This window comes from Dermacentor variabilis, chromosome 2 (genome assembly GCF_050947875.1).
Source record: "Dermacentor variabilis isolate Ectoservices chromosome 2, ASM5094787v1, whole genome shotgun sequence".
Classification (NCBI taxonomy): Eukaryota; Metazoa; Arthropoda; class Arachnida; order Ixodida; family Ixodidae; genus Dermacentor; species Dermacentor variabilis.
In genome coordinates this window covers 85,577,891-85,629,593 of record NC_134569.1, presented here as the reverse complement: position 1 = coordinate 85,629,593, position 51,703 = coordinate 85,577,891, and the positions used below count along the sequence as shown (strand labels likewise).

The window sequence follows — 51,703 nt, the reverse complement described above, 5'->3', positions numbered from 1 at the left end:
AAAGAGCGAGGAGAAACCTAACGGCGAAACTGTACAAAAAGCAGAAAAGAAAATTCGAATCTTTTAGACCGATCCGTTTGCAAGTTTGAAAGTTTGCACCCTTTGGCGAGTATCTTGTCTCCCTGCGATAATCGTGATCTGTCTTGCCCGCAGTTCCTTTCTTTACTGCGAGTCGGTATACTTCCAAGTCGCGAACGGCATGCGCGTTACCAGCCTGATTCTCGACAGGAAAGTAGTGAGCGCAGTGTTTTCAAGAAAGGAATCGCAAGCAAGGCAAATGATGATTAAAGTTGTGGGAGAATAAACATCCCTAAGGTGCAACTGTTTTAAGAGTGAACGTTGGTAATATCCTGCTTCTGCGTACCACAAGGGCCTCATGACGTCACAACCCAGTAGCCCCCTCAGAAACGAAACCGAAGCTGGCCGCGGGGGAAAAAAAAGCTATTAAATTGTTTAGGGTGATCTGAGGCTTGTCACTATTTTTTATAGAGTATATAGGTCTAGGATATTTGTTCAACGCAAGAAAACTGACTAATCAAAAAGCAGATAGGACTTAGAGCAAGACGAAACAACATGAGCGCAATGGAGAAGTCGCTGAAAAATATATAAGCGTGTGCGCTCGTGAACATAGAACAGTGACTTGCGATGAGTTTGCGAAGCATGCGATCACAGACGCCCCCGTTTCTAGATTCAACCATATATAGTTTCATACAATAATATCGTAGGAAACTCTATGGCTATGCTCTATGGATTCAACAGTTCGTGACTCCGAGAACCGCGGTGCGCATCAAGAGCTTGCGTCAAGCCAATGCCTCATTGGTCAAGCCATAGCCTCGGCAGGCTTGCGTAAACTTTTATCACGTGGTCTCTTTCTCTCGCGCGTGTCTGCGAGTTGCCGGAGTTGGCTGGCTGCGCCAGCCCGCGTTCGTGTAGTGTTTTCGCTTGCGCCGAACTTCCTCATTGTGCGTACGACAAGCCAGTTGAAAGCGCTTGCTGCGGGAACGCCTCACCGCTCCCGCATCGATACGAAAAGCGCGATCCTTCGGACGTGTCTGAGTGCTGTGTGGACTGCGTCAAAGCTTAGAAATGTGCAACGTTCAGAGTGCGACGTTGTTTTTCGTTATCGCCTGTTGCGTCTCGCCCGTAGTGTTTACATCTAATTCTACACCTGCGGCAACGACAAACCAAGTGCCAGCCGCGACAACAGAGCCTCCAGTGTCTACTACGATATCCCCGCAAACAGGTAAACTACTGGTAGTAGTACTGGTACTGCTTTGTATCAGTCGGAGTCTTTCACCCTCCCCTTCGCGTTGTACTGAGCTCAATAAGTGTCGGTGAGACCAGAGATATGCCGACTGAAATTCCCTCTTGCCCTCTGCGTTATTATCGCGCTAAAAGCATCCGCCGCAGTGTATCTCGAGCGTACTGTGTGGCATTTCCTTTGACCCTATTGATGACTGAATTGCGAGAAGGGGCCTATGCAACGCCTACAATCTTTCATAACGAAGCGCAGTAGTGCAGATGATTTGAAATTCCACAAAAGCAGCCCTGCAGCGACCTCCCCCCCCTTTTTTTTTTCTTTCCCAGCTATGTCTGCAATCAGAAAATCAGTAGAACACTCGATCGTGGTGACGGTAATAACAACGAGCGAACTTGTGGGTTTTCCCGACTGCGCTGTTAATAGCTTCGATAACTTGCATTGCTACAAATGAAGATCCACCTTTTTTTAATTTTATCGCTTTTGTGTTTGCGTTACATGATGTTTTCGCGTCGGAATCAATCCCGTACACTGTGGTTTCATTCGAAGCCTCAAAAAGCGGAGCGCGCAAACTTTTGACTGACCATGCGCCGCTCTAAGGTTGACTACCGCATAATTCCGCTTAAGCCGCCGTATGTGCGCATCTAGCGCACTGCGCAACACAATGTCTGGTCCTTATTGTGATCGGTCACGGCACGTTTGTGCAATGAAGCTTTGATTGACGTCTGGCCGTGACTAATGGGCGCTTTCCTTCCTGCCATTTGCGCGCTTGAGCCGACAGTCTTGGCTGCGTTCTGGCCTGTTTGCATCCGACAATGCACTCTTGTGACAGTATATTTACAAGCACCATTCAATTGATGCCGTTTGTCGCGGTGGCCCCCTAGCCGTGACATGCATGCTCACCTGTATTAGTAGCATGTAAAGAATCGTCATGACCTTGGCTATTATAAGCGTCATCAGGGAACTGACGAGCGTGCTCGAGTTAAGAGTATACCAAACTTAATGCAGATCAAGCATGTCTATGAGTAATTTTCAGGCACATTTGACTTCACTTGTGAGCGTGCTGAAAAAGTTCAATGCAGATTAACTTCAGTGAGTATCAGAATTACTGTCTCACACGACCGTTGCAAGTAAGCATCACTCAATTTGAAGTTATGAACATAATTTAGTATAGCGTTTCATTACACAACAGTGACTACAAACTCTGGAATGCCTTGTTATAATGGTAAGATGAGCCCATTTTCTACATTACTTTCTCATGCACCTAATAATGCTGCCTTCAAAACTTCCATGAACAGTAGCGTGGAACAATACCGACTGCTACATTTTTGGGGGAATTCACTACCTGTATGAAGCAATGTGCCTATTTCCTCCTAAAGGCTAAAGTAATGGCTGAGCTCATGTGGACATAAAGCTTTCAAGATTTTTACTATTTGTTGCTCGTGTACATACCACATAACATTTTGGCTGTATGGAAAATATACTTGACATGCTCCTGGGAGAGATGTAAGTATGTAAAGTAACTGATGAAGTCTGTAACAAATTGCAGTTGTAAATTCTGAAGAAATACTTACAAAGTGCTTTATGCTAAGAAGCCCTTTATTTAAGTGCTTTGCTTGGCAATTTTTGAGAGCTGCAAGGAAGTCATGGGGTGGATCCATTCACTCTGATGAGGACTTTCTGTAAAATAGTTTATTAGAAAACAGGGACACTCTGTTGCTGTTTTTCAGCCATATGTGCACATCAAATTTTTGTTCTTTCAACTGCGTTCTGTTACTGTGAAGCATGCTATGGTCAGCATCTCGGCATGCAACTTCAGCTGCTTTTGCGATATGCTCATTTAATGTGGACAGGCTTCCATTCACATTATTTTTAGTTCTCTGTCTTTGTTATTGTCTGTCAGAAAGATCTGATGAACGATTACTACTTGAAAGATCTGATGAACGATTACTACTTGGCAACTGTGCAGCTGTAGATATCGCTAAGGCTGCTGGCACTGTGCAAGCGTCCTGTGCCACGCTGCTCTATGCGGGGTATAAGCTTGTAACAGTGGCATTGGGCCAAGCTTGCAGATGTGAAGTACTAGTTCAGCTTCTTTAAGAAATCGAACCTTAGCTGAAAATTGTGCGCTTTTAAAATGGAACAAATTTTGAGAACATGTTGCACTAATAAATGGAGAAACGCTGTTGGCATCAAAGCCTGTCTTGTTATACTAGGGCTTTTTTTTTTTTTGCTATACTGAATTTTTCTACTTGCATGTACTGTACCCAAACTTATGTATTGTTTTGCCTACTTTGCATAATTGATCATGAAATGAAATAATCGTTAAAATGTACAACCTCTAGCTGGGATTACCTAACAATTCCATTACAATCCATTTACTTTTAACACTACATGAGTGGTCTATTTGTCCCACTAATAACATCAATGTTGTTTCTCTCAAGCAGCAGTTGTAATAATTTACCAACATTGTGCTTTTTTGCTATGAAATGCCTGCAATGTGATATTGCATTAGAATTTGCAAGTTGTTCTCTTGTATGTACTCAGAAAACTTGGTTTCCAGAGCCAACAGTCATGTTCTCACTTTTAGTGTCTTGCTCTTTTGCATTTGCTGAGCTCGTGGCAAGGCTGTTGACATCTGTTATTTTGTTTTTCAGCATGTGCTCAGAAGACAAACACATCTTGTTCCGACTGCTTAGCAGCTGGCACAGGGGTATGTATGTGAAGTGAGCTTATTGATTGCATAAAATGTACTGACGTCTTAACTTTTAGGAAGTGTCTGCAGCGTAGGTAAGCAAACTCTTTGTACAAAGTGCTCATGCCCAAAGGAGACAACAAAGGAAATTTTTTGCAGAACTTGTGTGAGTAGCACAACATATTCTAAGGGAAGAACACTAATATGGAAACGAAGTACCAACAAAAAATTTTTTGTTCGGAATATTGCAACACCTTTTGCTTTGCTGTATCACCGTATGTTTTCCTTCAGTGACCAGAGTTGGCGAAACTTTCTGGCCTATATTTCCTTTTTTCATGCTAAAATTTCATTTTCCTCACCATTGTTTTGTAAGTGTTAATTTAAGCTGCATATTGCAATTACTATGGAAACTGCATAAGTCACCATTTAAGCGGTTTACATTAATAAAACAGACAGATCTTGAAGTGCACCAGCACACACAAAAGAGAATGGAAAAAAGCAGACAGAACAGGGTTTCATACTCCATGCTGTTTACATGGTTAAACATTTAAGACTTACTCTAAATTTAAAAAAAACTTGCATTAACTGGATGTTTAAAGCAAGTTTAAGATATGTCGCTCTCACGCAGTAAGTTAACTAAATGCAGAATATTATGAGATATTCTGTGATTGTGCGATACTTTTTTTTTCAGTGCTTCTAAAATGTTAACAATAAACATGCAAATGGCAAAACATTGCTTTCACTTTTGCACTGCTCCGTCGCTGTATTAAACACTTGTGCTTACCATGCCTCAATGTGGTACAAACCCACAACTAGTCATGCGTTGACCTACTGCACAGTAGATAGAGCAGTATATGGATGTTTATTTTTAAATAACATGAAAAGAAAGGAAAAGAAATTACTGCTGACCATTATATCCAGCCTTAAAGTGTGCCATGAAATATACAGGTGTTACAGTTAACAATTTTTCATAAGTGTGTGTGCTCAGGATAATCTTGATCGTAATACCAATGCATTTTTAGCAGATTTTACTGAAAGATATCTCGAAAGTGTCACTAGTCTTAGGATTTCTGCTAAGTAGACATGACTTCGCTGCTGCTTGACTTTAATTTTGCATTTGGAACGTGTGCCCTATAGTGGACAGTTAAGAAGTTAATTAGGGAACCTTTTTAAGTAGCTACTTGGATATTGTGATTTGTCAAGCAAGTAGTGTTTGCCTCTTAAGGTAAATCACCTGAACAGGCTGAATTGCACTATATGCTTCATGCAATTAAAAAAAAAATATTTGAGCTAAAAAATATGGTATACTATTGAAGCAATCTTAGCAGAGCTGTAGAGCTCGTTATTCCCCAATTTCTTTTTAACAGCCTTTCAGTAGCGCCTTAGCAGATGAAGCAGACACCTGCTAGTCAGCAGTTAGACCTCGATATAACGAATTACAATATAACAAATTATTTAACTTTTTATAACTTCTTGTCTGTGTAGCTAAGTATGTTTATATCCGATTTCAATATACTAATGATGTTTCACTGCCGTGGATGCAGATAGTCAGATAATTGATTTACATGTGGTTGCTTGTGAAAGCACGTCTCAAAGTGTGTGCCGCGCGACACACAGCGGCCACCACCTCACCGTGTGGGAGCAGAACAGGGTGAGCAAGGCCCTCGTGAGGGTAGCGATTTTCTGCTGGTGACATATTGCCTCTCTTGTTGGTTCTTTCGTTCCTTCCCCGTCTGTGCTGCCTGACCCGACTGGCACAGACAGTTGAGGCAACCTGCTGCTCTCTATTCTATCGCCCCCCTCCCCTCCCCGCAAGCGCTAGGGATGAATGGATGAATGTAATTAACGTCCCCTTTGGAACGGGGCGGTGGGTTGCGCCACCAAGCTCGCGCTATTATACTGCCTAATGTCCTACCTAGGTTAAACAATAAAAAAAGAAAAAAAAAAGGACACCATGAACTGCCACAACCAAATTTTCTGATCCACCATTGCGAACTATGCTTTTGTATGTCTCCGTCTTTTGTTGTTTCCCTACTACCACCAATCCTCCAATCGCCTCTTACTCGCGGATGGATGGGTGGATGGATGGGTGGATGGATGGATGGATGGATGGATGGATGGATGGATGGATGGATGGATGGATGGATGGATGGATGGGTGGATGGGTGGGTGGGTGGGTGGGTGGGTGGATGGATGGATGGATGGATGGATGGATGGATGGATGGCGCCACCAAGCTCTTGCTATTATACTGCCTAATCTCCTACCTAAGTTGAAAAATAAAAAAATAAAAAGATAAACATTATAAACTCCCACACCCAAATTTTCTGATCCCCTATTGCTAACTGTGCTTTTGTGCGTCTCCGTTTTTTGTCGTTTCCCTACTTTTCGTCCACCAATCCTCCAATCGCCTCTTACTAATGCCTATTGCGGACACGTTTACTTTTCCACTGCTCCCTCTGAACCCAAGGGCTTCAAGGAGGCCAGTGGTGCCTAAATCGCCCGCTGGGAAGACGTCTTCACATTCCAATAAAACAGGCTCCATAGTTTCCCTAGCTTTACCGCAGCAAGCACATGCTTCTTCTTTCTTCTTATAGCTCGCTTTATAGGTGCGTGTTCTAAGGCATCCCGATCTCGCTTCAAAAAGTAATGAGCTTCCCTTTGAGTTATCATAAACTGTTTCTTTCCTGATTTCGTTTTTCCTCTTAAGTAGTACTCATGGCAGGTTTCCTTTCCATTGCCGCCACCCATGAGATTATTTCAGCCTCTCTGACTTTCCGCTTGACCGTGTTTGTTGCTGTGTTGCCCACCCTACAGGCCACATACTTTCTGGTAAGCTTCCTAGTTCTTTTCCTCCACTGTGAATCAATGTTTTTCCGGTACAGATACCTGAACACCCTCCCAGCCCATTTACTTTCTTCCATATTCCTCAGCCGTTCTTCATACTCACTTTTACTGCGAGCTTCCCTCACTTCAAAACTAGTCCAGCCCATATCACCCTGCACAGCTTCATTTGTAGTCTTCCCGTGAGCGCCCAATGCGAGGCGACCCACTGACCTTTGGTTCCCGTCGAGTCCTGATTGTACCCCTGATTTAAAGCAAACGAACGCATTTCCAAAAGTAAGTCCTGGAACCATTACACTTTTCCACATACTCCAGAGCACCTCATACCTATTGTATCCCCATAGCGCTCCATGCTTCATTATGGCTGCATTTCTCTTCCCCTTCACTGTTACTGTTTTTTTCCTGTGTTTCCATATATCTATTGCCTTCGGTTCGCTATACACCAAAGTATTTATATCCTTTTAGCCGAGGTATTTCCTGGCCCGGTATTGCCGTGGTCTGCTCACTGTTTTCATTGAATACCATAACACCTAATTTTCGAACACTAGATATCAAACCTAAATTCTTGCCTTCCTGTCCACAGATATTAGCCAGACATTGCAAATCACTTTGCTTGTTATCTAGTAACACAACGTCGTCCACATAAAATAAACCTCGAAGCTGCTCCTCTACTACTGTACCCGCCTGTTTGTGTGAGAGATTAAACCCGATATTACTTCCTTCTAGCACCTTCTCCATCCTCACCATGTACATCATAAACAGCAGTGGGGATAAAGGGCACCCCTGCCTCAGTCCCTTGTTGATATCAACTTTCTCCTCACTCCTCATCCCTTCCCATTCAATGCAAGTGGTATTTTCTAGGTAAATCTCTCTCAAAAGCTGTAGACAATCGTTGCCTAAGCCTTTCCCTTCCAGAATATCCCACAAAACGTTGCAGTCTACGTTATCATACGCTCCTGTAATGTTTAAAAAGGCCACACGTAACGGTCTGCTTTCTGCTCTTGATATTTAAATACACTGAGTAAGAACATATAAGTTATCATCCAACGCCTACCTATTCTAAAGCCTTTCTCAAGTTCTCCCAAAATTCCATTATTCTCTGCCCATGCTTGAAGCTTTAATTTGATTGCCTGCATTGCTAGCCTGTATATTACCGATGTAATGGTCAACGGTCTATACGAGTGAATTCTATCTTTCTCCCCCTTGCCTTTATAAATTAAATTCACTCTACTTTATCGCCAACTGTCTGGTATTCGTCTATCTTTTAAAGTTTTTTCCACTGTTTTCACCAGAGCTTCCCTACTTTTTACTCCTACTTCATTAATCAGCCAAACGGGATTCTCGTCTATCTCTGTGGCTGTGCGCTTAGGAATTTTCTTTTCGGCTTTCTTCCAGTTGAAATTTGTTAGCACTAACTCCTTTTCCATCTGGTTCTTTGTCGTGCTCTCTTTTCTTTAAATACAACCTCGTCATTGCGTTGGAAAGATTTGGCTGTTATTTTTCGGATGTAATTTAATGTCGCTTCCCCTTACAGTTTGTTTCCATCTTCGTCTAGGATATGTTGTTGTATTGTTGTTGACTTCCTGCCTAATAAATTTATGTGGTTCCAAAATATTCTAGGTACAGCCTTCTTTTTCTCACGTGTTTCTGACAAGCAAAGTTCACTTTCACCTTTTACCTTTGCTTGCACCAGTATTTGAGCAATAGATTTTTTCTTCCGGTATATTTCCCATTTACTGGCTACTTTATCCTGCAGCAACTGTGCTTTTTTTTACCTGCCTGTGCTCTCGGGATGCTTTCTGTCATTCGGCGATCACTTCTTGTATTTCCCTGTTCCACCAGCTTTTCGGTTTCTTTCTTCCTTTCCAACGAGCATGTTGTTTCTCTTTCTATATTTCTCTCGTTATTACACTTAGAAGCTCACTATAATCCCACTGTTTACATGGCCATTTGTCAACTTCTTCCTTGACTCTTGCGACTATATTTGTTATTTGTTCAGCATTCAAATTTGGACTGGCCATATTATACTCCTTGCTCTCTTTCTCAACTACATATCCCATCTTCAAACTGATGTGTTTATAGTCACTCCCTTTGCTGCTATACCCTTCCTCATCAATGTCCATTTCTCTCAATTTATCATGAAATCCTTCTGTCATCAAACAGTAATCAATGGCCGACTGCCGGTTTCCCACTTCGCACATGATCTGCCCTTCACTCTTAAACCCTGTATTCACGATAATGAGGTTATGTTACACACGAAGATCTAGCATTGACTTCCCCTTGTTTTTGGTATAGCCTCTAGATCCTGTATGGGGTCATTCATGTCACCTAATAGGATAATTTCGGCATCATTCCCGAAACCCTTAATATCTACTTAGGCATTCCACTAACTCTTGATTCGTCTCTGTGCAATTATTGCCGGTCCACAAATACATTACACCCAGCCAAGTTCTCTCCACTCATTGTACCTGATAGCCAAAGATGCTTTTGACATTTTGAATTTACTCTTTTCCATTTGGCTCCCTGATGGATGAGCATTCTGACTCCCACTCTCTTTCTTCCCGACTTAGTTCTGTTGCACCCTTCCCAAACATAATTATCAATCGCTGGTGGCTCTTCCGTCTCTCTAGGTGTGTTCCTGTTACTGCATACACCCCTATTTGTTCTCTATTTAACCGCGCCTCAATCTCTGCCCACTTTTTCTTTCTTCTGCCGCCATGCATGTTTACGTAGCCTATTGCATGGCCAGCTGTCTTTCTTGTTTTCCTCCTTTTTCTGTTATTGACGGTGATGCTATTCTGAGGTTCCCCTAGAAGACCTTCTTCATTACTACCTACTCTGGCCTCCTGAGAGCCTGTGAGCCCCCTAAAAAAGCAACAGCGTGACTAGCAAGTCGCCAGCCCACTTGTCGTCCAAGCCTGTAATTGAAGTGGATCCCGTCTTGTGCAAAACCATCACACCTTCTCACTTCTCAGTTTACTTCGAGAACCTCGAAACCTTTCTCTCAGCTCATTTTCCATATCGCCTCGTTAGCAGCCACTACGGCTCTTTGTACGTGACTGTCACATACAGGCACCTCAGGCACCATGCACACCGCGATCTGCACCTGAGGGGACGGCTTGCACAAGTCGTCTACACCCTTCGCCGAGTGCTGGACTAGTCCTGTCCCTTTCCTGCTTAGGACGTCATTTAGCCGACCTGCTGGTATGACAAGGTTGCGCACATGGGCATTTTCCGTGAAGGTTGCTTTTGCTCGCTCCATGACAGAACCCAGTGTCTGCCCTGGAAATGTCCCTACCGACACTCTTTTATGGCCTTTCACCCTCTCCACAATTGCTTCTGAACACCTAGCCAGGTTTGAGCACCACCAGGGGGTGTTGGTTTGTGTCGCCAGCTATAATCACCATTTTACTCTCTCCCTGCTTCCCTTTGTCCTTTCCCGCGTGATTCGGAAAATCACGTAGGGGATTGCAGCACCACTTATCGACGAAGTTGGGAGATACATGCGACAGCATATCGCCTCTGAGATCCGGACATCTCGGAGGCCGTGGTCGATAGATTGTACTGATTTTGCCACGTACAAATAATACGCATTCCTGGCATTCAATGCACTGCCTCTCGCACTTTTCGGATGCATATGCAAAGCATCGCGAATAGATAGAATCACTTAGGCGCACTATGTATGCGAAATTTAAAGCGTAATCGAATAGCGACCCACACGTAAACTACGCTATCGTGCTGTACTAAAACTCGCTTTCTGAAAAATTTGTTTACGGAATGGTAACGCTAGTTCCCTTAACCCTGCTATTACGCTAACATTAAATTAAAGCTGTCTAATGCGTCGCGCATTCGTATCGATGCATTCTATGCCACGTGTATCCGAGCGTGGGCTGCGTCAGTGCCCAATTTTTTATTTTTGTTGTTGTGGACAATTCTCTGTGGATGTGGACGATAGCAGTGATAAGCATGAATAGCAGTATGGGCACCCTGCAATGAAGTTTACCTGTACATGTCGCGCCACCTAGCAGCGGCAGCGAGCACCCGCACGTAGGCCTTCACCATCATTTCACCTTTGTCCATGGTGCGTTCAGGCCCACCTGAAAGCCTGCTTTTCCAGTTTTCCAATGGATTCACCACAACCTCTTGGCAGCTCCTCCATGAGAAGTGTGAACAAAAAGAACAAGCGCAAATACTGCTGCGTTAAGGATTGTCACAACCGCGAAGGGGATGTCGGTATCAAATTGTACCACTTCCCTTCAAAACCGTGAAGCAACCTGGTGGCTGAAATGGATTGTCGCAGCTCATGTTGGTCTTGCGAATTTCTGGTAAACAAAATAAGACGTAAATGCAAGAAGAAAAAGAAAAAAAAGAACCAGCACCGGCATCCGTAAAAACGCACAATAAAGCATCAACTGCATAAAACGCATGAGCTGATTCCTGTTGTTGTGAATCAGTTTAGATAGTTGTTTAGCTCATCTTGCTCCGAAAGAAATGCGCAGTGGTTGTTACGTGTCAAATCTAGCTTCATAAGTGCTCCGTGCTTCTTCCTGTGCCAAGAGCAAGACGCGAATGCTGGAACCGAGCTCATTCATGCCGATGTTTTCTTTTGCTTAGAACAACAGAACTAAGGATGGAATACACTGCAGCAAACGTCGACTATTCGAAAATTAGCATTTCTCTCACGCACATTAGCGCATATTTAATTTGTTCAATGTTCACATTGTTTACCCTCAGCTGATTGCTCTCTATGATGCTTCAGAGGTAATGCCCTCTCACATTCGAGCCCGAACGACAATGCCAGAATATGCTCGAGGCACTTTGTCAACGGGAAAAAAGGCACTTACTTGCCAATTTGCCAAAACCTCTACAATTGTGAGGTGCAAGGCATGCTCCAAGTAATGAAGCGACAAATGACAGTTGAAAGACATCCACGGCCATATTTGCTCACTTGTGGCATAAAATAATGATCTGTTAACTCACTTTGAGTTCGACTTCGTAAACATGCCTGCTTTGTTGTGACAAATACTTCGCGACCTGCGGTGGTTGCTTAGTGGCTGTGGTGTTGGGCTGCTAAGCACGAGGTTGCGGGATCAAATTCCAGCCACTGCGGCCGAATTTCAGTGGGGTCAAAATACCAAAACAGCCGTGTACTAATTAGATTTAGGTTCATGTTAAAGAACCCCAGGTAGTCCAAATTATTCCGGAGTCCCCCACCACGGCATGCCTCCTAATCATATTGTGGTTTTGGCACCTAAAACACCATAATTTAATTTAAGCACCTAGCTGTGATGTCCGTGCTGTTTACTTCTTTGACAGGATATACATGGCTGTAGTCGTAAATTTGACGTCCTTTCTCAACCGTCGGTGGTCTAAAATGGGCCTCGTTGTTTTCAATTGTTAAAACCACAATTTATAACGACCGACAGGTTTCAAACGAGCGCTGCAAAAGCATGCCTCTGTAGCTGTGGTCTCCTCAGTGTTTCACGCAACTGACACGGTGACGTCGATGGCTGGGCCGGTCGCTGCACTGCCAGACCACTGAAGGGAGCACATTGTACTAATCATTTCTACATCTAAAGAGTCCAAGTGCAATAAGATCATATGGCACCCCGTGCGCCAGGTGCTGTGAGTGCGAGGGCAAGCCAAGAAGGATGGTGGCTTGATCAGCAGGCCCGTGCACTCTGCTTTATGACTTCATGCTAATTGGATGACATTTCCATTGCCAAGCCCGAGATGATGAAAGCGGTGTCGTCAAAAATCACCGTGGCTTACCAACACCTTGACAGCGCAAGGCCTGTGAACTCTGCTTGATGACATCATGCTACTATGCCCCAAATTTCTTTTGCGAAGCCCAACGTGACGAAAGCAGTAACGTCAATATCACCGCGGCTTACTAGGGAGCATTGATTCTATGCCAGTTTAGCCAAACAGCATGGCATCATGGAATAAAGTGGCACCGGTCCTCCCGCGCACACAAGCGGGGTAGTCAGCAGCGCGGTAACGAGATCAAGCGCTTGCTGGGGGTGTCCTCTGATATTGTTGACCCTCTCCAGGCTACACTATCAGCCGCGGCGGTGGTGGTGTACACACGAAAGCTTACAGGTTTCGCTTATGCCGCAGATATGAAGATGTCGTCGACACAACATGAAACTATCTTTGGTCACCGACTCTAAAATTCAACGTAATTACTTAATTTTTCTCGTTGAAAATAGTTTTTTCTTCCCCATTGCCCCGTGATTCAGAAAACTTTATACCCCCCGTTCATCTACGAAAAATCAGCCGGCAATGTACTTATTTGCATAAAAAGTCGAATATAAATACAACAAAATTTCAACATAACAAATTAAGGTGCCCATTTTAGTGACTTAATTATATGAAGGTGTAAGTGTACGATATAAATCCCAGCATGTTGCCTCCATGATATTCAGTAGACTATGGACTCTGCTCAATCTTAGAGGTCATGCTCAGGTGCAGCATAGTTCTCAGCATTTTAGGTTCTGTTTAATTTCTAGCAAGCGGTAATCGCGGAGCTTTAGGTGTTTTAGTGAGTTTAGTTATCAGTTAAAACTTCAGTTCGTTCTAGCTTTTTGTGGTGCATTCACTTGAATTTCTAATGTGAAATTTGCGCTGAGGCTGCTCTGTATCTCTTGATTCAGCGTCCTAAGTTTTCTTCCAAGAGTGCTTCAGAAGTGAGGCGCTGCATTTTTTTTTCTGAAGTTTCCTTTCTGGTTTGCCTTTCTAGTGTTACTACTGTTCTACAACAAGAATATGTGGCTTCTATCCATACAAGAGGCTAATCCCAAGCCATGATGAGTGTGCCTACTTTTCAGAAGTGTACTGGGGTGTCTGCTTCAGTAAGTTTCCCTGCTTTTGCTCTCTACATTTAGATAGTGATATTTTCCACTACACTGTTCTCTCCCCTTCTCTGTACTATTTTCCTTTTTACTAATGCACGGACTATATTACAGATCTCTGTAATGGATCCATATCCAGCACGAAAATATATTCGTTATGTCCAATATTCCTCCGATAAGCATATGTTTGTTACCTTCTGATACTTGTGAGACACATTTTAGATTGACTTCATTATACACGTTAATGCATTAGATACATGTTCATTGTATAGATATTCCACCGTAGGGATGCTCCTCATAGATAGGATGCTGTGACATTCTACATTTGGACATGATGCAGCAGTCAAATCCTGGCTTCTGCAGTTGGATAGCAATTGACGCATAATAAATGTGAAGATGTTCTTTTAGTTAAGTGCATAATAAGTAAACCCAGCTTGTTAGAACCAGTCTGTCACCTACTGCAGCATGTCTTGTAGTGTGCTGTGCAGCTTTTAGACCCTAACAGTTATTACTTGTAAGCAATATTTAGTGCATGCTATAGCTATTGTGGCATGCCACGTCTTGGTTCGGGTAGGTGCAAACACCAGCAGTAAGAGGGAAGCTTTCAAACCATGTGAAAACTGTCGAAACATGTAAGTGTTTTATATGCCAGCAGTTGGCAGGCTTGACATTCGTTAGCCTCGAAAGAAATGTAGTCACAGCCAGTTGCCGATCGTTGAACACTGAGACATGCAAGCTTCTACGATGTACCACTTAGCAAAATTTTGTTATAGCCTTGAGACTGTTTGTTGTAATGTGCAGACAAGCAGCAAGATTGGAAGCCAAGTGTACATTGCAACATAGGGTGATGTTGAGAGTGCAGGTGAAAAGTGCAGCTGCTTACAGTGAGTTTCGACTTATTCTTTGTTAACTGCCATTTCGATTGGTAATTGGTGCAAAAAGCTTTCAAGAACTTTCCTGAGATGTTAAATGTCTTCTTTCCCTCAGACGTATGTTATGTGAGTACATGCGCACACACATGTACTCATTTTACATCTTGTCATCTGTTTAGGTTCTATATTGGTATTATACAAGTGACTGTGGGAGGCATAAAAATCTGCAGCTAGGTTCTTGTACCTTTTGGCATCCGGGTTCCTGCTTGAAAACTACAGCTCGGCATCCTACTTCACTGCTTGTGTTGGTCATTATATTTTCTTCAATACAGTTTCCCTACAAGGAACCGTGATTGCTATCAGCGTGGTCGTCGGCACTCTGTTACTGGCACTAGTGGTGTGCTGTTGCTGTTGCTGCCGCAAGCGCCAGAACAGCAAATGGCTGCGTGACATGGCTAGCATGGAAGAAGAGCGGAGGCAGCGTCAGGAACGTGCAGACGAGCGACGAGCTGAGCGCAAGACACGCAACGATGACATCCGACGCAAATACGGCCTTGTCCGAGACGAGACCCCACCTTACACTCGTTTTGACCACTGATTTTTCTCCTTCAAGCAGCATAGCACAATGGAGTGGCCGTTGCACTATGAGCTCTATCTTGGGCAGTCTGATCTGCCATATAAACCGGCTAGCACGCTAGAGGTGTAACAGCAAACAGCCCAGCCACAAAAGGCGCAGCTTTGTTTTATGGCACGTGCTTTCACCGTGCATATTTGAAATGCTGATGTACATTCAGCAAACTGGAATGACATGGTAACTCAACTTGCTGCACCCTTGCCTCAGTGAAGACAAAGTTTCTTTCCTGAAGTGAGCAGTTTTATGCGCCTTTGGCCCAGTCGTGGCTGAAGACTAGAAAAGCATGTGTGAATTGCACATGTGCACCTGGCTGCTTTAGAGCTACTGTTATTTTGCAATTTCCTTTTGTACGGTACCTTTGTGGTTGCGTCATCAAATTCGTCAGTGAAGGCAACCAGAGATTGAGAGGTTGTAATATGAGGTTAGATGAAGAAGCAAAGAAAGGCTTATAGGACTATCCTGTGCACTTTAACCTCAAATTTTTGTTGCAGAAGGGCAGTGTGACACAAACAACCTGTGGTGTGTGCTTTTTTATGATTAAATGTACACTGATGATAGTGCAAATTTTTAAGAATACCTGCAGAGGCCTTGAGTACCTTCAGATTAAAGCCCAAGAAAAGGGAGCCTGTCGTGTGTTCAGCACCCCTCTTAATTTTTTTTCTGCCTCTTGCAGCTCATTTTTAAAGTGATTATGGGTACTTAGTTTTGTTGTTGCACTTACACAAGCTTTGAGGAATTCTCAGGTGTATGTTTCATATGCATTGTTCAGTGTGTGTTGTTATTACACATTCCTAGGCACAGTGGCCTTGTTGCTGTGTGCTTCTACAAGTGGAGCCTTCTCTTTCTTAATAGAATTTTCAAGGAGTTTTACTGCATACAGCCTACATGCAGTGCCTTTGCTCTTGTCACCAGTGGTATGTTAATATTTGTTTAAAAATGCTTAGCAACCTACATTTAACATGACCCATGCATTCCAACTGTAAAAAGTGTTTGGCAAGGCAGTTGCTGCTTAATTAAAGTTTCTTGTTTTCACTAAATTTATTGTTTTGTTCTGCTGCTATTGTCAGTCGCTCCACTTTTTTTTTTCTCCTTTTTTAGTGGCAATGTGTCTTTCAGTGGACCTGGAATGTTGGGATAAGGCTGCGTAATGTTGGGTTTCTTGAATGTAGTTGAAGCTGGCTGTGCTGCACCCTAGGAAAAGAAAGAAAGAACAAAGATTTAATATGGGCAAAATTTTGTTTTACAGCATCACAAAATTTGACTAAAAGGTAGTAAAGGACTCAAGAAACTTTTATCAAAATTATGAAATTTACAAGAACAGATGAACAAAGTAGGTGCTCATATTCTGATCACCAGATCCTGAGCAGCACATTTTATCTCTTTGAATAGACAGTTGTTTGTTGTGCAGGCATCTGTGAAGTGACCATCATGCGAGCCAGTTATGAGTTTTCTCATTGTCATAGTAGTAGCATTCTTTATAAACCCAGATATGCAATCTTTTGGTTGCAATGTTGTTATTGATACATACGAAATTCTGTTATACCATATGCCCCTGCATATTGTGGGCTATCTGGAGAAGATAACCGAGCACAAATGATCTTGTGGTGAAAGGATTTCTTTTTTTTTTTTTTTTTTGCTGCCTGCTGATCTCTCTATAGCTGAAAAAGAAAATGGCATGGTGCTCTTTCATCATTTATCACGTGTGTTCCAAAAGCTATCATATGGTGTACTGTGATCTCTGTACAGGGTGCATGTTTTGTTGGATGCTAGGGGACCTGTGTGCACTGCAAGCGATATCCACTTGTGAATGTTTGCATCAGCACCAGACACTTTGGTAGCAAGATAAACAGGAAATGACCCCTGCTACAGAGAAACATCGAACTACAGTGACTTCTGTTTCAAAAACAAAAAGGGAGAGGGGGATAATTTCCTAGGAATAATAAAGGTATTCCGCTGTTCTCACCGGTGTCTTGACATGTAGCATTTTTATGTCCACTAAACATTCCTGTGCCCTTGTTCCTTCTTCAGGCTTATGCAGTTACGTTGTGACTGACATTGAACAAGTAGCTCCGTAAATCTATTTCATAGAATTTCGTTTGCCAAAAGTAAAGTTTATAGCTCGCCCAGCCAAATCTTTTCTTTAAGACTTGGGTTCTTTTCCCATAACCCGCAACTGGAATGAAGTGGGGGCGTTAGCCGAGCGTGTGCGCTGTATCAAGATGTCGCTACTGCCTCGCACACTGCGTCGCGATTGTGCGAACGCAGAAATGATCGTCTTCGAGTAGGGTACAGCGATTGCCGGATTCGGAAGTAGGACCCTGAGGGAAGGAGCACCCCTTCCCCAAGACATAAACACCACCCTCCTCCTTGTCGTTCCCTCTCCTGTGCTATGATACGCCTACAACGAGTGTCAGCTCCGAGCGCTCTCATCCTTCCTATCTCTGCCATCTTTCCGTCCCTTCCACACAGTGCTGACTGTGTCGGCCGGCCCACGTTAGACAGTTACGGTGCGGTCAGCGGGCTTTTATCATCTTTGTCAACCAATATCTCGTCTCTCATGGTGTAAAACTTACGACTTCTTAAAAAGGGACGCAGTTCTTATCGAGGATGTTAACGAACCGTTCCCTGCAGATTTCTAGGCACGTCACTAGGTGCCTTGGACGCCATGCAGTGTATTGCGATACGTAGCGTTGTGTTCGGCACTGACGAACTGTCGCAGTGGATTATAGTACGAGCCCAAGCAGGTTGCATGGCCTCATACAATCGCCGACCAATAATTCGGGCTCGACGGGGTCCGCCGGAACGTGTCCGAATAATCGGGTATCCGAAATACAGGATTCGCCCCAGAAACAAGGGATTTTATTCCACAAGTGGCTAGAAAATTCGTGGCGCCGCAACGTTCATATGAGGACGGATTGCCAGCGAAGCTGTTTAGGCTGCATACGTTGTGAAATCATACATTTTTTAATACGGCCCCACACTACGCCGATACAAGCGCTGCCGCGGTCACTGTGCCTCCCATGCATATGCCGCAACCGCTGCTGCAGCCACGCTGGCACCACCGACGCGCGTGACATTATAACCACATAAGTCCAGGCAACGTGCACAGGCGCCGTCGCCACACTCTTCCCCCTCTCATTATTCGTCAAACGGTATTTAAAACAAAGCACATGAAGGCCAACTTGCTAAACTAAGTGCACTGTCTAATATATATATATTCCCGGCCACGGCGGCCGCATTTCGATGGGAGCGAAATGCGAAAACACCCGTGTACTCAGATTTATGTGCACGTTAAAGAACCCCAGGTGGTCGAAATTTCCGGAGTCCTCCACTACGGCGTGCCTCATAATCAGAAAGTGGTTTTGGCACGTAAAACCCCATAATATATATATATATATATATATATATATATATATATATATATATATATATATATATATATATATATATATATATATATATATAATCCCGAGAGGCTGTTGCCACTTCGTCTTCACCGTCGACGACATTGTCGTCTTTTCCCACCGTTACACGACCCCCGGCTGGATAGGCACCGTCCCGGTGCTACAGACGTGGCCATCGGTCAGGGCACAGTACGGCTTAAGCCAAGAGACGTGTACGACGTCAGGTGATGTGGAACGGGGTGGCATGACGGAGGTCACATAGATTATCTTGTGACATTGTTCACTTGACGTAGAACGCGGTAAAGGCATTTGTAGCACGGAAGGAGTTTCTCGGAGAGCCCCACTCGGCAACAGGGGGACCAAAGTAGTACGAGAGAGCCTGGTGAAAAGTATACGTCACGATGCCACCAAACGAGTACGGGCAAGCTGGCGCACATGCTCAGCGTAAAGCCCCTCCATCCGCATCCACGCGCCACCGCCGCTGCGATGGCGTCGCGGACATACTCGGTCCTCGAATACCGTAGCAAGGGGAGTGACGTGTCCAATGGTAATACAGGGCCGCGACCGAAGCGCAAGTAAAAGGGGGAATACCCAGCAGTATTGTGGTGTGATGAATTATAGGCGAATGTGACATAAGGGAACACCACATCCCAGTCCTTGTGCACGAAACGTGTTTCGATAGCATGACACTAATGGTCCGGTTAAGTCGCTCAGTAAGGCCTTTGGGGATGATAGGAGGTAGCCAATCTGTGCTGGGTAGAACATGAGCGTAGGATATCGGCGATGACTTGGGAGAGGAAAGTGCGGCCGCGGTCGGTAAGAAGCTGTCGCGGGGCGCCATGTACAAAAGTTGTATCCCGGAGTAGGAAATCTGCGACGTTGGTTGCGCAGCTCGTCGGAATTGCCCGAGTAATGGCATCGCGCGTCGCGTAATAAGTAGCGACAGCGATCCACCTGTTGCCGGAGCTGGACTTGGGGAAAGGGCCAATGAGATCCAAACCCACGCGAAATAATAGCTCAGGTGGGATGTCGATCGGCTGTAAGTACCCGGCAGGAAGCATTGCTGGCTTTTTCCGATGTTGGTAGGGCTTGCAAGCAGCTACATAACGCCGTACGGAGCGTGCGAGGCCGTGCCAGTAGAAGCGGCGGCGCACGCGGTCTAAGAGCGAGCAACCCCAAGGTGTCCGGCAGTTGGGGCCTCATGAAGCTCCTGAAGCACGGTTAACCGGAGGTGTTGAGGAACGACAAAGAGAAGGGGAGGACCGTCAGGATGAAAATTACGTCGGTACAATATTCCGTAGTCTTGAGGACGAACCACCGTAACGATGGATCAGTAGGAGCAGATTCCATTCGGTCAATGAGGGTCCTCAAAGTAGCGTCATGGCGTTGCTCGTTGGTCATGTCCAAAAGCTGGGAAATGGAAAGAACGCTTGCGGAAGCGTCCGTGTCGGCGTTGGCGGGCGTGTGTACAAGGTAACGGGAGAAGCAGTCGGCGTCCTTGTGTAGGCGACCAGACCTACACACCACCGAATAGGAATACTCTTGTAGCCGCAAAGCCCATCGTCGAAGCCTCCCTGTGGAATCTTTTAAGGACGACATTCACGCTCGATAATAGAGTAATTCCGCTCCGCAGGTGACAAAAAACTCTAGCGTACGCGATGACACATTCGTGGCCGTGTTGAACTTGTGCCAAGATGGCACCGATTCCGTGGCCACTGGCACTGGTGCGCACCTCTGTAGGGGCTGAAGTAGCGAAGTGCCCTAGGATCGGCGGGGTGGTGAGCATCGTGGTAAGCCGAGAAAAGGCGGCGGCCTGAGAGGCTCCCCATGAAAACGGCACACTTTTCTTCAGATCTGTTGGAGGGCGCTCTATGGTGGCGGAATCTTTAACAAAGCGGCATAAGAGCAAAGGCCCACGAAACTACGGACGTCTTTTGCGGACTGCAACAGGAAACTCTTTCATAGCACTAATTTTCTCTGAGTCCGGTCGGATACCAGTCGCATTGACATGTCCCAGAACAGTAATCTCATGGTGGCGGAAGTTACATTTTTTGGAGTTGAGCTGTAGACCGGCCTTGCGACAAATGGCAATTGGTATAGCTGAAACGCGCTCAATGTGTGTGCTGAGTGTGGGCGAGAACACAATGGCACCATCTAGGTGGCAGAGAGAAGTCGACCACTTGAATCCTTGGAATAATGAGTCCAGCATACGCTTAAAGGTAGCCGGAGCGTTGCGTAGCATAAAAGGCATAACTTTGAAGTGGTAGTCACCATCTGGCGTTATAACGGCGGTCTTTCCACGATCTAGATCACCCACGATTTGCCAATATTCGGACCGTAGATCCATGGACGAAAAATACTGTGCCCCATATAGGCAATCGAGGGTTTCTTCGATTCGAGGTAGTGGGCAGACGTCCTTCGCGATGCGGTTGAGGTGGCGGTAATCGACGCAGAATCTCCATGCGTCGTCCTTGTTTTTGACTGGCACGATAGGTGGCACCCAGGGACTTGACGATGGCTCAATGATGTCCTTCGCTAGCATCTTGTCTACTTCCGTTTTGAGGACGTGACGCTCCGAAGCTGAAACTCTGTAGGGTCGCTGATGGATGAGTGGATTATCGCATGTATGTATACGATATTTGACAACTGATGTCTGACCTAAGGGTCGGTTTTTCAGGTCGAATATGTCCTTGTACGAAAGCAACAGACTGCAAAACTGTTCAGCCTCCGCAGGTGTGACATTCGGCGCGATCATTTTCCAAATGTCGTTGGCAGTACAATTGGCAGACCGGAAAGGCTCACAGGAAGCGTCGACAGCAGAAGTCTCAACGCAGCTAACTTCTAAAGCAATGATCGTAGCCAGGGTGATATCTTTAGGCAGAATTTGCTTAGTGAGCCCGAAATTCACCACAGGGATCGAGGTACGTGCGATTGCCTGTGACCCTTAGTATTCTTTGCGGGACAGTAACGTTGTGGGTGAGAACGATGACAGTTATAGGAGCGGAGATGTAATCACCATCGGGAACTGGCGTAGAAGGCGACACTTTGATGTATGCCAAGACGTGGTGGAACGTGAAGAAAATCAGTCGGTCTTAGGCGAATTTCGTGTGGTGTCCGAGGAACGTCCAGTAGAGGCAGGTCAAGAAGTACTTGAACAATCGATGAGCTCTGAATGGGCAGAGAGGAAGTCGAGGCCTAGTATGAGGTCATGGGGGCATTGGTCAAACGTACTCCGGTATCTATGACTGCTGTGACGGGTATGCCATCAACTTGGACGTCAAGAATGTTATGTCTCGTAAACAGCGTCAAAGGAGGATTTTGCGGAGAGTCCGACATTGCAGTACCACCTCGAGGTGCCGCATTGCCTAGTTTTCCTGCTGGGACGGCGAGGGCGAGCGGTGAAGCTGGGGGGAATGTGGCTGGCGACGTTGAGGCGAGGGCGAGCGAGCATAGCGTCGAGTCGAGGTAGTAGCGTCGGAAGCGTCATATAGAAGCGACTGGATGAAGAGCTTCGGTGCGAACTTGAATTCCAGAAAGTGTTTCGAGGCGAGGACGGCCAATGGCTCCGGCAGTGATGGGAAACGTGACCGATTCGACCGCAGCAGAAACAGGTCAACCTTTATAAGCTGTACGCCAGTCCAACGGATTTCGGGCAGTGTAGGGATAACGGGCACTGTAGGGTGGACTGCGATAGGACCGAGACATAAGAGCAGGCGCTGGAAAAACCTATATTAGCGAATTCCTGGCGAACCACAGACTGGATCAGCGATATCGTCTCAGCAGTGTTGTTCCAATACGTCTATTGAGGCGAGGCAGGAAACGCTGCTTCGAGTTCGGGGTGTACAATGCGGGTCACGTTTTCGCTTGGTGGTGACAAGCTAGGTATGTTGGTGGGGCCGGTACAAGAAGAGGACGCAGCAATATTTGGAAGCCGTGTAAGCTGATTGTGTGTACGGTGACTCTTCGCCTGCTCGATACGGCGGCATTCCTTCATGGCAGTCGATAAGTTTCTAAAGACCAGAAGGTTGAATGCGTCGTCCGCGATGCCTTTGATAATGTGTCCAACCTTGTCTGCCTCTGGCATGGACATGTAGATCTTGTGACAAAGGGTGAGGATGTCCTGAATGCAGGAGACATACGACTCACTAGCAGTTTGGGCACGCGTGGCGAGTTGTTGCTCGGCGGCTAGTTGGGACCGCATGCCTGGTATTGCACTATCTCCGGAATCGGCCCACGTATTTCTGTCCACGCGCCGTGATACGGGCGTAAGCTGGCCAGGGTAACCTCCCACCCCCCCACCCCTGGAGCCGCATGCTGTTATGGTTGGCGTGTAACACCGCTGGCAAAAAGGATGCTCAACCACCATGCCTCATCAAAACGAATGGTGGATTCCTAATTTGCTGTGGTTGTCTCGAGTGATTACCGGTCTGGCAGGTGCCCCGTAGTACTTACAGGCCCCTTCGTGTGTGTGCATGCCTAAGTGAAACGAAGAATGTATTCCTAATTTGTTATGGTTGTCTCGAGGGGTTGCCGGTCTGGCTGGCGCCCCGCAGTGCTTACAGGCCCCTTTGTGTGCGTGCGACTTTAGAACAACCCGTTCCACGAACTGTCCAAACTCTAGGGGAGAACGCTTTCCGCGAACTAACGTCGCCTAGAAGAAAGGATAAGCGCCTACGATCCCCAGGACACGCGGGTTGCTACCAGCGGAGGCAAGCTCGCGAAAAGTCACCTGGGATATGGTATCAGTCACCCATCCACAATCAGACGGCCTTCCCGCGAATCAACGACGCGCAAAGGAGAATGGATCCGCCGTTTATCCCCGATAAAGATTCCGTGGATTGGCACCTGCGGAGGCGGCCTCGTGAAGGATAGCCTGGGAGAAGGAATCAATGGCCTACGATCCCAGACCTGCGGGTTGCCACCTGCGGAGGCGGGCCCGTGCAAGCTCACCGGGTAGAAGGGATCCGCCGCCCATCCACAACGAGACTCGCTGCCTGTCACGTAACGTTGACGTGAGCAAGATCCCGCCTACGAACGATTTTGTGGGCTTATTTAAAGGGCCCCGCAATGTACTTTTTCACTTCATTCTCTTCTTCTTATCCTTCACAAGCCATTGAATAAACAGTGCAAGTTTCACACTAGAAATCGTCTCGTCCTTGCCTGTTCGCCATTGTCTACCGAACGCCTGCAGCCCGCCGACAACGCCACGCTACCGAAAAGTAACGCCGGCCGAGCTGCGAGAAATGGCGTCGCAACAATGCCTGGTATTGCACTATCTCCGGGATCGGCGCACACATTCCTGTCGCCTCTACGGACGTAAGCATACCAGCGTATCCCGCTGGAAACGCATGCACAGTCTTGCACCATCTCCGCGACCGGCGCACATACTCCTGTCGCCTGTACGAACGTAAGCTGGCTAGCGTACTGTTGTGAAGTCGGGGGTCTGTGCGGCCAACGAAGTTTCCTTGGATGGTGCTGCGCCAGGTGCCAGGAGAAAGGGTTCCGAGCGACGTTTAAGAGAATACAAAAAAAAGAATATATTAAAAAAAGTACACGGTCGAGTTTTAAAATACGGCTCCAGCTATCGGAGCACATTATGCTAGCGTCTTTGCATGTCCGAGTGTCTCACTGTTATCGACCGTCCCCCTCTTTCCCTCACAGCCGTCTGGATCCGCCTTTTATGCCCTGCATCGTCATTCAGTCGCTTCCCCCAATCCGGCGTCAAGAGATCGATGACCTCAGGTCCCACCAATCCAAAGGTTTGTTGCCCTTTCCCGCCGACGGGAGTTTTGTCGAAACACACGCACATCACTGGGCACAAACGGGAACTGGGATCGTACACTGACTCCGTCTCCGGCGTGGTGGTGGCAATTGGTGCGTCTGACAGGTGTGGCGAATCGTAGCCTTGCACGGACTTCATCTCCGGCGCAGACGTTGAACATCCCATTTCGCAAGGCATCGGCTCGTTTCCCATAATTGCTTCATCCGTGACCGGAGTTTTGTCGCTGAGTGAACGGCCGACCATAACGGCCTTGATGGTCTCTTCGTGACGGCCAGGAGGGACGACGTTGCTATCTTCAAGCGAGCTGCCTTGAAATGATGACGAGGCGTGACAACTGCATGTCGCTGGGGTGGCATCCCCCGCTCTGAAGGACCGCCGGGCACAACAGTACCCCCCCCCCCCGCCCCTGGGAATGCATGTCCTGTATTGCACTATCTCCGGGATCGGTGCACACATTCCTGTCGCCTATACGGACGTAAGCCGGCCAGGATACCCCCTGGGAAAGCATGTCCAGTATTGTATTGCACTATTTCCAGGATCGGTGCACACATTCCTGTCGCGAACCCAGTGGGTTCTGTAGGAGTTGAGGAGGACGTCGGGAGTGAGAGTCAATTAACAGTCTTAAAGTCATTACGGGCCGGCAGCAACTGGGACGCTGCGGCCCGTGGCAAGAAGCTCGAAAGAGATGAATGAAGGAATGCTCCAGGAATGCTCCTCTGCTGCTCCCGGTCTGCGTCTTTTAAGCCCTTCGGTATCTCAAAGACACGTCACGTTCGGCCAATGGGAGAGCCCGCTCAGGTGACGCCATTTTCGGCCAGTCGGCGAGCCCGCTCAAGTGTCGTCATTTTCGGCCAATGGTAGGCGCCCGTGCGATGGTGTCACACCCTGCGGAGAGGGTCGCTGCTCGGTCCTCAATTGTCCGAGGACTTACTTCTCCCTGCGGTCTTGCCTTGCTGACTTGCAATGCGCCGTCACAATAGGCGGATGGGGGGCGACGCTGCCATGTTTTCACGGCGCATTACAGCCGTCTTGCTTCGGGACCCACTTTACCCGCAACAGCGCCAGGCTCTCGCTTCACTTTCGGGAAGAGTCAAGCTCCACCTGCGGCACACGAAATGGGGCCGGCCAACTTGTTTGCACGTGCCGCGCCTCAGGAATGTGGTATCCGTGCTTCTGCGCTCCTTAATTAGCTGTGGTGCGATTCATGTGGTCTGGTGAACTCGAAGTAGGCTCAGGAAACGGTCCCGTATCTAAGAGTTCGCAGTGCATTAGTGTGCCTTCTTTAACCTTGTACAGCGCTTAATATGTTTTTTTTTTGGGGGGGGAGGGAGGGGGATTCTGTCACATGAGTGCGCTATGGTGTTCGGATGTTGGGGTGGTTCCTGCACGTGGTGCTCACTGCGCATGTTCTTCTGGATTCTGCTCTCTATAAAGGAGTGACCCAATAAAATGGTCAGTTGAGAGTAGCGCCTTGTCCTGGGGGGGGGGGCGGTCGTCTTTCTTGTGTCCGTTGTTTTGGGCTAAACAAAGTTATTATGGATTTGCACCAACTAGCCCGCCAACATTCTGTTGAATCGATGTATACGGCGGCCTTTCCAGGTTTCTCTGTTGCATCTTGCAACTCGCCGGGGTCGCGGGATGAAAACCCGGCCACAGTGGCCGCATTTCGATGGGAATGAAACGCAAGAACGTCCGTGTATTGAGTGGCTGTTAAAGAACTCCAGGCGGTCAGAATAATCCGAAGTCCCCTACCATGGCGTGCTCCGTAATGAGGTCGTAGTTTTGGCTCGTAAAACCCCAAAATTTCATTTTAAGTTTATCCTTTTTTTCTTCATTACTGGTTTTCGCGGCGTTGAGCAGCTTCGGAAGCGCAGCGTGGTTATATCAGTCAGTTGTACCGCGACGCGTACGGGCGTGTGATTTGCATGACCAACTGACCGCTTCATTTAGCTGCGCAGCTTTCTGTGCTCACGTAACCTGTGACCGCTATAAGCTAGCTCATGTTTAGTACTCATGAGGCGGACTATTCGAGCTCCGGACAGTGCCAACGACTTGGAACATGTGCAGAGGAAACATGATGGGTTCCATGCCAGAGTAACGTCACAGTCATCGCGCGCACCAGGGGAACGAGGAAGTACCACGTTAAGCTTCATTGACATCCGTCGCTTATCATTCGCGTTTCATACGTCGCTCGTAAAGTCATTCAGGCCGGCTCACTCGACAACCTCCGACAATGTCACAAAGGTGTATAGCACAGCTCTTTTCTGCGGGACTGCGACTCGTGCAGATTCTATAACCTTATATATTATTATCGGAACTTGCGGGGACCGAGGTGCCTTCCCGCGCCTCATCCCCCAGCTGGCGCATTGCTCAATCTCCGGGAACCGCCGCCGCAATGGCAACGTGGCGGACACGGTGTTGCGTACTCCAGGGTAGCCTATCGTACTGCTGCCGAGTTGTAGCGGCGCCTGCCTATCGAAGCTCGACCGACGTTACTTATTGGGTAGCGTGGCGTTGTCGGCGGGCTGCAAGCATCCGGTATACCATAGCGACCAAGCAAGGGCGAGACGATTTCTAGTGCGAAACTTGCACGGTTTATTCAAAGGTTGGTAAAAATTGAAGAGAAGAGAATGAAGTGATCAAAAGTACATTTCGGAGCCCCTTAAATAGGCTCTCTGCAATCGCGGGAGGGATCTTGCTTCCGTCGACGTCACGTGACCGGCACAGAAAGCCTGCTGCAAGGAGGAGGCCGTCCCGCCTCCTGGAATTGTAAGCGCTTGTCCGTCGCTTTTGCGCGTTGCTGATTCGTGGAAGTTCTCCTGTAGACTTTGGCCGTTCGAGGAAAGGGTCCCTCTAAAGTCGTGCGCGCACGCACGCACGCACGCACGCACGCACGCACGCACGCACGCACACACACACACACACACACACACACACACACACACACACACACACACACACACACAAAAGAGGCCTGTAAACACTGCGGGGCTTCCGCCAGACCTGCAGACACTCGAAATGGTCATGGCGAATGAGCAAGTCACGCTTCATTTCTACGAGGCAAGGTGTGTGAAAGTCGGGTGAGAGAAATTTCTATCTGCGCGTGGTGCGGGACGCCAACCGTAGCAAGAGCAGTCACGCCTCATTTCGACGAGGCATGGTGAAAGAAGGTCGGGTGAAAGCCCTTTCTGCACGTGGTGCCAGACGCCAACCGTAACAACGGCTAGCGCGCCTGAGCTAATTTCCCGCACAAACCGTGCTTCTACCTAGGTCGAGTCACCGTACGAGCATACGTCTTCGGGGTGCGCTCTGATCGGCCTCCCCAGTGGTGGCCCCTGGGCGCCCTCTCTACCGGAGCTCGCTTGCGCTGAGTGCTTCTACGCCGCGGCAGATACTCATAGGCCCACAACGAATTGGTTACGTGGGACCTTTGCTTCGGCGACTTCTCGTTCTTGCGCTTGGTGGATCGCTAACCGATCGCCGTAGAGCAGCGGGCCCGCGTGCTCGATCGGTCTTGCGATTTCTTTGCCCGTAAGCGTCGTGACTGTCGCACTGTGCTTTATCTGTGGTTAATGAACCCGTGTCGGCGATGTGACTCCGCAGCCTTCTCTGCGCCGTGTCGAACAGGCGACGAACCTTGCCGTAGCGCCTTTGTGCGTTGCGTAGTGTAGGGGCATCGTGTCCCTTCCTGACCATCGCACGAAAAGTGAGCCTCGCGCAGTGGCGTAGCTAGGTCACCTGGCACCCGGGGCCCATGTGTCTTCTGTCATAACTCCCTCCCCCCCCCCCCCCCACCAGGTGTAGTCAGGAAGGCGAGCGTATCGAAAATTTCCGGGGAGTTGAAGGGGGGGGGGGAAGGGGGGCGTTTCAGCACCAGCACAGCCGCCTTGGAACTCCCCACCCCCTTTCGCTTTCGTTCCGAGAGATCGCTAATGTAGCAGGTATACAGACTGTTTTATTTTCTGCACCAATAACACGGGCTGCTGCACTGATAACTTGTGACAAGCGAAATTGCACATCTGCTGTCAGACTGTAAGGCTTGGCAGCCAATACAGATAAAGCTTTAATTAGCAATTTTAGAGGAAATATTGCATTTGCAAAATGGAAGCCCGACAGTCGTATGTTGTCCAACAACAACTTCACAAAAATCGTCGTAGGTACTACGGCGTGCAGTATTTTGACTGGCCAGCCATGAACCCAAACGAAAATTAAATAGCGTGTCAGTGACGCTGATCTCCCCACCCTATCAGAAAACGCCACCTGCTTTCTTGCTGCGCAGGCGCCAATGCTATGACAATTACGAGTTCTCTTCATTCCGATCCATAAAGCCTTTCTCTATTTGCTGCTATTGGCAAACGTGATCGTCGAGCGGCGGTACCATCACAAGATTGGAAACGGAATAGAGCAAGCTCCGCGTTGATTCCTGGCGTCACCATGCAAAAAACGAGAAGGCCACTATTAAGCCCGTGTATAGCGAAAGCTTGCTCTACTGTTGGTCAGCACTCGCAATGGAGAGGACAGAGATATCGACGTACGTCACTGGCGCACTATTTCATATTTGTTTCCGTACTGCCATGGGCTGCCCTCAGTGCCAAAGTACTGCAGGCTCTAGCACCGTAGACGATCTTGTTTAAAGGGAAGTTTTTGTTGAGTTAATAATAGCGTCATTCCACGCCAACTGTCCCAACCTTGGCGCTCGACCATCAGAGATTTCTTTGAAAAAAATTGAGGACTATCTATTTAAAGCAAGAAGTCTTTCTGTAAAACATTTTTGCGAAAAAAATTTTTTCAGCACCGATAGGAGCATGTGAAGTTTTTTCAGAAAGCTCGAAAGTATGAGTCGTAAAACGCATTGTCAAATAATTTTCTGTTCTTAAATTACGCGAGCACACAATTTTCCCTTGAGAATGAAGATAGGCTTTTCACTTAAAAAAGGTGTTATCGATCTTTACGTTTCCGTGAGTTTTTTATACGGCGCTAAATATGCGAAATTTGATGCATATTGGCAATTTTTTTGCAGAAAGATAACTTTTACCGAAAGGTTATATTTCATAGTAACTAATTGCCAGCAAGTTGTACTGTAAGTGAAAAATAATTTAGGACGAATATAACGTGAAATGGGGGCCTGTACAGCTGGCGACAAAGTTGCAAAAAAGTTGGTTTTAGCCTATGTTTAGTCATATGAGCATATGACATATGAGCATCATAGAGCGTATGAGCGCGTTTTAGGATTATAGCCGCAACCTTTTTACGGTCGATAGCTCGAACGAGCTTTCCCATTTTTTTCTTCAGTTACCGCAGACTGGATGTTAAATCCTGCGCTTCCCAAAGGTCAGCGGACTACCTCATTCGGTCTGAATTCAACATTTAACTACAAGAAAGGCAGAGAGGGCCAGAAACTAAACATATTTATTTATTTCCGTCACCTTTTTAAATGTAGTAGTTTGAACTTAAGCATGCCAAAACATTTAATGACGAGTCGACATCACTCCTCTAACATCATTGCCAACATGGTCGCTAAAACACGATTGTGTTGGCTGACATTTGCTACATATTTGCCGTAATAAAGCAACAGATTGTGTTCTTATTCACAAAGCTTTCGCCCATTTATAGATCTTAGTGTACGTAGCTGCACTCTGTACTCACCGGCGTTACTTACCGATGCCGGGTGACGACGCTATGCAGGACGTCGGTGTACGGCGACATCCAGTTAAATGCTCTCTATCGGGGCTCGCGTTTTTTATTGGCTAGGCTAATAATTTCTAATAAAGCACTCAAGGAAAAACTTGAGGAGCTGATTATCTTGTCTAGATGTTCCTTCATCGACTCAGGAAATTTTGCGTCCGCGCAAGTTCTACTTACCGCTAGGACGCCTTCCTACGAAGGGGAAACACGCACAAGCACAGAGACCGGTATAACATAAATTCAAAAATGTTTTTCTTGCTTAAAACAAAAAGTAATTTGATATATATATAAATTCAAAAATGTTTTTCTTGCTTAAAACAAAAAGTAATTTGATAAAGATTTCTCAGTTAGTAGACAATGAATGTTTCTAATAAATACAATATTTAAAGTATTTTTACCCCGTCCACTTCAATGCTAAATTTACGACTAAACATAGGCTAAAACTAACTTTTTTTGCAACTTTGTCGCCAGCTGTACAGGCCCCCCATTTCACGTTATATTCGTCCTAAATTATTTTTTCACTTACGGTACAACTTTCTGGCAATTTTAGTTAACTATGAAATATAACCGTTCGGCAAAAGTTACCTTTCTGTAAAATAATTCCCAATATTCACCAAATTTTGCATATTTAGTGCCGTATAAGAAACTCACGGAAACGTAAAGATCGATAACACCTTTTTTAAGTGAAAATCCTATCTTCATTCTCAAGGGAAAATCGTGTGCTCGCCTAATTTAAGAGAAAATGTTTTGGCAATGGGTTTTACGACTCATACTTTCGAGCTTTCTAAAAAAATTTCACATGTTCCTAGCGGTGCTGAATTTTTTTTTTGCAAAAATGTTTTACAGAAATACTTCTTGCTTTACAGAGATAGTCCTCAATTTTTTTCAAAGAAATCGCTGATGGTCGAGCGCCAAGGTTGGGACAGTTGGCGTGGAATGACCCAATATGAATTTGGGTCCTCAATTCCCGCGCAGTATTTCCTCTATAATTGCTAATTAACCAGTTATTTAAGATATCCTTATTAATTATCTGCCATATATTGCAAGATACCAAGTTCCTAGCAGTCACAAAGACATATAACCTGATAGAATATCGGGAGATATCCTCACAAAATTCACTTTTTTTTTTTTGTAAAATTCCGTGTAGTTGAAACAGGACACTGTGACATGAATTCACACAACAAGAACAGGAGAAGGAAAAGAAGGAAGGAAAGGTAGGAAGGTCAACCAGGCGCATGTCCGGTTTGCTACTCTACACAGGGGAAGCACTTTAGGGGAAGAAAAGAAACGAGAGGTAGGGAAGAAGGCACTATCAGTGTGAATGCGTGCGGTTTTCCATAACCTCACGTCTATAATCGGTCACTGAGGCCAGTCGATTTCATGAAACGTAGCAGTGCCCGCGTCGCTTTGTAAGCCTGCGACGTGTGGGGCCATGGTCCGAGAATCTTATGTTGAATTCCAATGGTAGATCGCGAGCGCTCGACCGGATCACGAACGGAGCGCGTCGCTCCGACTGAGATCACTCTCATCTGCTCACACCATATCTGCGAAGGGAATGCGTGTGCTCCCGCGGGAGCACTTAGTACAGGAAAATCAAGGGAGAGGGCGCTAGAATAGAGAGAGGAACAAGCGCTTGGAAGCGCCACCCACCACCCCATTTCACTGTCCGTGTCAGAAGAATCATCACTCGACTTGGAAATTGTACTGTCTGAGTCGGAGCTGTCTAGGAGCGCGAACAAAATCGCACGGCGCGAAGCGGCGTCCACGTTTTCCATGTCGTCCATAGCTGCCCGCGACCGGAAACATGCGACCGTGACAGGAAGCAGAGGCGGGTGAAGGAAATACGTCACGAGGACTTCCGGTCAAATCTGCCGATTTCGGCGGAGCAAATATTTTTGCTCCACGGAGCAATCCGGAATCAGCGGCTGGTCCCAATCTGCCATTGGAACACACAGCTCACGCTCCCATTCTGCCATTGGAATACGATTGCTCCATACAGAGCAAAAAAACTTGATCTGGATCTGCCATTGGAATTCAACATTAGTCTCTGAACATGACCTGGTGTCTAATCGGTTTAACACCCTCCGAAGAACTTTCACGTTCGTTGTCATAGAGATTACAAAAACGCAACACGTGCTCGATCGTCTCTTCGCAGTTGCACGAGTCACAAATAGGTGTTGGTCAATGGAATAAGGAATGAGTAGGCTTTCGTAAAAGCCACCCCTAACCAGTGGTGGCACAGTAAAGTTTCATCATGACGGGAGAAGTTCGATGAAATCTGCAGCTCCAATGTAGGATCCAGCCGGTGCAAACGGCACTTGGAGAAAATCGGGGTGTTCCGTTCAAGTCTTGCTTTGAGCAAGTAAACGACCCCTCGCAGCGTCTGTCCTTGATAAGGGTATAGGAAGTGTCAGGGTTTCTGTATGGACTGACCGGGCGGCATCGTCAGCAAGGTCATTTCCGACGATGTCACAGTGCCCCGCAAGCGATTGGAAGATGATGTCATGTCCGTTTATGAGGGCTTGATGGAGAACCTCTCTGGTCTTTAACACCTGTTGTTCATGCGTCTTGTGTCGTAAGGCTGACTGCAGACTCTGAAGGGCCGCCTTGGAGCCAGAAAAAAACGACCCACTTTCGAGGTTTGGCTTGTGCGATGTAATTAACAGCGGCACGTAGAGCGTCAAGTTCTGCTGCCATAGAGGTCGTTATATGGGACATTTTGAAGGTAATTGTGACTTGTAAGGCCTAGATGATAACAGCGCCTGTGGAGCTGGTGGCTGAGACAGATCCATCGGTGTAAATGTGCGTTCTTTGTTAATATGCCTCGTTCAGTAATGACAGTGTGAAATGACGTAGAGCCACTGTTGATTGACAGGTCTTCTTCGTAATTTCCGGATTCGTGAGGCGTACTTGTGGCTGTCGTAGGCACCAGAGGAGTACACAGCAATCTTGCTGCTGGTGTAAAGCCCGACAGAAGGCAGCCTTGATGTGCCGCAACAAGTTTGGAAAAGGATGTGGCTCGAGGTCTTTGTGCTGGCAAAGCAGCAACATGGTGACTGCGTGCGCGACACAGATGTCGAATGTGTGCTATAAGGCTGTCAATCGTTATATGTGTTGGAACCAAGTATAGTCTCAAGAAATCACGATTGTTGCGTGAGTCGAGGCGCATCGTGGTAGTCCAAGACATGTCCGTAGAACCTGGCCTTGCCAGCTTTCGAGGGTACGAATGTTTGTTTTACATGTGTTCGCCAAAACCGGCAAGCTGTACCGTACAACGCCCGGACACAGTACTCTGTACAGCTGCAGCGTGGACCGACGTGCCCCTGGTTTTTCCGCACAGGAACCTCATTACATGTACGATAGGAATTAGTATCCGCTTAAAGTATATGCATTGTGTGCTCCTTATAAGGTCCCTGTCAGTAATCACACCTAAGAAGCGGTGAGACTTCTGGTATTTGATACCCTGCTCATGAGAGAAACATGGTACGGAGCCATGGGTTTGCGCGTAAACGCGATTAAGGCGCATTTTTCGATGGACACACTAAGGCCTTGTTTGCGGAGATACGAACAAGTTCGGGTGGCTGCCCGCTGAATTCTTGCGCGCACTTGAAGACGAGATACCGCAGAAGACCAAAAACAAATGTCACCAACGTACATTGATAGGTGAATTGTCTTGGGTAATATTTTAGCAAGGCCAAGCATAGTAAGGTTAAAGAGAATAGGACTCCATACACCGCCCTGTGGGACACCACCGTGACAACAACGAAATGACAAAGAGGTGGTTAGCTGTGACTAGGAGACAGTGATTTTATTCAACAACGCGAAACTGATTCAAACCTAATACAAATGATACAAAACGGATAAATGGAGCACTGTATGCATACTGACGACACACAAACCGAGGTGGGACATCAGCGCACAGCACATGAAACGTTATGCTAAGGCGCGTATTTTAGCGACCACTTAGCGAATTAAACTTTTTAGACCACACATTCGTGCAATTATTGCGTAGGATGTTGATAAACCTGCAACCGATAAATATGCGGCACTATAAACATTTGGCACATCAGGTACATGAGCTGGGGTTACCGTGCTCATGCACCCGACGCGATGTACCCATTACCGGGCTGCTGGTTACCGAAGCATTCTTTACCATTTACGTCCTATCAAGGCTGCGGAAAGAGCGGGGTCTTCAGACACTCCCCCCCCTCCCCCACCTGACAATTGAACTGGGGCCCTCGCGCCCCCCCCCCCCCCTCGTTACTACGCCACTGCTCTTCACGGACGCCTCCAAAGAGAGAGGAAAAAACTACTACCGCAACGTGGCAACCAAAGAAAACTGCCAATGTTCGCGACGGCAAAAACAGACGACGTCGAAGGAGCTTAAGACCTGGCACTTGCCCTGGCCCTCACCATACCGGGCAGGAGCAGAGTGGTCACAGACTCACAACAAGCGTATAAAAGCTTCCAGTCGGGCTGGGTTTTCTGGTTGGCGCTTCAGGCACTCAAAGGCAAAGAACCCCCGAAAGGGGAAGAGATAAAATTAATCTGGGTTCGCCCACCAGCAGGCCCGAGTGCTGCCACACCGGGCCACAGCAGCGGAGAGGGAGGAGGAGAACGGAAAAAGCCGGACACTGGTTACGCACAATGACATAGTGGAGTACTGCAAAACAAGAGACAGTGCTTCCCCAAGCCACATCGCAAGTTAACGAGGGAGCAGCAGACAGCATATAAGCAAATTCAGGCAGAGTCGTACCCGCGCACCCGAATACTAAACCGCATGTACCCCAGCCAGTACGGGCAGGAGTGCCCCGTGTGTCAGGAGCCAGAACACTGTCTGAGTTGGGGTTCGGCTTGTAAAAAGAGGCAGCTGGCCCTTGCCGTCGTCCGACTCATCCACGCAAAGGACGTTGTTGAAGGAAGGAACTTGTTCTCATCGATAACGAGTCATCATCATCATCATCAGCCTGGCTACGTCCACTGCAGGGCAAAGGCCTCTCCCATACTTCTCCAACTACCCCGGTCATGTGCTAATTGTGGCCGTATTGTCCCTGCAAACTTCTTAATCTCATCCGCCCACCCAACTTTCCGCCGCCCCCTGCTACGCTTCCCTTCTCTTGGAATCCAGTCCGTAACCCCTAATGACCATCGGTTATCTTCCCTCCTCATTACATGTCCTGCCCATGCCCATTTCTTTTTCTTGATTTCAACTAAGATGTCGTTTACCCGCGTTTGTTGCCTCACCTTATCTGCTCTCTTCTTATCCCCCCTTAACGTTACACCCATCATTCTTCTTTCCATTGCTCGTTGCGTCGTCCTCAATTTAAGCAGAACCCTTTTCGTAAGCCTCCAGGTTTCTGCCCCGTAGGTGAGTACTGGTAAGACACAGCTGTTATACACTTTTCTCTTGGGAGATAATGGCAACCTGCTGTTCATGATCTGAGAATGCCTGCCAAACGCACCCCAGCCCATTTTTATTCTTCTGATTATTTCAGTCTCATGATCCGGATCCGTAGTCACTGCATGCCCCAAGTAGATCTTTCCCATACCACTTCCAGTGTCTCGCTACCTATCGTAAACTGTTGTTCTCTTCCGAGACCGTTAAACGTTACTTTAGTTTTCTGGATATTAATTTTTAGACCCACCCTTCTACTTTGCCTGTCTACGTCAGTGAGCATGCATTTCAATTGGTCCCCTGAGTTACTAAGCAAGGCAATATCACCAGCGAATCGCAAGTTACTAAGGTATTGTCCATTAACCCTTATCCCCAATTCTTCCCAATCGAGGTCTCTGAATACCTCGTGTAAACACGCTGTGAATAGCATTGGAGGGGTCGTATTTCCCGGCCTGACGTCCTTCTTTATTTGGATTTTGTTGCTTTCTTTATGGAGGACTACAGTGGCCGTGTAGCCGCCATAGATATCTTTCAGGTTTTTTTTTTTTTTTTTTTTACATACGGCTTGTCTACACCCTGATTCCGTAATGCCTGCATGACAGCTGAGTTTTCGACTGAATCAAACGCCTTCTCGTAATCAATGAAAGCTATATATAAGGGTTGGTTATATTCCGCTCATTTCTCTATCGCCTGATTGATAGTGTGAATATGGTCTATTGTTGCATAGCCTTTACGAAATCCTGCCTGATCCTTTGGTTGACAGAAGTCTAAGGTGTTCTTGATTCTATTTGCGATTACCTTAGTAAATATTTTGTAGGCAATGGACAGTAAGCTGATCGGTCTATAATTTTTCAAGTCTTTGGCGTCTCCTTTCTTATGGATTAAGATTATGATGGCGTTCTTCCAAGATTCCGGTACGCTCTAGGTCATGAGGCATTGCGTATGCAGGTAGGCCAGTTTTTCTAGAGCAATCTGCCCACCATCCTTCAACAAATTTGCTGCTACCTGATCCTCCCCAGCTGCCTTTCCCTTTTGCAATGCCCCCATGGCTTTCTTTACTTCTTACGGCGTCACTTGTGGGATGTCAAATTCCTCTAGACTATTCCCTCCTCCATTATCATCGTGGGTGCCACTGGTACTGTTTAAATCTCTATAAAACTGTTCAGCCACTTGAACTATCTTATCCATATTAGTAGTGATATTGCCGGTTTTGTCTCTTAGCGCACACATCTGATTCTTGCCAATTCCTAGTTTCTTCTTCACTGCTTTTAGACTTCCTCCGTTCCTGAGAGCATGCTCAATCCTATCCATATTATACTTCCTTATGTTAGCTATCTTACGCTTGTTGAGGAGTTCTCGGTTTATTTGCAATGTCTACATGAAGAGTGGAGAACGTTACATTTATCAGTATACACCAGAACACAGAAACAAATAGAGTAGTGCCATTTCCAAAGCGCGGTGGCGCCACTTGCTGCTCCAACGGCTCCGAGCTGCCTAGCGAGGCGACCGCAGGTAGATGCAGTGCTTGCGCTTTGACATTTCTTTGAAGTTCTCACGAAGGACGGGATGGTAAATTTGAGCTAATCAATTTAGTTAGTGAACTTCAGCTTCTCGGCAAGATTGTGCTGCAAATCGGAATGGCTGTGGCAAGCGCAACGTCCGCAGACGGAGCGGATCGTTCGGGTAATTCCGCGTTACCGCTACATGCGGAAACATTGGTTCTGCGGCTATTCCACTTTGATTTGCACGTCTCACAATACGTCATGAACTAGTAAAAGCCTTGCAGTACGCGATATACTTTACCTCCGCGTTGTAGTGCCTGGAAAAATCTCGCGGCCGCACCTTGAAAACAGGCGGCATGCCGTAGGTTCGAGTTAGCGTAACGCACGTGCGCGGATGCCCAGATGTGTCCGTTTTTTGTTTCGGGACAGCAGAAGAATGAATTAACATTAGTTCAACCGTGTCGGATCTACTGTGCAATGTATGCATACTTTTTAACAAACATCGCCGCTCGTGCCCTCTGGCCAGTAGTTACGATAAGCAACACAAACCAGCTTTCACACGTAAAGGTTTCGAATAGTTGCTGAATGGTATTTCGAAATTTCGTGGCCACCAACGCCAGTGCACGGGATTCAATCCGTTACGCATGAGTTCGATTGTCATGAGTGTCATAACATTGTAGCGGTGCGAACACTTCGCGGCATTTACTTGTGAATCAGGTGCGGAGTTATATGGCAAGAGCCGCTGTACGAAGCCCACCTCAGGGCTTTTTGTAATCGAGGCCCGTAGACATACACATACACATAGAGAGACACGCACAGATACACACTTACAGAAACAAAAGGACATGCACGGCTAAATATGCCACAGCGGCACAGCTCTCGACGTACATCGTGCTCGTCGCAAACGGTGCTCTGTAATCTGCTTCATTTTCGCTGGTTATTTGCACATCCATATATGACGCAGTGACGCCCCGATGATGTTCTGTATTTGAATGTTGCGGGCATTAACGTATTTACACAGTGAACACCCCGTAACACACACACACACTACATGCACACGAACGCGTCTTGGCGGCTCAGAGAATATGGCGGCCGGTTGCTGGGTTCCGGAGTATGTGCTCAGCCCATCCGGTTGGAGACTATCATGTTCTGGTCTTACTGAGAAGCCGAAAAAGCTGCTTAACACCCCCTCTGTCCTCTCTAGATCCCTAGGCCTGGGAAACTGCCGTCCAACTTTCGTCCAATCGGAGCGTCCGAAGTTGTCGAAGGACCCGCGTTGAGTGCGAGGGCTCAACACACTCACTCCCGCACCTTTGTTTCACTGAACACAGAAAGGAGGGGGGCTTCGTAGACAGGGGTTGTCACGCTTGACTCAAGCTGGAGTGTCATGCTTCCTGGTATGACCCTGCAGTTAGATGGGACGTTTGTCAAACGACCGTGGCAGTTACCGGAGCCTGCGGCGAAACGCCGCAGAACACCCTTTTCCGGGAGTTTTCTTGCTCCCATTGGTCCGTGTAGGCGGCAGCGAACCAGCTAACAATACTCGGTCCACCTTGCCGGCACCGGTGTTCTCTCCGTGGGGGACGCATTGTCGTGGAGGACGCAAGTGATTCGTCGCAGTGGGCTAGGAGAGGTTAGAAATTCACTATCCCCGCTGGCCGATCGTAGCAACTCCAACGCATGATAGGAGAATGCTGGTTTAGCCAACAACACCCACCACTCGTCACCAACCCCGACATGACTACCTACATCATTCCACGCCTTAGAGAGCGGTGGAAGAGCGGTGGTCCAGCCTCGCCCAGGAAGACCAGCTGTGGCTCGTAACCAGGGGCTGTAAGGATTGGGGGCTCAATCCCACCGTTCGTAACCAGTTGTCAAGATTGGAGTCTGGCATGAATCAGAAGGTAGCTGGCCCATGCCGTCGTCCAACCTATCCACGCTGAGGACGTTGTTGAAGGGAAGGACTGCTTCTCATCGAGAACGAGGAATATGGGTTTATATACAGTATCTACATCAGGACGTTGCAGTTCATCAGTCTAGCATGACTGCGAGAGAAAAGTGCACTCGAGCAGCCGCACAACAGCGGTTTATAAACACTCGGTCCTCCCTCGATCCCAAGGTGAGGGAAACGTTCGACCAGTCATCGTAAACGAGTCGCCTCTCTGCACTAGGGATCACACACACATACTTCCGCACAGGTTCACGGTCCTCAACAGAGGTCAGGCGATCTTCGTCGAACTCGGGGCTTACGTCAGGAAAGGTGCCTTTTATTCCCCGAGCTGAACCCCACAGCGCGGCCGGTTGCCCATTGTCTTGCGTCTCGAACGGCGCGTGGGAAGGGGCCTCGAACTACGTTCCCTCGGGAACTCCCTCGTTCACAGCAGACCAGGGCGGTGTAGGGTTCAGGCACAAAGCCTGCTTCGTCGCACTCATCTTGGCTCCAGCGACGGAGAGTCGAGGGCGCGCGTATTGTTCTCCACACACAGTCGACTTAGTGACGCCGTGGCCTAAGCGTTGCGGCGGCATTCCAGGAAAAGTTGACGCCACTGTCGCAACTGGCTGGCAAAACTTGCATTTCAGCTGGCCGTTCTTAACAGGGCCAGGCAGCGAGAGCAGCATATTAATTCCTGTGAAGTAGTAACCACTTCCATCCGGCGCATGCGCCGGATGCATCAACGAATTTGTGTATCATCCACAAACTGAACAGTGCGAGGGCCGAATTCACAACACTTTTCGTTTGTAAGTGCTCTTTGCCATACTGCGATTTGGTCTTAATCCTGGTTCCCTGCCACTCCTCACGGCCACTATCGGATGATCGAATAGCATATATGACATGCAATTCAAAAACTGCTCTCGAATAACTACTGTGCTCGTGCTAGGATATAAAAAAAACCTTGATTATCCATTATGTGTACGCCTTTGTTACTTCATACACAGTGGCTATATAGGTTGGAATGTACTTCGGCATCACATCTGCTTATGCTTTATAAGCTTCTATTCATTCCAATTTATACATGCATGGGCCCCAACCCCCATCTCATCAGGTCGCACTCCTGAGGCGTCACTTACGTTAGAGAAATGAATCGACCACGAGAGTGATCACAACGTTTGCACAGCAACTGTGCGCCAGATGGTGCAACGTTGCATCCCGAAGGGATGTAAAAGAAAGCGGTACGGTATGGTAGGCACGCTTTAATAAGGCCAGCCTTTATTAAATTAATTTTTCTCCAGTGTTCTGGCCATTGGAATCGTGCACTTGGTCACACCATCAAGACGGCTAGGAAGATCCCATCGGCCGCAGCTTCTGAATAAACCACGTCTTTCTTCGTTCTTCCTTATTAGCATTCACCGAGTTTGACCTCCTGTGTTTAAAAGGATCGAGTTAGAGTCAAAACAATCTCAATATATGTAAGAATGTACGGCGCCATCGAGGCTGTGGAATTCACCGGCTTTCCCGTGCTTCCATTGTTTGTTGTTACGTCTCAAAACGGTGATGGGCATTCCTTAGGTGCTTCTCACGAGACAGCTAGCTCTTTCATGAGTGCCCGCCCAGACGACGACGCAGCCCCGGCACCGAATTTCGACGGATCAACAAAGAAACCCTTCAAAGTGACAACGACCACCGGATTCTGTAGGCGCAGCGACCCGGGAAGCCCACTAATCGAGACAAGGGCCCAACGTCGAGGACTTCTGTGGCAACTGCGTCTACTTCAGGTTCCCAAATTGTCACGTGGCTGCCTCATAGGCGGGAGCGATCGCGCAACATTGGAGGCGGAGTCCGGCGAAACGGTGCGACCTCATGGGCGGGACTTTGCGAACGATTGGACGATTATGATTGGCCGAGACACAGTCATCAGATTCCCTAGTCTAGTCACCTAGGGAAATAGAACTGCTTTAAAAACGGCTCCTTTTGTTCGACTGAGTGTGTCCTAACGTGTCTTGATACGTGCTCAGACATGCATTTAAACTACTACACACGGAGTGGGCTTTCATGTCTGGAGCCAGTGTAAATAATGCAACATAAACCTTTTTTTATTTCGCTCCTACTCCTGGACGTACTCATCCCTTTGCCTGGAGAATTCGTGGCCTAAACGCTACCCCGAGCCGCAGCAATCCGCAGGTGTGAGAACGAACTGCTTGCTAGATGGAATTTGAGCCGCCGATGCTCGAAATTGTTTCCTGTCGCGAATGGGAAAGCTTTCACCCTAGAACCTCTGTGATTAGCCCACGTACGTGAGTTAACGAATGCTCGCAGCGCAATGGTCTCGGTTTGTCGCACATTTTTAGCCTTCTGGACATGAGCTTATTGATCACCACTGCGTCGACACACAGAATCCTCAATTGCGAATTCGCTCTGCGGCCGGTGTGTTGTACTGATGACCTCTTTGATTCCTTGTCTCTCGATGTGAACAGTAATTGCGAAGCGGATCCGACTAGACAGAAGGCTGTCAAGTAAACGTCGCTGCTTTTTGGGAAATGCGCTGCAGGACCAGACGGAGGTACCGGCATCTGACAGCCAATCAGTATAGCTTAGAAACAAACAACTTACAAACACTTTTGAGCAGTGCTTGGCAGTGCTTTTGCTGGAAATATTATTTGTTATTTGCCAGATACTGTCGGCTACCTTCTGGCAGCCGTGATAAGAGTGGGTACATAAATACAACCCAAGAGTTAAATAAAGAAATAAACAAGTATGCGTTATCAGAGTTCATGCAAATATCAGAACACCATATGAAGGTAGTCGGAATATCATGAATAGAGCTATAAAATATTCTCTTGTCAAAACATTACTCTCAACAGCTCGAGAAAAGAGAAGAAAAAAACGCAAAGGAAAGGGTTACATCATGATAAGCTATTTACTTAAGTCATGAGCGTATGGAAAAGATACATTCTATACAGAGCAATAAATTAGCATACAGAAGCACTGTGGAATCACATGTCAAGATAGCACTCCGCAGTGAGTACGGAACTATAGGAGACAGCCGTACTAATAACACGGGTCAAAACATGAATTTAAATTAGTACCAAATGAATGAACACCTTAGGACAAGAAGACAGGCAAAATAAAAGCGTGTTACAATCGGGTTTCTTTTGCCAAGAAAAAATTATTTAAAATTTGGAAGGGGGGGGGGGGTAGTGAGTATGTGCAAATGCCTTCGTCCGAATAACATGTATAGGAAAACAGCGTATAACCATGTCAATGGAGCATCGCTTTATTTTTCGGCAGTTTCCTTTCCTGTCTGTAAACAAAAAATATTGATCTGGACAAGGAATTCCCCTCCTGCATTCTTTTTCTACCCAGATAAGCGTATAACCTTTCAGTATAAGTGTTTGCCAGCTAAGGTCCGCCAAGCAGCGTCCGCGTTTCAGTATCCGCAGAAGATGACAGAATTTCTAAACCCACCTGTTGGCACGGAAACCCGGGTTAGAGATTACGCGGAAACATTCGCTATCGCCGTTTGTGATGACTCTGGCGATCCATTTTTGGAACAGAGCAGGAAAGTAGCACAGCAGGTCGGGCAACTGGAAGGTTACGTTCGATGTTTTTTTTTTCTTTCTTCATTTGCCAGACTGTCTCTGTGAGACAAAATATATTGCTTGCATGCACTGATCGACCTGTTGCAGCCCCGTCTGCAGGATTAGGTCCGTCCTGCAAAACCTGTCGCGTTTAAATAAAGCGTGATCTCTTCAGCTTTACCCTCGATTTTTGTATGCCCCTGGGAACATCCGATGCGTGGCCCAAAGAAATTGAATAATTCATGAGTTTCATGTGCGCATTAATTATTTAATAAATTATTTATACACGGAAGTTATTCGTTGGCATACAATAAGCACATTAAATCGGTAGCATATACAATTTACTGTCGATCACGTTTAATGTCTTGCGAGATTGTCATTTAATGTTTGCGCACTATGTGCTTGCTATGTAAAACTCTTTTTGGTTGTTTATAAAGTTCACTTACAGATTCCTGAGTAATATGAATCTACATTTCTTTGCGAACACCTGTATAACATTCTTGACATTTCTCGCTTAATTTTATGGGCTGTTGTTAGCGGTAAATCCGAATGTATTAACCAATACGCGTGTATAATCAATCCGCTCGTAGCATGTACGTAAGTTTAATATCGTGATCGTCTGTTCATTGGACGGCTATAGCGTCACTTAGCATAACCACAAATTCGCCTATGCCACCCGCACCCGACTTGCGGCTTGTGTATGTATACCGAGTGATCGTGCCGCTCTTAGTGTTTCACATCGGAATACCGCGTTCTGTAATTTATCTTAATTTTTGTAACGTCCTCATTTGGGGGAGAAAAAATAAAATACGGGTAGAAATGGCTGGCGTCGCTCGACAGATGTTTCAGCCTTTCCAAAAATGCGTGCGCACTGCCCAACGTTTCACGCGCACGCATACAATCGGCGTCACACTTGTGTAGAGCGCGGGAACGGCGGCCGCCGGGCCGCTCCAGAGGCAGCCAGCGACGTCTAACGGTAGCTGCTGGGCTCGAGATAAAGTGTCTGGGCATGCGCGGCCGACGCACCTAATCTCGGGCGCAGCCACTACCGTTATACGCTGGCTGGCTGCGGGGCGCCCCGGCGGGTGCCGTTCCCGCGCTTCACACAAGGGTGACGCAGACTTGAGGCGTCTGTGAAATCGGCGACATTATGTGCGTCGCCGCGACAGAAACGAGCGGCGGAGGAGGAAGGCTCCTGGAGGTGGAGAAGACAATCGAGTGCCGGGGAAAGAACGGAGGAACGCGTTGACTTGGATGGATACATGGATGGATGGATGGATGGATGGATGGATGGTGTTAAGAACGGCCAGCTGCAGTGCAAGTTTGCCAGCCAGTTACGCCAGCGGTGGTAACCTCATCTTGGGATGCCGCCGCCAACCTCTAGCATCGTCGCCGTTGCGAGTGAAGGAGTTCTACGAAGCCCCTCTGACGTCGGCTCCGGACCTTTACACCTGTGTGTGCGTACGGCACGTGTATGACAGCCCTCATCTTCCAAAAGGGCTGGTCTACGGTGACGTCGAACGGTGACGTCGAACGATGACTGGACGAACGTTTCCGTCCGCTTGGAATCAAGGGGGGACCAAGTGCTTATAAGCAGCGATTGCCGGCTGCTAGAGAGTGCTCGTTGTGTGCTCGTTGTCGTGCTCGAGACGTACTAGTGAGCTGAGTGCTCGTCGTCGGGAGCTGAGTGCTCGTTGAGTGCTCGTTGTCGTGCTAGAAACGTACTCGTGAGCTGTGTGCTCGTAAGCTGTTTGCTGTATGTTAGTCTTGCGGGCTCCATATGGGAGTCACGCTAGACTGTCGATGTATGTCTTGCTAGAGATGTAAATAATGTAAACAAATCCTGTTCACCGAGTTCCTCTCTACGACCTTCAACTCCTTCAAATGGTGGCAGCGGCGAGATCGTCCGACGACTCCTACGTCTGGTTGACAGCGGTGGTATCGTCCGACGAATCTAATAATGGATGGATGGATGGATGGATAGATGGATGGATGGATGGATGGATGGTTGGTTGGTTGGTTGGATGGATGGATGGATGGATGGATGGATGGATGGATGGATGGATGGATGGATGGATGGATGGATGGACGGACGGACGGATGGATGGACGGACGGATGGATAAATGGATGGATGGATGGATGGATGGATGGATGGATGGATGGATGGATAAGGCTGAACCCTTTAAACCGGGCGGCGGCTCACGACTAGTGATATATTTTGCACTTAGTGAAGGGTGAAATTTCACTCTCGCCTTCATTATAGCCACCAATCAGATATCCTCAGTTTGCTTATTTCTACCCGCTTAACGTCTCCTTTGCCTCCACTGTTCCTAAACCCCAATGCTTTGAAAAAATGAGTCCCGTTGCTTTGAATTGTAGGCCAGAGTCCTTTACAGAAAAGTACCAGGCGTTCCGCTTTTTCCTCTTCCTCTCCACATGCACCGCATAACGTGTCTCTTCCTTGGTATTTGACTCCCGATCTGTACGGCTTAGTCCGCAAAACTCCCGTCCTAGCATCAAACAACAAAAGGCTTCCTTTAGAATCGTGGATATTTTCTTTGGCAATTTCGTGATTGAAAATTCTGTATGTTCCCAGTGCTGATTCGTCTGCATCCATATTTTCCACAGACCCCCCTCTGTTTCTTTAACCTTTTTCTTTATCGATGATTCATGGTTCGCCCCCCTCCCGCTCTCCCCTCGCTGCTGTCCAAAGTTTCGCTTGAGAATTTTCTCGCTCGCTTTCTCCATTTTGTATCAACATTCATCATGTACAAGTAACTGAAAAGTTTCCTAGCCCATCGCTTTCCACCCCATTTCTTGCAATCGCAGCTCAAATTCTGTCTTGCTGCTATAGCTTCCCTGCCCTCGAATGAGCTCCATCCCATGTCGCAATGTACCTCCTGATTTAGTGTATTTGCGTGTGCACCAAAAGCAAGACTACTTACCCACGTTGCTTAATTTCCAATCTTGCTCGAACCTCTGATCTCATGCTCAACCTGCATGCGCCTATCCTGCAGCTGAAACCAGACACCGTAAAAACAAACGTCAACACGCCAGTGCTACACTGATCGCGCCTGTAGGATGAGCTTACCGATCACCAGTGTCTGTTTCAGCTCTTCGTGCTTTGAAACTAGCAATTCGGCAAGCTGACTATGTTCTGCCGATGGGAGTCGTTGATTCTTCGGAGCAATGACGTTTTCAAGGAGCTCTCTGCAATAGAATGAGAGATGTCAGGCAGTGGAAACGCGAGCGACGCTACGAAAGCGCCGGATGGAGGATGTTGCGAAGCTGACAGAGTAATTGAACATTGCCTTTGAAGCTTTAATGACGCAAAAACAACACACTCGTTCTTCTGTTCAGTCGTTGTGGAAACTTGTCCAGCACTTACATATCAATTATTTCGATGTCATCGACCAGTAGAAGCAACTGATCTGTGGAGCTGCCATGTTTTATGAAAATAGGAAGCGAAAAGAAAAAGAAAGGTAAGAGAAACCAAGCAGTGGGAGAACGTGATTATTAAACCATTAAAAGAACAATGTTTTTTTTTCTGTTTTTAGCTTGTCGTGACGCCTAAAAAATACTAAGAAGTTGTGCTACAATACCATGATCCATTCCACACTGTGAAGGCGGGTGACCAGGAAAGCTGTTTAGTACACGACACAGAGATGACACAGAATTTTGAACTAAGGTAAGAACTCATTTACTGTGATTTTTATATATATTCGCGTGGAAGACGGGACCGCCACCACGGGATAGCGGAAGGAAAGTAGATACGCAAGCGCTTGGAACGCCAACAAAGAGAGGGTGATGCGAACGTAGACGTGGCTGGCACGGGTCAAAGTGTGATCTCTTCTTATCAACTCAATATCTTATAAAGGTTCTATTTGGACGCAACATATTAAACTTATTTTTGCGAGTTGGCGAAGTGCTTGAAGCCTGCTTCATACCGCAGGTCGGCCCTGTATTGCACTATCCGAGATTGGCTCCTGTTTTTTTTTTTTTTTTTTTTTGCACACGCAGAACAAAAATGTACGGAACCCTAGCCATGAACAGCTGGGCTGTAAAAAAGCGTTGATTTAAGTACGAACTTCGAGAAAAACACAAACTGCTCGCACGGCTGAAACCGTTTTATAGCCTATAGCGAGAAGCGTGGGCACGCTGGGTTAATTGACCTCCTCTGGCAGTTGCTACGGGTTCCGTGTGCTCTGTGGACGTACCGGGTCCGCCTCGTGATCGAGGGGCCGAGCGCCGAGAGAGAAGGACGGAGCAGTGACGCAAGCGGCGGCAGACCGAGCGCGAGCCGATCTGCGGTCCCGACCCCGAAGTCGTCGCCAAGCGCAGGGCACGAGCTGAACAAGACCGGCGAAAGGCAAGGGCTTGGCGTGCCCAGGAGACTCCACAAGGAGAAGGGAGAAATGAATAGTGTGAATAGTATACATTACCAAACTGCTTGAAATAATAAAGACGGTGCATTTCCTTACAGTGGCTTACTATCTTTCCTAATAGCACTTAATAAGCTTTATACAAATCAAACGAAGTGAAACGTCACTGTAACTTTTTTTTGTATCGCCATCAGAGAGGAAAGAGGCGAGCGTCTCGACCAGGGGAACTTGCTCGGCGGCCCCAACCGTTGCCCCTCACCCGCCGTGGTTGCTCAGTGGCTATGGTGTTGGGCTGCTGAGCACGAGGTCGCGGGATCGTATCCCGGCCACGGCGGCCGCATCTCGATGGGGGCGAAATGCGAAAACACCCGTGTGCTTAGATTTAGGTGCACGTTAAAGAACCCCAGGTGGTCAAAATTTCCGGAGTCCTCCACTACGGCGTGCCTCATAATCAGAAAGTGGTTTTGGCACGTAAAACCCCAAATATTATTATTATTATTATTATTATTATTATTATTATTATTATTATTATTATTATTATGATTATTATTATTATTATTATTATTATTATTATTATTATTATTATTATTATTATTATTATTTAACCGTTGCCCCGAGCCGCCGGGTCTGCTTCGTGGCCACGCTAGCGGCGCTGTCATCGTTTGCGGCCATCCGACCGACGCGGCGGGCATGCGATAGCCGCATGCGTCGGAACAGTCGGAACCTGTTGAGAGTCTGTTGAATGCGGCTGTTGATGCAAATGGTCGTACGACAGATCGCACGCAAAGCGACGGGCAAGGAGGCCATCGAGGCACCCTGTCGATTTCTCCAAAAGTGGTGCTGACCATGTGAGAGTTAGGCGCAATGCATTGTGGGAGAAGGAAGGTGCAGGCAAGGCGAGGTCACTGCGGCGGCTGACTGTGCGCGCGCATTTCTGGAAAGGTCCATTTGCCAGGCATATAACTTGTTTTGAGTGCGTTAGCATTAGGAGACTCAATGTGGAAAAAATGTGTGTGTGTGTTAGAAGAGAGTATATATATATATATATATATATATATATACACGCCACTACGCGCCACTAAGAGAGGTGAAATTTCAAACCAAACGCGCTGCGCCTCGCGGGCGCCGCGCTCCCAGCCGGAGAGCCGACGTCAGTCGCACAAGTGCGCCTACGTAGTTCGCCGCACTGCAACGTCACTCACAGTGGCACGTGACTTTGAGAATTATTCAAGGCAGCAGCGGTTATTTGTTTCATCTGTTGCTTCAATAGACGAATTAAAGTTTAGAGAAATAAGACCTACAAACCAAATACCTGCGTGTCTTTGTGTTACTTCGTACCGTAGCAGGAGAGATGTACTTCCGTTTCGTCTGCTTTTTCCCACGTCGTGCAGTCGAGCGCGCAGAGAGTGAAACTGTCATTTACTACCGCATTCCAGCGCGCGATCATGCTCTGTAATCGGCTTGTGCATGCATGCCTCAGTGTTCGTGATACCTCTATAGTCAGGTGCTCTCGTTCGCAGCGCCCAAAATTGTTCGCTACGCGAAACGAGGCAGACGTAATAGTAATATTTGGGGTTTTACGTGCCAAAACCACTTTCTGATTATGAGGCACGCCGTAGTACTCCGGAAATTTTGACCACCTGGGGTTCTTTAACGTGCGCCTAAATCTAAGCACACGGGCACCCTAACACGGGTGTTTTCGCATTTCGCCCCCATCGAAATGCGGCCGCCGTGGCCGGGATTCGATCCCGCGACCTCGTGCTCAGCAGCCCAACACCATAGCCTCTGAGCAACCACGGCGGGTAAGGCAGACGTGACAGCTCGCGCGTGGGACCGTCAGCGGCAGTGCGCCGCGCATCAAAAAAAAAAAAAAAAAAGCGAGAAAATAAAAGAATTAAGGTGGGGGGCACGTGACGTATGCGTCACACGATCCTCCAGCTCCGACATGGGAGAACGCAGGGACGGAATTTCGCTTGCGCACGCTAGTCGGGGGCAAGACATCAGCATTGTTGAACTGCATTCTGGCGACCTACACGCTATCACTTCATTGAAGCTGCAGAGATGTCCATCGGGCACTCACTGAACAGCCAACATGGATTGACATGCTATAGATAAATTGGCAGCATCGAAAAAAAAAAAATTGAGTCGTGCCAGCAAATACCTTGCTGACACTTTTTATCTTTTGAGTATTGTTTTGGATAATGTCAAAGTCGGCAATAAAGAAAAGAAAGAAAAAAAAGCTTGTAGGGGACAAGTGGAGAGAGCGTCTGTATTGGCGGTGACTCTCGCCTCCCGAAACCATGGGTTCGCGGCACTGAAATACTTCTATCTCGGCAATAATTGAAACAATGTGAAAAATTCTTGCGGTAGAACGCTCCCTAGAAGGCACGCAACAACTTCCAGCGCATAACCTAAATTTGCTATGTGGCCTAGTGAGGGGCCCTTTAACACCACTTCGCGGTGTGGTGAACGTGGTTTAAATCAAGCATCTGGGACCTCAAAAAGATGCAACGTGATGCTAACGCATTTCTCTCGCGTTTACCGCTAAATCGCCATTTCTTGTTTTCACTGGCTAAATTGAGACATAGTACCGTGTAAGCTCACGGAGGAATTATAGCCTTGCAAATCCCAGATCCCTCGTGGCCAAAAGTGACCTGCGTTACATTAGCGGAGTGTATTGCGACGACTGAAAGAGAAGAGACGCAAAACCGCCTATTGGCTAAGCGCGTTTTCAAAGAAGAAAAAGAAACGATTTGTCATTCACCGGTCTCGCTTCCTCCCTTGCTGCAGCCCATCGTGTATGCGCCTTGTAGAGCGACTTGATTTCTTCTCTTTTATTTTTTTTTTCCCTCTTCTGTTCCGCGTCACGTACAGCTGCCGTGCCGGTACGTGTGCTAGATCGTTCGTGTTGGGGTTGCACCTTTTCCCGGCGATGTCTGTGCGTCTGCCCGGGGAACAATGCGTTCGAGTGAATGACTCATTGCTGCCCGCATATGCATCGCGCTGCGCTTGCCGGCAACAGCATGGCGAGCACGTGGTTGGAATGTAGCCTTGCCGCGCGTGTGCCAAGGGCTTGTTGCCGACGCTCTGACCAAGGGTGGTTTGAGCACTGCGTAAACCCATGAGCAAAAGTACACGAACCGCAGGCGCGCTGAAAAAAAAAAGAACACTGAAGTTATTCGTAATTCTGACGCACAAACTGACTCTGACGAGTGCATTGGAAAGCTCGAAATGTCATTGTTCGTCCTGCGGTCCTCCATTTCAACTTGCATTCATAGGCAAAGAAGAACGTCGGCTTTATCGCGAAATCCACGGTCCTGATACTTTAGCTCAGGGGAGTACCTGCGCGTATTTGATTATTCGAGCAGCGAAGCAGCGTATCGCGAAACAGACAGACGGCCTGCTTGTTGGCCTAGTTGGTGCCTGCTAAAAGACGTTTTTTTCCGCAAGTTAAAATACACACAAAAGGAAGACCCATAGAAGACAACACGGGCGGCACTTCCAACTGATTTAGTTTGGGCGGTAACGCAGGAATATATATGCACATACACAAAATATACATACACATATCAAAAAGAAAGGTTCAAGTTGCATTAGCGATACATCTGTCTTGCTCTACAAATCGGGAACGAGATTGTTCGACCAAGATAAATATACCTGGTAGCGAAGCTTCCATAGAAGCCCATACGTTCAAACCATGGCGGTTCATCAGCGGTTCATGAGGCTTAGCGCCATCTGTACGAGCAGGGAACACTTACGGCGACAGAAAAAAACAATGTGACGCCATATCCGTTACAAACAGAAGTGACGTAATTTTGTTCTCAAAGGCGCGAAATTTGTTTTGGTGGTCTGCCATTAGCGCTGCGTATTTAAATGCCCCGCCATTTGACTTGATGGGCGTTTCGATCTTTCAGCGCAGTAAGCGGTGCACTAAAGGGTCAGCCGTGCGGGTGCCGAAATCGCACCCCTGAACAGAACATACTTTCTCTGGACGCTGACGAAAGCTTTAGGTACAGAGTGCTGGTTCTATCGCTGGACGCAGAGCCCGTTGGCCTGCGCAGTCGCGCGAAAACAACTAAAGTAAGCAATTATGTGGCGGTCGTAACTCACTACTTTTGACTGAACAGGTTGAGAAAGGATGAAGCTACCCGCGTCACCAAATTCGGACAAACGTCGACAGGCAAAAGAGCACAACTTGTGAGGCGGGCGTATCGTAACAGGTGAACTTTGCGAGCGCGAGTTTCTGAACACTTCAAGAGCTACATTTTTATGCAGGCGAGAGCGGCGCCCCTCTTACGATGGGCGCTAAAAAAGGTATTTATTGGTAACGATAAAATAAAATACATTTGCATTTTCTTTACTCGTCACGCATATATAAAATTGACAAGGAATTTTATTTTCGTTGAATGAATGTAACTGTGTCTCGCTTTAATTTAAAAAAAAAGACGATTTTTTTTCTTCCCCAATGTTTGTTCCATCCAAACATAGACACGCTTCTATCGCTGCTCCCATAACCACCCTTCCTGATGTGGGTGACAATTCTGAAGCGCTTTTCGCCCGAAGCTTCGCGACCTATTTGGATCGGCCTTGGTTCGACCGCTGGATAACATAGGTTCGTGAACAGCCTGCGCATGCGTGTATGTAATATATATTCCTGAGTTACCGCCCAAACTAAATCAGTTGGAAGTGCCGCCCGTGTTGTCTTTTATGTGTCTTCCTCTTGTGTGTGTTTTAACTTGCGGCAAAAAACATTTCTTTTAGACAAACGGCCGTCAAGGCAGATGATGAGGGTTATTCAGGAGATTGACAAATTTCGCCATCTTGCCAGCTCTGATTGGTCGAGAGTGCTGCTGCGGCCTCTGTGATTGGCTCGAGATGCC

The 51,703-nt window shown here is 47.3% G+C and overlaps 2 protein-coding genes and 1 long non-coding RNA gene across 4 annotated transcripts; 2 read left to right on the top strand and 1 right to left on the bottom strand.

Moving 5' to 3' along the window:
- Window positions 1-868: 868 nt before the first annotated feature.
- LOC142572234 (pituitary tumor-transforming gene 1 protein-interacting protein-like) lies at window positions 869-17,117 on the top strand. Its single transcript, XM_075681203.1, has 4 exons — window positions 869-1,243; window positions 3,916-3,971; window positions 13,538-13,649; window positions 14,854-17,117. The coding sequence occupies exons 1-4, from the start codon at window positions 1,087-1,089 to the stop codon at window positions 15,117-15,119; spliced, it is 591 nt and encodes a 196-aa protein (XP_075537318.1). The 5' UTR covers window positions 869-1,086; the 3' UTR covers window positions 15,120-17,117.
- A 28,268-nt stretch (window positions 17,118-45,385) lies between these two features.
- LOC142572232 (uncharacterized) lies at window positions 45,386-50,927 on the bottom strand. Its single transcript, XM_075681202.1, has 4 exons — window positions 50,481-50,927; window positions 49,588-49,974; window positions 45,533-45,651; window positions 45,386-45,458 (listed from the first exon to the last, which is right to left on the bottom strand). The coding sequence occupies exons 1-4, from the start codon at window positions 50,507-50,509 to the stop codon at window positions 45,448-45,450; spliced, it is 546 nt and encodes a 181-aa protein (XP_075537317.1). The 5' UTR covers window positions 50,510-50,927; the 3' UTR covers window positions 45,386-45,447.
- On the top strand, window positions 45,834-46,923 carry LOC142572233 (uncharacterized). Of its 2 annotated transcripts, XR_012826024.1 has the most exons (3): window positions 45,834-45,923; window positions 45,999-46,129; window positions 46,626-46,923. It is a non-coding gene; the product is annotated as an uncharacterized LOC142572233 (long non-coding RNA). The 2 variants fall into 2 exon arrangements; XR_012826023.1 differs by having other exon boundaries at window positions 45,877-46,129.
- Window positions 50,928-51,703: the final 776 nt, after the last annotated feature.

Coding starts and splice junctions, on each gene's coding strand:
- LOC142572232 (XM_075681202.1), bottom strand. CDS start 50,509: ATGGGCTTCTATGGAAGCTTCGCTACCAG. Junction 49,975..50,480: donor TATGGAAGCTTCGCTACCAG/GTATATTTATCT, acceptor TTTTTTTTTCAG/CGCGCCTGCGGTTCGTGTAC. Junction 45,652..49,587: donor CAAGGGAGGAAGCGAGACCG/GTGAATGACAAA, acceptor ATTCTATTGCAG/AGAGCTCCTTGAAAACGTCA.
- LOC142572234 (XM_075681203.1), top strand. CDS start 1,087: ATGTGCAACGTTCAGAGTGCGACGTTGTTTTTCGTTATCGCCTGTTGC. Junction 1,244..3,915: donor TACGATATCCCCGCAAACAG/GTAAACTACTGG, acceptor TTTGTTTTTCAG/CATGTGCTCAGAAGACAAAC. Junction 3,972..13,537: donor GCTTAGCAGCTGGCACAGGG/GTATGTATGTGA, acceptor TTGCCTTTCTAG/TGTTACTACTGTTCTACAAC.